This window comes from Cervus canadensis, chromosome 4 (assembly GCF_019320065.1).
Source record: "Cervus canadensis isolate Bull #8, Minnesota chromosome 4, ASM1932006v1, whole genome shotgun sequence".
NCBI lineage: Eukaryota > Metazoa > Chordata > Mammalia > Artiodactyla > Cervidae > Cervus > Cervus canadensis.
Genome location: NC_057389.1, coordinates 87,526,008 through 87,584,060, shown reverse-complemented (window position 1 = coordinate 87,584,060; position 58,053 = coordinate 87,526,008). Strand labels below are relative to the sequence as shown.

At 54.2% G+C, this 58,053-nt stretch overlaps 4 protein-coding genes across 11 annotated transcripts; 3 read left to right on the top strand and 1 right to left on the bottom strand.

The window, feature by feature from the left end:
- Positions 1–10,054: 10,054 nt before the first annotated feature.
- LRG1 (leucine rich alpha-2-glycoprotein 1) lies at positions 10,055–13,130 on the top strand. Its single transcript, XM_043466259.1, has 2 exons — positions 10,055–10,187; positions 11,484–13,130. Exons 1-2 carry the CDS (start codon positions 10,135–10,137, stop codon positions 12,493–12,495), a joined length of 1,065 nt encoding a protein of 354 aa, XP_043322194.1. The 5' UTR covers positions 10,055–10,134; the 3' UTR covers positions 12,496–13,130.
- A 1,132-nt stretch (positions 13,131–14,262) lies between these two features.
- Positions 14,263–25,060, top strand: PLIN5 (perilipin 5). Of its 4 annotated transcripts, XM_043466257.1 has the most exons (9): positions 14,283–14,345; positions 14,792–14,843; positions 15,331–15,412; positions 16,270–16,465; positions 17,458–17,540; positions 18,143–18,323; positions 19,727–19,926; positions 23,696–23,815; positions 24,047–25,060. In XM_043466257.1, the coding sequence occupies exons 3-9, from the start codon at positions 15,353–15,355 to the stop codon at positions 24,575–24,577; spliced, it is 1,371 nt and encodes a 456-aa protein (XP_043322192.1). In that variant the 5' UTR covers positions 14,283–14,345; positions 14,792–14,843; positions 15,331–15,352; the 3' UTR covers positions 24,578–25,060. The 4 variants fall into 4 exon arrangements, with proteins under 4 accessions (XP_043322191.1, XP_043322193.1, XP_043322190.1 ...); XM_043466256.1 differs by lacking the exon at positions 14,792–14,843 and having other exon boundaries at positions 14,263–14,345; positions 15,198–15,412; XM_043466258.1 differs by lacking the exon at positions 14,792–14,843 and having other exon boundaries at positions 14,272–14,345; positions 19,730–19,926.
- Positions 25,061–27,861: 2,801 nt separating this feature from the next.
- PLIN4 (perilipin 4) lies at positions 27,862–40,907 on the top strand. 4 transcript variants are annotated; one of them, XM_043466249.1, is made up of 10 exons: positions 27,862–27,981; positions 28,108–28,172; positions 28,684–28,831; positions 29,681–29,742; positions 32,120–33,419; positions 33,716–34,185; positions 34,384–35,899; positions 36,011–36,198; positions 38,490–38,558; positions 38,635–40,907. In XM_043466249.1, exons 2-10 carry the CDS (start codon positions 28,125–28,127, stop codon positions 38,965–38,967), a joined length of 4,134 nt encoding a protein of 1,377 aa, XP_043322184.1. In that variant the 5' UTR covers positions 27,862–27,981; positions 28,108–28,124; the 3' UTR covers positions 38,968–40,907. The 4 variants fall into 4 exon arrangements, with proteins under 4 accessions (XP_043322184.1, XP_043322185.1, XP_043322186.1 ...); XM_043466250.1 differs by having other exon boundaries at positions 27,863–27,981; positions 33,716–33,996; positions 34,690–35,899; XM_043466251.1 differs by having other exon boundaries at positions 27,863–27,981; positions 32,120–33,340; positions 33,436–35,899.
- On the bottom strand, positions 40,885–57,122 carry HDGFL2 (HDGF like 2). Of its 2 annotated transcripts, none has more exons than XM_043466254.1 (16): positions 56,938–57,122; positions 54,492–54,568; positions 54,260–54,398; positions 49,058–49,249; positions 47,207–47,323; positions 47,031–47,102; positions 45,969–46,131; positions 45,765–45,840; positions 45,301–45,610; positions 44,195–44,298; positions 43,436–43,509; positions 43,233–43,303; positions 42,798–42,899; positions 42,396–42,609; positions 41,519–41,651; positions 40,885–41,199 (listed from the first exon to the last, which is right to left on the bottom strand). In XM_043466254.1, exons 1-16 carry the CDS (start codon positions 57,007–57,009, stop codon positions 41,097–41,099), a joined length of 2,019 nt encoding a protein of 672 aa, XP_043322189.1. In that variant the 5' UTR covers positions 57,010–57,122; the 3' UTR covers positions 40,885–41,096. The 2 variants fall into 2 exon arrangements, with proteins under 2 accessions (XP_043322189.1, XP_043322187.1); XM_043466252.1 differs by having other exon boundaries at positions 45,969–46,134; positions 56,938–57,121.
- Positions 57,123–58,053: the final 931 nt, after the last annotated feature.

The window sequence follows — 58,053 nt, the reverse complement described above, 5'->3', positions numbered from 1 at the left end:
TATTAGGCTGCACAGGAAGCATGTGGGATCTTAGTTCCCTAACCAGGGATTGAATCCATGCACCCGGCATTGGAAGAAGGGGTCTTAACCACTGGACCAAGGAAGTCCCTAAATTTTTTTAAACTGTGGTAAATAACATATACATCAAATTTGCCACTTGAACCATTTTTAAGTGTTCTGTTCAGTGGCATTAGCAGATTCACATTGTTGTTCAGTCAACCATCCATCTCCAGGATTTATCCATCTTCCCAAATTGAAACTCTGTCCCCATTAAACCCTCCCTCCCCACTCCCCCCTCCCTCCAGCCTTCGGAATTTTAAGTGGGACAGGAAGCCATCAGAGACTTTTAAACAGGGGACATGATCTGATTTCATTTTAAGAAATTGCTTTAGCATTACATTGCTACAGTTCACAGCTCTTCCTTCCAGCCTGAGTCGATTAAGCACCTATTGTATGCTGGGCTCTGGGGACATAGTCATAAACAGGACAGACATACCCCCCACCGTCACCATCCTCCCTTTTCATGGGAAGACTGATTTAAACAAAGACACACACAACACCAAGACAGTATCTTAGCAGCTCCTTATGAACCTGTGGGTCTGTTTTTTCAGCTTGATTGAAATATATTTGACATTTAACATTGTATAGGTGTCCGGTGAGTATCTTGATGATTTGATATATTTTATATGCATTGTTAAGATGATTATCACAATAAGGTTGACATATCCATTACCTCACATAGTAACTTTGTGTGCGTGTGTGTGTGTGTGTGTGTGTGTGTGTGTAGTAAGAACATTTAAGATATATTCTTAGCATCTTTCAAGTATACAGTACAAGGACTTCCCTGGTGGTCCAGTGGTTAAGAGTTTGCCTTCCAAAGCAGTGGGAGCAAGTTCCATCCCTGGTGGGAAGCTAAGATCCCACATGCCTCTCAGCCAAAAACCCAAAATAAAAATAACAAAAGCAATATTGTAACAAATTCAATAAAGACTTTATAAAAAAGACTAAATGGGGGGGGGGGAACTCTAGTGTAACAGTACAATCTTGTTAACTAATTACCATGCTGTACAATACATTCCCAGAACTTATGCATCTTATAGCTAGAACTCTCTACCTTTTAACTAACATCTCTCCCTTTCCTTCATCTCCCTGCCAGCCCCTGACAACCACCATTCTACTCTTGGGGTTCTATGAATGTGGTTATTTTACATAACTGAGATCATTCAGCATTTGTCTTTTTCTGCCTGAGACGGTAAAGAATCTGCCTGCAATGCGGGAGACATGAGTTTGATCCCTGAATCAGGAAGATCCCCTGGAGAAGTGAATGGCTACCCACTCCAGTATTCTTGCCTGGAAAATCCCATGGACGAAGGAACCTGGTGGGCTACAGTCCATGGGGTCACAAAGAGTTGGACACGACTGAGCGACTAACACTTTGACTTTTACTTTACTTAGCATAATGCCCTCAAGTTTCACCCATGTTGTCCCAAATGGCAGGACTGGCCTCCTTGTTATGACTAAATTATATTCCATCATATATATGCACCACATCTATATCCTTGCATCTGCGGATGGACACTTAGGTTGTCTCCCCGTCTTGGCTATTGTGAGTAACTCCGTAATGAATATGGGAGGTCAGATATCTGTTCCAAGATACTGATTTCATTTCCTTTGGACACATACCCAGAAGTGAGATTGCCAGATCATATGGCAGCTCTATTTTTAATTCTTTGGAGGAACCTCCATACTATTTTCCATAGCGGCTACACCAATTTACATTCCCACCAGCAGCATACAAGGGTTCCGCTTTATCTGCATCCTCACCAACACTTGTTATCTCTTGTCTTTTTTATGAAGTCATTCTAACAGGTGTGGGTGACATCTTGTGGGTTTTTTTTTTAATTATTAGTATTTTAAAATTTATATATTGTGGACTGTGCTGGGCCTCCACTGCTGCATGGGCTTTTCTCTAGTTGTGCCAGGTGGGGGCTACTGTCTACTTGGAGTGCATCATGGACTTCTCCTCACAGTAGCTTCTCTCTGCTGTGGCGCACAGGCTTCAGTAGCTGAGGTATGAGCGCTCAGTATTTTTAGCTTCCGGGCTTTAGAGCACCGGCTCAATAGTCATGGCACGCAGGCTTAGTTTCTCCATGGCAGGGGGGATCTTCCTGGATCAGGGATTGAATCTGTGTTTCCTGTACAGGCAGGCAGATTCTTGACCACTGAGCCACCAGGGAAGCCCCTCATTGTAGCTTTGATTTATATTCTCCTGATGATTAGTGGTGTTTAGTAGCTTTTCGTGTGCCTGTTGGCCATTTGTATAGCTTCTTTGGAAAGACATCTATTCATGTCCTCTGCCTGTTTTTGTGTGTCCATCTCTGCATATCTGTTGTTCTCAGCTCTGTGTCTTGTTCTGCCCATGTTTCTGGTTCTGTCTACGTATTTTCCCTGTCGCTTTGTCACTGTCTATGTCTGTGTATTTATGTAGGTGGTGATCTGTTCTTCTTTATCTGTGCCTGTCTATGCCACCCTGCCTGTTTCCCTCTCAGCCTCTGTGTCCATTTTATCATCCTCACAAACAAACAGGGACTAAAGACTGGGCTGGGGAAGAGAGGCAATAGCCAGGCATACAGATAAAGATAATACATCACCAGCCTTCCCTGGAATTCCAGTGGTTAAGACTTGACCTCCAAATGCACAGAGTGTGGGTTCGATCCCTGGTTGGGGAGCTAGGATCCACTATGCCTCAGGGCCAAAAAAACAAAACATAAAACAGAAGCAATGCTGTAACAAATTCAATAAAGTTCTTTGAAAAAAATAGGTACTACATCACACCTGAGTGCTTAGAACTTAATGGGAATTAAAGCACTGAATAGCCAAACCTGTGAGATGCAGCCAAAGCAGTTCTTAAAGGGAAACTCGTAGCCTCCAGATGCATTTATTATGAAAGGAGAAAGAGTCAAAGCAAAAGTCACATCAGCATCAGCTGAAGAAATAAAGAAAAGAAGGGCCCTCAGAGACTGAGATCATCTTCACAGGTGGGGCAACTATGGCCAAGGAAATTTAAGCCACTTGCCCAAGTTCACAACACAAAGTGTTTACAGTGGAGCTAGAATTCAGAACCAGGTTTAGTCCCTCCCAGACCATTGTGCTTCCCCGTGGCTCAGTAGTAAAGAATTTGCCTGCTAATGCAGGAGATCTGGGTTCGATCCCTGGTTTGGGAAGATCCCCTGCAGGTAGGACATGGCAACCCACTCTGTTATAGCCAAATGCTCTGGGAAACAAACTCACTCAGAAGAACAGCATGGATTGTGGAATGCAGTTTATTACACCGGCAGGTCCTAGGCAAGAGTTTCCTCTTTAGCTAGGGACCCCGACTGACTTTTGTGAAAACCTTATATACCTTAAGTGTATGTGCTCAAGCCCACATCTTCAAATTCCTTAAACCTAGCCTGGAAAATGTTAAAGGGAGACAAAATCAGGTTACAGCCATGATTCATAATCAGAAGGGTCAGCTGGTTATTCATTGTAACCTACACCAATCGGTGCCATAAAGATTACAAAGGTGATTGACTACATAGGGGATTATTTACATTCTTTCTGGCAAAGGGAAATCTTGGTATGGAATCTGGTGTCTACCAGTCTGGGAGGCCTGTTTGGCCATAGGTAGTGATCTCCATTGGCTACCAGGCACATAGTCCAAAGTTCACTGGGAATGTAAGATGGAGTTTCCTTCTTTTTCAAGATGGAGTCAGCTCGGCCTATTCCTTTCCTCCTTCGTTACCCCCTTTGACGCTCTCAACTTCCAGTGTGAGTACCACTCATTGGAATGTACTGCATTTTAGATTTCCTGGTATATATTTGGATAAATGAAGTCAGCCTCTGTGATACAAAGTCAACAACACATTGGAGAATACAAGGTCCACATAACAGAATCAACAGAACAACTTTAACAATGGTTAATATAGTTTTCCACCAATCACCCTTTACCCATGATAGAACAAAAGTCCAAAAAGGAAGATTATCATCAATCATAGCTTTTACCTGACCTTTCATGTCATCTAGGGTGGCTGATATATTGCCAGAGAAGTCAGGAATTTATACACAACATTCAACTTTAATTATAGCACAGGTCCCTCCTGGTGCTGAAACTGTGGTTAGTCTCAAGATGATACCGGCAAGTCCTTGTAGCAGCAGTTGATTGTAGAGTTTCACCTCTTCTTCTTTAAGATGATCTTGGTTTCACGGGGCTCAGCGGGGTCCTTTTGCATAGTCCACTCGGCATCCTCCAGGTCTGTGTCGTGTGCTCTCTTCACCCTCGTATGGTGGATCCAGGGAGTGATACCTGCAACTTTAACTGCCGTAGATGTGGTTAGAACAACAGCATGTGGACCTTTCCAATGTGGGGCCAAGGAGTCTTGTTTCCTGTCCTTAACCCACACCTGATCACCAGGCACAAACTCGTGAATCTGTTCCCCAATGGGGAACGGCACTCTTTCTTGTACAAACTTAGTTACCTGATTTTATTACCTTACCCAGTTGTTCCATCTGTGTGAAATCTCACCTCCCCTTATCTGTGGCAAGTTTGTTGACACCTGTCTCACTATAGGAGGGGATCTCCCATAGATAATTTCATAAGGAAAATAACCGTGGGAATGCGGGGTTAACTTTAATTTGAGTAAGGCTGCTGGAAGCAAATCCATCTATGAACCGTCAGTCTTTATGATCCATTTTGAAAGTGTCTCTTTAAGAGTTTGGTTGGTTCTTTCCACCATTCTGGAACTCTGGGGCCTATATGCCGTATGTAATTTCCACTTGCTATTTGCAGCTTTACATACCTGTTGAATTAAGTCGGCTACAAAGGCAGGGCCGTTGTCTGATCCTATACTGGTTGGGAACCCGAATCTGGGGATTATTTCTCGAAGGAGACAGTGAGCCACTTCATTTGCTTTTTCAGTTTGGGTGGCGAAGGCCTCTACCCATCCTGAGAAGGTGCATACAATGATCAGTAAATAAAGATAGTGTTGGCAGGGTTTAATCTCAGTAAAGTCCACTTCTAAATGTTCAAAGGGTAGAGTGTCTTTTAACTGTATTCCTAGAGGTTTTTGTTTATGTCCAGGGGCAGCATTGACCTGTCAGCAAGCAGAACAGTTCCAGGATTCCATTCTACATAAGGAGGAAAGTCGTGGAATTAAGAAATATTTTCGAATTAATTCTTCCATTTTGTCATGTCCCAAGCAAGCTGCCTGGTAAACCTGAGTTACCAGCGTGGGGGCTAATACCTCGGGTACCAGTAACCAGCCATCCAACAGTTCCCACCAATCTTTTTCATTTCTGGTGGCCCTTTCTGCTTCAGCCAGCTGGTCTTGGGCCAGGGTATACTGTGGGAGAGTCAAAGTTAACTCAGGCATTTTGAGAGGTTCTGACAGATACGCCACTAGCAGCCCCAAATTTCTCAGCTGCATGTTTTGTGGCTTTCTCTGCTAGTCGGTTTCTCTGTGCTTGTGGGGTGTCTTCCTTTTGGTGACCCCGACAATGCATCACTGCTACCTTTTCAGGTTCCCATACAGTATCTAATAGAATCAAGATTTCTTTGTTTTTAATGTCCTTTCCGTTGGCTGTCAGAAGAACTCTCTCTTTATATAAAGCCCCATGTACATGTAAAGTAGCAAAAGCATACCCAGAGTCTGTGTAAATGTTTGTCTTCTTACCTTTTGACAACTAGAGGGCCCAAATTAGAGCATATAGCTTGGCCCATTGAGCAGACCAGTGTGATGGCAGAGAGCTAGCCTCAGTGATGGTTTCTTCCGTGACTACTATATATCCCTACAGTCGTCGTCCTTCTTTCACCAGGCTGGTGCCTTTGGTGTACAGGACCCAATTTGGGTCCAGGATTGGCTGGTCTCTCAAGTCAGGTCTGCTGGCATAAACTTCTTCTAGAATTTCCTTGCAATCACGTGAGGGCCCACCTTCTCCCACAGTAAGGATAGTGGCCGGATTTAGGGCCTGACAAGGCTCAATAGTAACATGGGGCTTCTCACATAATGGTCCCTGGCATTGAGTAATCCGGGATGTCGACAGCCATTTATGGGAGTCCCCTCGCAGGAGAGTATTTACCTCATAGGGGACTTTTATGATCAAATCTTGGCCCAAAGTCAACTTGGTTGCCTCCTGGACCAGTAAGGCAACCGCAGCAACTGCCCGTAAGCATCCTGGTGGCAACGTTGTCCAGCCGTTTCGAGGGATGAGCCATGGGTCTGTCCCATGTCCCCATGGTCTGGGTCAACGCCCCCATAGCCACCCTTTCCTCTTCAGTCACGTAAACAGCTTAGCAAGGTCTGGCATGCCCAAGGCTGATGCTGATGTGATTGTACCGGGTTTGAGTTCTATTACCACTGGGGCTTGTTGTTTTGCAAGCCCGGAGCGGGGGTGGGGGGGTTGGGGGGGTTGTCTTCCTCCCAGACCTCAGGGAATTGCAGAGTTAACTTCTCTCTCTCTCTCTCTCTCTCTCTACTGTTTAACTCATCTCGTTTCCCTTCCGGAAGATGGTGCCACCTCCTTTCATCTTGAGGGGTTACCGAGAAGAAGAGTAAATAGGTGGTTGCGCCCACTAAAAGAGTGGGTCTTTTGTGGGGGGAAAAGGCCACTTGTGCCCCCAATTTAGACAGTAAGTCTCTTCCCAACAAAGGTACTGAGCATTTAGGGATGTATAAAAATTCATGAGTCACTTGGTGTCCCCTCATCTGACATTTTCGGAATAGACTTGAGACACAAGCTCTGCATTTATTACCATCTGAGACCCAGTGGCCTCTGGATCTGTTGGCGTCTAAAGTCTATAGGCCTCTCACAGTCTTTCGTAGAACTCAGAGGGTGATTTGGTTTCCATTTGAATCACTTTGGAGGGTTTTGCCATATTCATAGGTTTTCAGGCCCCCCCCCCCGCCTTGAGGCCTTGTAAAATAGCCACCCCAAATCTCTCCAGGTGCCCCTTCCTTCCTCTGTGCTATAGTCCCAGTTGGGCCTCTCATCAAGGGCGGCTAGTTCTGCCCACCGCTGTGGGTTTACCCTACCCTCAGGTGCCATTTCTCCTAGCCATTTTCTAGCCTCAATTAGGATCCCGTGTCTTTCTTCAGGGCTGAAAAGGGAGACTAGCAGTTGGATTATGTCATCCCATGTAAGGCGGTGGGTTTGAAAAAAATTGTCTCCATTAGTCTAATCATACCTTGTGGCTCCCCTGAGTATGGAGGAGTGTGTCTCTGCCAGTTTAATATATCCATAGAGGAAAATGGTTGGTAATAATAGACTAGGGGAGGCTGGTGGTAATGTCCTTCTGCGTCCTGAGCTGGGGGCTGTTGTACCTCTCTGAGGGGCATCTGCAGTGGGGGTTTTTACCCCGTGTTCCTGAGCAGAACGCAGCCTCTGTCTAATTCCTGTGTTTCCTTCCTCCTTTTCGTCTATACTCACCGGGAGGGGCGGGAACAGCTTGGGAGGTCCCGCTGAGACGGAATCCTGGGGCCCGTTGACCAGAGGCTCCTCACTCAAGGACAGGTTGCCTGCCTGAATGGCAGCTCTACGATCTCCGATCTCCAGAGAAGCTGGCGGAGGGGCAGCGGCTGCTGCGGGAACTTCACCTGGCCCTGGATCGGGGGTTAAGGCGGCCTCCGGTCCTCGTGGAGCACTCCGCAGCGGGCGAGTTATCATTTAGTATTAGGGAGGGGGCAGGTCATCCGCATCCAAATCCTATAGAATTTCTTTTTTTCACCAGTTAATTTTTGTGCCATTAATATTTTCCCCTTTCTCTTCTGTATACAAAACCTCATCCAAGAAGGAGGGTCTTGAGCTAACTGCAGCCATGAGTCAATAGATGGGTATTGATACCGGTGACCCGGCTCTCCTGTGACTACTGTATAGACTGCTTCCACTGTTTTTAAGTTCATGGTGTCCTCTGGTGGCCATCCTATTCCCATAGGGGGCCATTCAACCTCACAGAGTATGTGGAGGCGGTTAGGCGTCATCTTCACCCCAAAGTCTCCTCCAAATCCCTTCTTAAAAATTTTAATCATGCACTCCAATATAGTTGCCTTAGATTCACTTCCCCACATCTTGCTTACCTTCTCGGATCTTGTTCTACTTTTGCTTTTCGTTCTGTCTATAAAGTTCTTGGTACCCTAAGTACTTCTGTTATTTCCACTCAATGAAACATGTAAATCGCCATTCCACCTCCTTCCTAATTGGGGTGAGAAGAACCTTACCTGCCAGATCCCAGAGGGATCTGCCCGTCACCATGGCCGTCACCTGCCCGTCAGCATGGCCAAACCAGAATACCATGTGGTCCAGGACTGTTTCTCTGTTAACTTTTAAAGTCCATTCTGCCTTGGTGGGCTTGATCAGGTGCAGATGAAAACACAGATGGGTTAAATATCCCACATCCCAGGCTGTCTCTGGAAAAGCCAATTCGTACTCACTTATGTATCCCCCTCCTTCTAGCCTGACAATTCTGAGGGGGTCAAGAATTTCACAGCAGATGGGACACCTCCTCAGGGAGGGCAGAATACCAGCACACAAAGACCAAGTTTCTTCCCCCAAAATCCCTCTCGCAATCGCCTGGTAGTAATTTACCTCGAGATTAGCAGACATCATCTCCTTGTAACATTCACGGTCAATGTTTCCCGTTCCCTCCCAGGGGGTTTTATCATGCCCCCTCTTCCACCCTGCTGGGTGGGAACCTCCTTACCTGAGTGCTCAACTACCTTGCTGTCATCCACTACGCACTAACATGAAAGATCCAGGCGTTGAGGAATGGAATCTTTCCAGAAGGGCGAGGCACCTTCCCCCCTCTAGAAGATCCGAGCCGTGAGGCCTCGGAGTGGCCCCAAATGGGACTTGTCTCCTCAAAGTGAGGAGTTCCCCAGGTCAACTGCTTGGAAAGCAGCTATGCTCGCCAGTATACCACCAATGCACCAAATGCTATAGGCAAATGCTCCGGGAAACAAACTCATTCAGAAGGACAGTGTGGATTGTGGAATGCAGTTTATTACACCAGTGGGTCCTAGGCAGGGTGACCTCTTTAGCCAGGGATCCCGACTGACTTTTGTGAAAACCTTATGTACCTTAAGTGTATGTGCTCAAGCCCACATCCCCAAATTCCTTAAACCTAGCCTGGAAAATGTTAAAGGGAGACAAAATCAGGTTACAGCCATGATTCATAATCAGAAGGGTCAGCTGGTTATTCATTGTAACCTACACCAATGGGCCCATAAAGATTACAAAGGTGATTGACTACATAGGGGATTATTACATTCTTTCTGGTGAAGGGAAATCTTGGTATGGGGGGGTCTATCAGTCGGGGAGGCCTGTTTGGCCATAGGTATGTGATCTCCATGGCTACCAAGCACATAGTCCAAAGTTCACTGGGAATGTAAGATGGAGTTTCCTTCTTTTTCAAGATGGAGTCAGTTCGGCCTGTTCCTTTCCTCCTTCAACTCCAGTATTATTGCCCGAGAAATCCCATGGACAGAGGAGTCTGGTGGGCTACAGTCCATGGGGTCGCAAAGAGTCAGACATGACTGAAGCAATTTATCACGGGCCATCGTTCAAAGACTGTGGAGACTTTTGGCATCACTTGCTTTTGAATTCTATTTTTTTTTAATGATTTTATTTAAAAAAATAAAAGGATATCTCATGAATTTAAGACAAATGTTTTTTTTTTGTTGTTGTTGTTCTCTCCACTGAGCTTCCAGGTTGCTCAAATTTATTGTAAATAGTACCTCTTGCTCCAAGAGACGTCCCCATCCCTCAGGACAGACTGGCACCTTGCAAACCTGACCCTTGATTCCTAGGTTAGGAGATGTGGGAACTCAGCCTCAAAGACCCTTGGGTACCCACTCTCCAAAAGCAGGACTCGGGGAAAGAAAAACTAGGCAGAAACAGGGTCAAGAAGGGGGTAGGCAGCCCTCTTCCTGTCCTCCCCTTGACAGGAAGCAATTTTGCAATCCTGACCCCTCCCTTTGCCCTGCCTGGCTCAGGTCAGCCCCTATCCGGAACAGGATGTGGGTGGAGACTTCCCTATGGTTGCTGCCCCTGCCCCTAGCTTAGACAGGTCTAAGGCCACCTTGCCAGACCCAGGGAACCTGGATGGAAAAGAGAGAGGCCACCATGTCCTCTTGGAACCCAGAGCGAAAACAGAGGTAGGTCCCCACCCCACCCGCCCTGGGCAGAACTGATATCAACACCGCGGAGACATACGGACAATCTGTCTGACCCACTGAAGTTCCAGGTTCAGACATTGGCCTGCAGGCTGGAGCAGACTGACAGTCAGGCTGCTCCAATGGACAGACTCACTCCCATATGTCGACATAAGTTAAGTTTTATTTGGGGCAAAATGAGGACTGCAACCTGGGAAACAGCACCTCAGATAGCTCTGAGAGACTGCTCCAAAGAGGCAGGGGGGGAGGTCAGTATAGATGTGATTTTGTGAAGGGGGAGTACATGCAATCAAGCCTATATATATATATATATATGTATATATTTGGTAGAAACTTTCTGCTAGTCACAGGGAGCACTCGTCACTATGAAGGATTTTAGTGCTTTTCTAGATAAAAGGAGATACAAGGACTGGGCGCATAAAACTAGCTCCTGGAAGTAAGTACCTGAAGACCTGTCCTGTCAGTTGTCCCCGCCCACTGCCACCTCACCCCTCACCCCCGAGCACAGAGTGCCTCATTTCTGCTCTCCACCCTGAACTCCTTTCAGGGGTTGTTGAAAATCAGCAGCTGCAGCAGCACATGAGTTAATCCTTGTAGAGGTAGACGGTAGGTGCCAAGTTGTAGTTGACACATACACACAGCACAGGAACCCCAAGTGGTCCATGGGTTGTAGCAACCAAGGGTGTTCAGGTGGTCTCTAGTGCTGCTGGGCTTGGGGCATCACTGCTGGAGGGACCATGAGGAGCAGAAGCCCCAACTGTTTCCCAAGGGGAAACAGTTTTCTTCTTGGGAGGGTCAAGAAAGCTTTGTGGAAAGGAGGGGGCATTGGAGCTGGCGGTTTGCAGGATGAATAAAAGTTTGTGGGCTCTGCCTTCAAAACACGGAACCAGGGAGCTAAGAAATAACCCAAGAAACAAGTGAGAGCAGAAGAAATTAGCAAGTTAAACTGCAAATAATTAATAGCGCATTGAGGTTGGACTGGCACTAGGAAAGGGTAGTATTTAAGGGTCAGACTAAGAAACTCAGGCTTTCATAGAATTAGAATTCTTCCTGGAACAGGAGTTACTCCGGGCAGCTCTGGGGGGCGGGGGGAGCGAGGGTGGAAGCTAAGAGCGGAAGTGACTCCATTATTCCAGCCCAGCAAAGAAGTGGCAGGGTCCAGGTTGGTGAGAGTAGAGATGGTAAGAAGCAGGCAGATTCTGGGTGTATTTTTAATCTTGCTGGATATCTAATATCTTAATTTTGACTTATTAAGGTCTTTTCTGTCATTGCCTGCAGCCTGGTGGGCTGGGACTCCCATCTTTCTAGAATCTTCTTCCTGTTGCTGCTATTTGTAGTCTCAGCCCAGGGGGTCACCCCAAATCCTGAAGCCTGTCTGGTGTCCTCCTCGGTCAATGGCAGCTCCATCTCCTGCCAGCCACCTGCCCAAATCCCCAAAAGCCTCCCAGCTGACACCATCTTTCTGGCCGTGGAGTTTTTCAACCTGACTCAGCTGCCTGCCGACTTCCTCCAAGGCATCCCTAACCTCCAGGAACTCCACCTTTCCACCAACCGACTGGAGAACCTCTCCCCCAAGTTCCTGCTGCCCGTGCCCCAGCTAAAGGTGCTCGACCTGACCCACAATTCCCTGACCCGGCTGCCCCCTGGCCTCTTCCGGGTCTCAGCTGCCCTCTGCACTCTGGTGCTGAAGGAAAACCAGCTGAAGTTTCTGGAAGCCTCGTGGCTGCACGGCCTGAAAGCCCTACAACATCTCGACCTGTCCGAGAACCAGCTCCAGTCTCTGCCCCCTGGGCTCCTGGAGAATTTCACCGACCTGCTCACCCTTGATCTTAGCAATAACCAGCTGCAGACGTTGCCCCCTGACCTTCTGAGGGGCCCCTTGAACTTGGAACGGCTGCGTCTGGAAGGCAATAGACTGCAGGTGCTTGGAGAGCGCCTTCTGGCACCCCAGCCAAAACTTCGCTACCTCTTCCTGAATGACAACAGGCTGGCCTCGGTGGCGGCCGGCGCCTTCCGAGGTCTGCAGAAACTGGACATGCTGGATCTCTCCAACAACTTGCTGACCACGGTGCCCACGGGCCTCTGGACCTCCCTGGGGAAGGCTGCCGGGAACCTGAAGGATGGCTTTGACATCTCTAGCAACCCCTGGATCTGTGACCAGAACCTGGCCGACCTCTATCATTGGCTGGTGGCCAACGAAGACAAGATGTTCTTCCGGAATCACACACGCTGTGCCGGCCCTGAGGCCTTGAAGGGCCAGATGCTCCTGGCTGTGGCTGGGTCCCATTGAAGCCCGGGGTGGGGCATGAGGCTGGGGTGGGGAGGCAAGTCTTCATAGGCCAGTGCACCCCACTTAGCAAATAGTTCCCCCTTCTAAGGGTGAGACTGGGCTTCCCATAGTTTCTGGGATCTGTTTCGTCCAGGCTTCCAGAAACACACCTTGAACCTTCCTTCCTTATTGCCTTTGCTCACACTGTATCCTCTTCCAGAAAGTTCTTTCCCTCTATCTCTCAGACCTCTTGGTCTCTGGCTCCTCCAGCCTGCCCTGGCCCCACACTGAAGTTGTCTCAATCTGGCTCTGTCTCCCCGCTTTGTGTGTGGTTTTCTGAGTGCAGGACCTGGGACTGGATTTCCTTTTACCTAGCATCACTCAGCTTGGAGTCAGGCTGGATTGTGGTTGTTAAGCCCTGTCTGACTCTTTGTGACCCCATGGGCTGTAGCACGCCAGGCTTCTCTGTCCTCCACAATCTCCTGGAGTTTGCTCAAATTCATGTCTATTGAGTCAGTGATGCTATCTAATAACCAGATCATCCTCTGCTTCCCCCTTCTTCTCTTGCCCTCAATCTTCCCTACTATCGGGGTTTTTCCCAAAGAGTTGGCTCTTTGCATCATGTGGAGCTTCACTAATAAATAATTGTTGAACAGAAGTAGATGGTTTCACTGTGCTCCTTGCATCTCTCAAGTAAAATTCCTAGGTCTCCAGGATGCAGAAGGAGGAAAGGAGAGGTATGCCATGAAATCCCAAATGGATAGCCATTGGGATTTGATCTCCTCCTCCCCTCCCCATCCCTGGACTTAACTGGAAATAAAACCTTGACCACTGCCCAGGGTGTCATTTTACCAGTGGATTCCTGCCAGAGCTTGTCCTGGGGAAGGTTTAAATTAAACCTGATTGCTTCAGAGCTCCAAACAATTTTTCACGCTGGCCTGAGATAATCGGGGAGGGGGCAGAAGCCCAGGGCAAGCGTGGGAAGGCTGGATGGGGCTGAACAAGTGGGCAGGGGCCCAGGGGACTGTGTTTTCACAGCTCTGGAACCTCAGGGCCACCTGCTAACACAATGTTGTGTATGGTGGGGCTCGAGGTCAGACTGGGGGGTCCCTGGGATGTTTGGGGCATGCTGTTCTTTTGCATCTCCTGGAAGAAGGGTCATGCCCACATGGGTGGTCATTTCAACTGTGGCAATGAACGCCAGGGTTCTGGAGTCTGGCAGAGCTGGGTTTGAATCAGTTCCCTCAATTGCTAGGTGAGCCGAGGCAAGTGGTTTAAACATTTTTTTTTTTTTTGGCAGCGCTGCGCGGCTTTGGGGTGTTACCTCCCTTACCAGGGATTGAACTCGGGCACTCAGCAGTGAGAGTGCAGAGTCCTAACCACTGGACTGCTAGGGAATTTCCTGATTTAAGCATTCTGATCCTCACTTTGCTCATCTGTAAAATGGGGATCGAAAGGAATGAGCCGACCTCTCTCCTGGCTTAGTTAAGTGGCAGATTTTTAAAAGCAAAAAGAAAGACCTTGAGGACTTGCCCAAGATTACTGGGTGAAGAGGTTGGGGGGCTGTGATGGCCCTCCACCGTCTCTGGAACAACAGCAGTGAGGGCCAAGGAAAGTAGCTCAATTCTTGTGTAGTCAGCACCCCCAAGTTGCTATGACAACTGTGGGGCGCTCTGGGAGCCCCTGCATAGAGCTGGGGGCCTGGAGCCCCGCCCCGGGCACGCCCCCACATGGCCTCTCTCCATTGGTCAGTCCCCCGCGGCCCTGCCCCCAAGTCACTATAAGGCGGGCGGGGCAGACTGGGGGCGGAGACTGGAGTCCGAGTCTAGGGTCTGTGGCGGAACCTGGGGGCCGAGGCTGAACGCGCCCAGGTGAGTGCCGCGCGGGCGGCGTCCAGGACCGCCCTGCAGGTCCCCGGGGGCCCCAGTGGGTGGGTGGACGGGCTAGAGTCCCGCGGCTTGGTAAGAGGTGGGATGTGATAGGCCGCAGCAGGTGGCTGAGACCCTTGTCCCACTTGGCAAAAGCTCAGGACCCTCCCTTTTGGGCGAGGAATAGGGTTCTAAGGGCGCAGGGGTGGGGACAGGGGAAGAACTGCAGGCAGGGAGTCTGAGGTCGAACTCTCTCTCTGAGTCTACTTAGCTGAGTGACCTTGGGCCCAGCATGGACCTGTTGTGTGCCTCAGTTTCCCTGTGTGTCAGACTGGACTGTGAGTTTACTGGTATTCTGTGGCTCCCACTCCACCTGCATCCCTGCTGGGGGCTGCTTGCACGATTCCATCCCTGGGCTGGGGGTAACAGGGATCTCCCTCACTTTGCAGAGGAGAAAGCAGCCCACACAGGTGAAGGCATTTGCCCAAAGTCACACAGCAGGTAATGGCAGGAAGGACTCGATCTTAGGTATCTCTCCCCCCAGAGCCCATGCTTTGAATCACTACCATGCCCCCATCCCGCCAGAGGTTTTCTGAAGTGAAAGTGTTAGTCGCTCAGTCGTGTCCGACTCTTTGCAAAAGCCCGCCAGGCTCCTCTGTCCGTGGAATTCTCCAGGCACGACTGCTGGAGTGGGTAGCCATTCCCTTCTCCAGGGGACCTTCCCGACCCAGCAGGTCTCCTGAATTGTGGCAGATCCTCTACCATCTGAGTCACCTGGGAAGTACGCACCTACTGTGTGCAGTGCCTTGTGCATGCATTGTCTGAGGTCGGTATTATCATTTTCTCATCTTACAGGTGAGGAAACTGAGACCCCAAGAGGAGACAAGACTTGCCTGGGTCACCAAGCCCAGCCAGACAGAACCCAGGGCCTGGGCGGGAGCTGGGAGGGCTGGTGTGCAAAGGCCTGTCACTCTGTCCTACCCCCCAGGGTGACCCTGTTTGCAGCAGGCATGTCAGAAGACGAAGCGGCTCAGGCCCCCGGACCCAGCTTGTGGGAGCAGGATCAGCAGGTGAGGGGCTGTGTCTCCCACAGAGCTTGGCTCAGGAGAGGGTAGGGGGACAGCCCCCTCAGGGAACAGTTTCAGACTGGGTCACCCCCCTTGCTTTGAGCACCTTACTCTTAGGGCATTTTGGACCATGGCTGGGGGAGGCCCATTCTACCCATTTCCCAGAGGGGCAAAATGAGGCCCAGGGAGGAGAGTCTCTCCAGACGCTCCCAACCAGCTTACCTGGCCTCTGCTCAACCCTCTCCCTCTGCCATCTCTGGGTCTCTGCCTGCATCTCTCTGTTTCTGTGTCCACCATCATGGCACTCTCAACAAAACAATAACAACAACAATAACAGCATCAATCACAGCATACAGTCTGCATCATTCACTGGTTCAAGCACTTCATATACAATGACTCCTTGAATCCCCTTCACAGCCCTAGAAGCCCATTTCACAGATAAGGAGACTGAGGCACAGAGCAGTTCACATAGTTGCCCAAGTTCATACAGCTCGGAAGCGTCGGAACCAGAACTGAACTCAGATGGTCCAGAGGCTATGCCCTTTGTGTGTGTGTGTGTGTGTGTGTGTGTGTGCACGCACGCACACGTGTGTTCAGTTGTGTCCAACTTTTTGTGACACCATGGACTGTAGCCTGCCAGACTTCTGGAGCAGACCAATTCCTTCAGAACTAGTTCTGCTGTGTGTCTGCTGTTGAGAACCAGAGCCCTAAACACCTCCATGAGGGTCTCCATTGCCTGCAAGCAGCTGCGCTCAATACACTTCCTCTCCTCCTCATCCTGGCCCAGATCGGGCTTTCCAGCTGGTGGCTGAGCCCCTCACCTCCACCTGGGACCCCTCTGATGCCACTCCTTCCTGCAGAGCGTGGTGCAGCGCGTGGCTGCCCTTCCCCTGATCAGGGCCACGTGCACTGCCGTCTCCGAGGCTTACAGCGCCGCCAAGGACAGACACCCGCTGCTGGGCTCCGCCTGCCGCCTGGCTGAGCACTGCGTGTGTGACCTGACCACCCGAGCCCTGGACCATGCCCAGCCACTGCTCAGCCACCTGCAGCCCCAGCGTGAGTTCCCCTGGCTAGTGTCCTGGGTCCTGTGCTTTTCCCACTGCCCTGCCCTCTCACGCTCCACTACAAGGAACCCCCTGAGTTGAATGTGCCTCTGCAGTCTTTTTTTCTTTTTGGCCACGCCCCTCATCACATGAGGTCTTAGTTCCCTGACCAGGGATCAAACTTGTGCCCCCTGCAATGGAGGGATGGAGTCTTAACCATTGGACTTCCCCAGGGAAGTCCTGCTGCACAGTGTAGCCTAAATTCTGTCTCCCCGACCTGCATCACCCTTGCTGGGTCCTTTTGCCTGCACCATCTTCCCCCCTGTTTGTTTCCCATCTTCCCCTCTGTTCCCCTCTTATTTGTCCCTCTGTAGTTTGATCGTCTGGCTACCTGCTCTTAGCTGTTTATGTGTCCACCCCTTTGGTTCCCATTTGTCTGTCTCACTGTCCTCCTCCCTTTGACTAGCCTGATGTGCCTTGGGTCCCTCTGCTGTCCGAGTTCTCTCCCCTGTCTGCCCCTCTGTCCCTGCCCCCACCCATCCTGAGCCTGCAACCACCTCAGGGGTCCAATCCAGGGGTGTGGTGGGGGGCAGAGAGATCCCTGGTCTTACATCTGACTGAGGAAGGGGATCACCTGAGGGTCCCAACCCAGGGCCGCACCCTCCCTTCTCAGCTGGCTTGTGTGATCTTGAACCTGCTTGCTGAGGTGTCTGAGTTGCACATGGGTGAGGAGTCACTTTGGTGCTGGCAGCACTGATGGCAGGGCTGAGGCGGGAAGGGCAGAGAGGCAGGGTCCCGCCTGGTGGCCCACCCACAGCCTCAGGGTCCCCAGCCCCTTGCAGGGGACCAGCCAGGTGCCCCGCTCCCTATCTCTTTCCCCCTGTGTGTGTCTCTATCTCTTTTTTTCTGCCTGTCCCCCAGCATCCCCTCTGTCCATGACTCTCTGAGTGTCCCTAGTTCCCTTGACATCTCCCCAATTCTCACTCCCTGCCTCTCTGTCTCCAGTGGCCACAGTGAATGATCTTGCCTGCAGGGGCCTGGACAAGCTGGAAGAGAAACTGCCCTTTCTCCAGCATCCTTCAGAGACGGTAACCCCCCAGCACTGCCAGATCATGTGGGAACCTATGTGGGGGCAGTGGAGGTGGGAGTGAGAAATGCAGCCTCCTCCCAGACCCAACCTCAATACCTGGGCCAGGACCCAGTCAGGCTTCAGTCAATTTGAGATAACACCAGCCAGATGAAAATTAGATGTCAATTAGACACCCATGTTTACTGAGCACTTAATATGTGCCAGCTGGTGCTAAGCCTCCCTTCAACAACCCCATGAGAAACAGACCTGATTTTCCCCCATTTTATAAAAGGGGTGGGACTTCCCTGGTGGCCCAGTGGTTAAGACTTCTCCTTCCAATGCAGGGGGTATGGGATCGATCCCGGGTTGGGGAGCTGAGATCCCACGTGCCTCCTGACCAAAAAACCAAACCATAAACAGAAGCAATACTATACCACATTCAATAAAGACTTTTAAAATGGTCCACATAAAGAAAAGAAAAAGAAAAATCATAAAGAGGGGGAAATAGTGGCCCAGAGGCAGTCAGGGGCCAGGGGTCCTTGCCTCACAGCCCGCCGGAGCTGGGGGCAAGGGAAGGGAGACCAAGGCTGACAGCACCTGGAGCTTGACCCCTCCTGCCAGGTGGTGACCTCGGCCAAGGGTGTGGTGTCCAGCGGCGTGACAGGCATGGTGGGCCTGGCCCGGCAGGGCCGCCGCTGGAGTGTGGAGCTGAAGCGATCCATGAGCCACGCCATGGATGTCGTGCTGGAAAAGTCAGAGGAGCTGGTGGACCACTTCCTGCCCATGACTGAGGAGGAGCTCGGTAAGACCAGCAGCCTCCCCATTCGCGCCTGAATCCTCCTGCCCAGGGCCCACCTCTAGAGGCTACAGATCAGAGAGGTCGCAGACTCATCCAAGGCCACACAGCAGATCAGCAGGGAACACAGGGTTCCAGTCCACTTCCATGGCTCCTGGCCCACATCCTAGTAGAAATCTGACTGCCCAGACCCTCAAGAGTGGACTGGACTGACAGACTGGAGGGCCACAGTCTCAAACTGGTGGCCCTCCAGACCGTGGCACCCCATGTTGCAGTATCTGTCCTATGCAGTGCCCTTAAAATGGTTTAATTCATCTCATTCATTTAAAAATCAGATTTCTGGGAACTTCCCCTGGTGGTCCAGTGGTTAAGAATCTGCCTTGCAATGCAGGGGATGCAGGTTTGATCCCTGGTCAGGGACTAAGATCCCACATGCCTCAGGGCAGCTGAGCCCGCATGATGCAACTAAGACCCAAGGCAGCCAAAGAAATAAATATACATAAAAATTAAAATCATATTTTGGTGACTTCCCCAGGGGTCCAGTGGTTAAGACTCTGCTTTCCAATGCAGGGGGCTCAGATTTGATCCCAGATCAGGGAGATGAGATCCCACATGCTGTGTGCTATGACAAAAAAAAAAAAAAAAAAAAAATCAGATTTTTGCCCTACAAAACCTGATTTCTGGTATGCCTTCAAAAAAAAAAAAAAAAAAAAAAACTTGGGTTGAATAGCATCCTACCCTTTACGTGGTTTCCTTAAACCCCACCATTCTCCAAGGTTCTACATCTTGTCTTCCGGCCCTGGAGACAATCTGACTTCTCAGGCCTGCTTCATAGCACTTGAGGTATATGGGGCGTGTTCCCTCCTTGGCAGAAAGGCTGTGAGGCATTATTTTTAAATTTTACTTTATGTTTTGGCCATGGGGCGCAGCATACGGGATCCTAGTTCCCCCACCGTGGATGGAACCCCCCTGCAATGGAAGCGCGGGATCTTAACCACTGAACCACCAAGGAAGTCCCTGTGAGGCATTTTTGAAGCACCTATTGTGTGCCACGCACTCGTAATCAATTCTTTACTGTTATTAGCTCCATTTACAGATGAGGAAAACCGAGGTAAAGAGACCTAGTATTCAAGTTGAGTAGTTCTGGTTGCCTCGGTTCGAATCCCAGGTCAGCCTCTTGTACACTGTGGGACTCCACCTCTCTGTTCCTTGGTTTTCCTCGTCTGTAAATAGAACTAATAATCGTGGCTACATCGTAGGGTTTTGGGATGGTCGAATGAGTTGATATTGTAGAAGGGAACTCTAAATTTGCGAGTCCCCACCTCCCCCCACCCCCGTGCCCTGGCCGCTAATCCACCCAGGGGCAGAGGGCGAGGCCACCCTGACTCCCCGCCTCCTCTGTCCTCCAGCGGCGCTGGCGGCGGAGGCTGAGGGCCCGGAAGTGGGCTCGGTGGAAGAGCAGCGGAAACATCAGGGTTACTTCGTGCGCCTGGGTTCCCTGTCCACGCGGCTCCGCCACCTGGCGTATGAGCACTCTCTGGGGAAACTGAGGCAGAAGAAACACCATGCCCAGGACACGCTGGCCCAGCTGCAGGAGACCCTGGAGCTGGTGAGAGCTCTTGGCTCGCCTCCCCGACCCTGTGATGCGGGCCAGCACGCGTGGACTGAGTGCCTGGTCTGAAGGTGGAGGCGGAAGCATGTATGTGCAGGGTTGGGGCAGAGGAGGGACCCGGGGCTGGAGGCACTTGGTGGGGCTCTAGGCTAAGCCTGGAGAGGTTCGGAGGGGCTTTGTGGAGGAGGGGAAGTAGGAGTTGGAATTTACAGGTGGTTAAGGTAGGTGGAAGGCTTCCCAGGTGCCGCTGGTGATAAAGAACCCACCTGCCAATGCAGGATATGTAAGAGATTTTAGTTCGATCCCTGGGTTGGGAAGATTCCCCTGGTGAAGGGAATGGCTACCCACTCTAGTTTTCTTGCCTGGAGAATTCCATGGACAGAGTACAGAGGAGCCTGGCGGGCTACAGTCCTCGGCGATGCGAAGAGTCAGAAACGACTCAGTGACTTTCATTTTTACTTTTCAGGGTAGATGGAAAAAGTGATGAAGGTACCTCAGGCTCTCTCATCACCAACCCCAATCTTCCCCAGACTTTCTCGAGTTCATAACCCTGCTTCTCCCCTCATTGTGCATCCTTCCCTCTCCAGAGGAACATGTTCTCTGGGCTTGATAGGTTCAGATGCCCCCAACCTGCTCCTCCTGCATCCTTCTCAGCTCAATTGATGGCAACCCTGTCCTAATAAGGGCTCAAGCCAAAACCTGGGAATCACCCTCAACTCCCCTCTTCTCCACCTCCTCTCCCACATCCGACACATCAGTACTGTTAACTCTGCCTTCAAAGTCTACCCTAAACCCTCACTCATCCTCCTCTTCCTCCACCTGGGTGCAGGCCTGATCCCGGTTGCCCATCCTGGATCCCACAGTCTGTCCTTCCTTAAGTAGCCACCAGAGGGCACCTGTGAGCACCGGAGTCGGCCAGTTTCATTGCACATAACGTCCTCAACAATAGACTGGGAAAGACTAGGGATATCTTCAAGGAAGTTAGAGATACCATGGGAAAATTTCATGCAAAGATGAACACAATAAAGGAAAGAAATGGTATGGACCTAACAGAATTGGAAGATATTAAGAAGAGGTGGCAACAATACACAAAAGAACTATACAAAAAAGATCATGAGGCAGATAACCACGATAGTGTGATCACTCACCCAGAGCCAGACATCCTGGAATGTGAAGTCAAGTGGGTCTTAGGAAGCATCACTACAAACAAAGCTAGTGGAGGTGATGGAATTCCAGCTGAGCTATTTCACATCCTAAAAGATGATGCTATGAAAGTGCTGCACTCAATATGCCAGCAAATTTGGAAAACTCAGCAGTGGCCACAGGACTGGAAAAGGTCAGTTTTCATTCCAATCCCAAAGAAAGGCAATGCCAAAGAATGTTCAAACTACTGCACAATTGCACTCATCTCACGTGCTAGCAAAGGAATGCTGAAAATTCTTCAAGCTAGGCTTCAACAGTACATGAACAGAGAACTTCCAGATGGTCAAACTGGATTTAGAAAAGTCAGAGGAACCAGAGATCAAATTGCCAACATCTGTTGGGTCATAGAAAAAGCAAGAGAATTCCAGAAAAACATCTGCTTTATTGACTACGCTAAAGCCTTTGACTATGTGGATCACAACAAACTGTGGAAAATTCTTCAAGAGATGGGAATACCAGACCACCTTACCTGCCTCCCTGAGAGGTCTGTATGCAGGTCAAGAAGCAACAGTTAGAACCGGATATGGAACAATGGACTCATTCAAAACTGGGAAAGGAGTACATCAAGGCTGTATATTGTCACCCTGCTTACTTAACTTATATGCAGAGTGAAGTGAAAATGAAAGTCACTCAGTCGTGTCCAACTCTTTGTGATCCCATGGACTATACAGTCCATGGAATTCTCCAGGCCAGAATACTGGAGTAGGTAGCTGTTCCCTTCGCCAGGGGATCTTCCCAACCCAGGGATTGAATACAGGTATCCCATTTTGCAGGCAGATTCTTCACCAGATGAGCCATTGGGGAAGCCCAAGAATACTAGAGTGGGTAGCCTATCTCTTCTCCAGTGGATCTTCCCAACTCAGGAATCAAACTGAGGTCTCCTGCATTGCAGGTGGATATTCTTTACCAACTGAGCTATTAGGGAAGCCCCTAGTAGCAGAGTACATCATGCAAAATGCAGGCTGGATGAAGCACAAGCTGGAATCAAGATTGCTGGGAGAAATATCAATAATCTCAGATATGTAGATGACACCACCCTTATGGCAGAAAGCGAAGAGGAACTACAGAGCCTCTTGATGAAAGTGAAAGAGAGGAGTGAAAAAGCTGGCTTAAAATTCAGCATTCAGAATACCAAGATCATGGCAGCCAGTCCCATCACTTCATGGCAAATAGAGGGGAAACAATGGAAACAGTGACAGACTATTTTCTTGGTCTCCAAAAATGGCAGATGGTGACTGCAGCCATGAAATTAAAATATGCTTGCTCCATGGAAAAAAAGCTATGACTAACCTAGACAGCATATCAAAAAGCAGAGATATTACTTTGCCAACAAAGATCCATATAATCAAAGCTATGGTTTTTCCAATAGTCATGTATATATATGAGAGCTGGGCCATAAAGAATGCTGAGCGCCGAAGAATTGATGCTTTTGAACTGTGGTGTTGGAGAAGACTCTTGGAGAGTCCCTGGACAGCAAGGAGATCAAACCAGTTAATCCTAAAGGAAATCATTCCTGAATATTCATTGGAAAGTCTGATGTTGAAGCTAAAGCTCCAATACTTGGGCCACCTGATGCGAAGAATTGACTCATTGGAAAAGACCCTGATGTTGGGAAAGATTGAAGGCAGGAGGAGAAAGGGATGACAGAAGATGAGATGGTTGGATGGCATCACCGACTTGATGGACATGTTTGAGCAAGCTCCAGGAGTTGGTGATGGACAGGGAAGCCTGTCATGCTGCAGTCTATGGGGTTGCAAAGAGTCTGACACGACTGAGTGATTGAACTGACTGAATGTCCTCAAGGTTCAGCCCTGTTTTAGCCTGTCAGCACTTCCTTCCTCTTTAAGGTGACATAATACATTCATCCCTTAGAATCTGTGAGAGATTTATTCCAGGACCATCTGCCACGGATACCAAAATCCACAGATGCTCAAATCACTTCTGTAAAGTGGCCTAGTACGGTTTGCCCTCTGCATCCCCCGGTTCTGCATCTGTGGGTTCAAGCAACCCTGAATCCACAGATGCAGGACCTACGAATATGGAGGGTAGACTGTGTTCTGTTGTATGGATGGACCGCAGTTTATTTCTGTTAATCATCTCATACCTGCCCTGTCCTGTGAACTAAAGGTACAGTGACCCCCCTCCCCCAACCAGGACATTCACAGTCCAGTAGGGGTCAAGGGTCATGACAGGAGAGCATGCTGGATGCTGTGAGACCCAGAGGAGGGGTCCAACCAGGCTTGGGGGGTGGGAAGGCTTCTTGGAGGAGGTGACATTTACAATGAACTGGTATGAACTGATGGGGAGATGGGTGGCGGGGAGAGTGTACCTGAGATACCAGCCTGGGCAGAGGGCCGGCAGTGAGTCTGAGCTTCAGGGGAACCTCAGGTCACAGGTTTTGGCTAAGGTCAGGGAAGAGACTAGATGGGTCAGCCAAGCTGGATCAGCAGGCCATGAAGGTTTGCATCTAGTGCTTTTTGAGGCCAGATCCAGGACTGGGGTCCTGGTTCCCCCAACTCTCCAGCCCCTCCAGCTCTGATTATCATGGTCCTGGTTCGCACAGATCCACCGCATGCAGTGCGGAGTGACCCCCATCACCCCGGCCAGCCCGGGGAAGGTGCATGAGCTGTGGGAGGACTGGAGCCAGCGCCCCCTAGAGAACGGCCGGAGGCGCCACAGCCAGGTAGGATGGTGTGGGAGATGGGTGGGGGATGGGAGGAGGAGGGGAGGGAAGGGAGTGGGCTCTGGGTAGGTCCAAGGCTGCCAGGTTCCAATCAAGTGCTGAGGTCAGCTGACAGCTGGTTGGAGTGTCTGCAGGGAAACTGAGGCAGATGGGGGTCCCGGCAGGGGTCCATCCGTGACACCGAGGACCCGGCCCTCTGCTCCCACCCATTCCCACCCACGCCACCCACAGGCAGAGCTGGAGACCCTGGTGCTGTCCCGCAGCCTGATGCGGGAGCTGCAGAGTACCGTGGACGCGCTGGAGACCAGCGTGCGGGGCCTGCCCCCCAGCGCCCAGGAGAAAGTGGCCGAGGTGCGGCGCAGCGTGGACGCCCTGCAGGTAGCCTTTGCCGACGCCCGCCGCTTCGGAGACTTGCCAGCGGCCGTGTTGGCCGAGGGCCGGGGCAGCATGGCCCGGGCCCACGCGTGCGTGGACGAGCTGCTGGAGCTGGTGGTACAGGCCGTGCCCCTGCCCTGGCTGGTGGGGCCCTTCGCACCCATCCTCGTGGAGCGGCCCGAACCCCCGCCTGACCTGGAGGCCCTGGTGGACGAAGTCATCGGGGGGCCTGACCCCCGCTGGGCGCACCTGGACTGGCCAGCCCAGCAGAGAGCCTGGCAGGCCCAGCACGGGGAGGGAACAGTCCTCTCGGGGAACATTCCCGAGGAGGAATCTGAGCCCCCCAGCCGCCCCAAGCACACTCTGATGCCTGAGCTGGACTTTTGACTCGATGGAACCGCATAGGCAGCTGGAGGCCATCCTGCACCCCGAGAGCCCTGCTTCCCCCTAGCGGCCATGCGTCAGCACTACTAGCCGAAGCCTTGGTCTTGGCTCTTGCGTGGAGTTGGGGACCGAACTCCGAATCCTAGACTGAAGTCACTGATGTCAGATCGCCCCTAGTCTTTCCCATATGAGGACTTGAACGTAACTCAGGCTGACTAGCCCCAAGCTGGTTTCACTGGCTGTGGTCCCCATTGCTCCACCCTAAGAAGCTGATCAAAACTCCCCAGAGGATCACATGTTTTGCCCATGTGATAGAAGCAGAGGCACATGCTTCTGTCTGGAGCTTTGAAAAGTGAGTGAGTGTCCTTTTCCTCCCCCAGCTTTTCCATCTCGGACTGAGGGGTCCTCAGCTGGACCTGCTGCCCCCACTTGCTTAGCCATTTGGCATTTACTCTCCAGAATAAAGAGTATTGGTGTTGTCCAGAGGCCAGTGCCTCTGTTCCAGCCGATGTGGGTCTCAGTGGTGGGATGCTGGGGGCTTCGGAGGTGTGCAACCATATCGCATGAGCCGGGGTTCGAGACTTGAAAGGAATGATGCCACCCTGACGAGCTTGACCTCCTGCCTGGAGTTCCACTGAGAGTGCCCCACCCACCTGGGTGAAGCATTCAGATGTTGCTTCCTGGAATGGAAGTCATTCACACTTTAATATAAATGAATGTCTGGGAAACTACAAGGAGCAGGATCAAGAGGAGGAGGGATCAGAGGGTGCAGCCGCTCCTATGCCCATCTCCCTGTGGCTTCTCTGGCTGCACCGGTCAGGATGGGGGAGACAGAGGCAGGGCAAGGGCCACAGGCCAGTCTCATGGGGGCCCTCCTGTCCTCTGACCGCATTTTTGGCTGGCCCTGAGGCAGCTCAGGGTGTTGGGAAACCACAGTCTTATGTGGTAAGGTCAGGGTGGCCCCTGGCTTCCCTGGGATCTGGCCCAGGGGTGACTGTGGGAGTCCCAGCCAATTTGCACCAGCTAGATTCACCTCCCTGCCACTGCTCAGGAACATCCCTGTTGCCCTCAGACCAACTATCTTCACTCCTCACTCTTCACTCCCTCAAATGCCTTCAGTCCTCAGGCATTTGAGGACTTCGGTTTCATCCTTGGGACGACTCAGACACTGCTGTGGTCCCAAGGAGCTGTGCACATCTCCCCACTTCAGGGCCGTTGTTCAGGCTGTGCCTGGAACACCTTCCCACCCTCCCATCTTTCTCTTGGCTACATCTGATCCATCCTCAAGCCCAGCCCCAGTGCCACCTCCTCCAGGAAGCCTTCCCTGACTCAACTCCTGTGGGATGTCTCCAACCCTCCATAGCCCACCTTTTTGGAGCTCCAAGTCCTTTCTATCTGGATATAAACCACAGGCAGCCTTGGCTTCTCTTTCCCTGAGAGGCTGGGGCTCCTGGAGGGCCAGGCTCAGTGAGAATGAGCAGAATGATACATGGAAAGAGCGTGTGGCAGAGACTTGGCTATGGGGCATCAGTTTGACTAGAACTGAAGGGAGAGAAAGAGCCTGAGGTAAGTCCTCGAATCTGGGGGAAGGGAGCAGCAGTGAAGGCCCTGGGGCTGAGTCCCCGCCTTGCTTACAAACGGATGGGTCAGCGAGTGAGCCTCTCTGAAGTTCAGTTTTCTCCTCTGTGAAATGGGTATGAAAATAGGAGTAAGGCAGCAGTGCTCATGCCTGTGCAAAGGCCCTGGGGCAGGACTGTGCCTGGTGTCCTGGAGGAGCAGTGAGGAGGCTTGTGTGGAGCAGAGTGAGGAGGGGGAGAGACAGGGGGCAGGGGATGGGGCAGGAGTTGGTGCAGTCTTGTGGGAGGTGGGGTACACTTGGGTTTTTACCCCCAGGGAGGTGGGGAGGAGGGCTGTGGGCAGAGGAGGGACGGGATCTGACTCAGTGTTTATGATCATTTTTGTTATTTTTACTGGGTTGCTCCCCATTTGCTGCATTGCAGCAGCCCTGTGGGGAGAGGGAGGGGCTCACCCTGGGTTTCCCACCCCCGCTTCCCTGCCACCTTTGGGAAGCATTGGCTGGGGAGGGGAGACAGTTTGGGAGATGCCCTTGTTTTGCTCCCCAGCTGTTTGGCAAACACAGTGATGGCTCCAAGGAAACAACCCAGGGGTCATCAGGCCCAGTGGCTAGACCCTCCCTCCTCCCAGCTTAGTGCCCAGAGCCACCAACTGGGTCTGTCCCCCCACCCCCACCAGCACACAGCTGGGATCCCTGTCCCAGGGGCAGACAGGGGCGTTCAAAGGGGGCTTGGCCATCATTTCTCTGCTTGCCTACCCACCCACCCCCTTCACAGACAACCTGCAGGTCTGGGTTCAAATCCTGTCTCTGCCAATTCCCAGCTCTACAGCCTCAGGCACAGGATGCCTTTTCCAGGAAGCCACCCTGGGTTGACCCAAGCCCACCAGGCCCAGATCTCACTCTTAGGGTATCCCCCAGTTCAGTTGATGCCCTGTCTGGGTCTGTATTTAGGCCCTTTCTCAAGGGAAGTCCTTTCTGGAGAGTGACACATCCCCTCCCTGCCCCAGACAGACCCTGCTCCTCTCTTTCTCCCTGGACAATGCTAAGCTGATGTCTGTTGAACACCTGCTACATACCAGACACTGGGATCAATAGGTTACATGCGTGACCTCATTTCATGTTCACAACCACCCTCTGAGTTGGCCCATTTAGCCAAACATTTCTTGAGTGCCACCTGTGTTCTGGGTGCCATCCTGTTGCAGGGAACAAAAGACAGGCCCGGTGGATGTGAGGGAGGAAGCCATGGGGGTGTCTGGGGAAGATGCTGCAAGCAGAAGGAATAATAGCAGGTGCAAAGGTCCTGGAGCAGGACCAGGCCTAGCAATCTGGAGGAACAGAGAGGAGGCCTGTGTGGTTGAAGCGTGATGAGAGAGGGGGAAAGAGGGAGGAAGCAAGACCTTGTGGGCCCTGGTGAGGTGTCTGGAGGGGCAGCTGAAGCACACAGACAGTAACTGGCCAAGGCAAGGTAGCCCCGCAAAGCAACTGGAACACGCCCATCACCCAGGTGGACACCAGAGGCCCAGAGGTTAAGCAGGCTGTGCCTTGAGGGTATGGGACGACCCGTGAATCACTCAGCCTGGTGGGGGCAGGTGCTGTGGGCAGAGGCTGCCGGGCGCTGGGAGCGGGGGAAAGGTGCTGGGCGCTGGGCCCACACTGGGCCGGTCGGGCAGGCAGGCAGTCACGTGACCACCCAGAGCCCTCCCCCAGCCCACTGGCTGCCTGCCTCAGCCAGCCAGGCCCGCACCACCCCAGACCCTATAAGGCCTGGGAGCTGAGAGCCCAGCTGCCGGCTACACCACCTGTCACTCCAAGGGACCTCCACACGGTCCAGGTGAGCAATGCCAGGGTGAGGCCGGCCTCTGGGCAGGAGCTGGGGGACTGCTTGGGGTTATGGGTGTCGGGCAGGAAGCCCGGGAGCCCCCATTCACGCCCCTCCCCCATCTCTACCTCCTTCCAGCTGCCTAGAGGGTAACCATGTCTGCTCGAGACGGAGGCCAGGATCCCCCCAAACCCAAGGGCAAGGTGAGGGCAGGCGTGGGAGGGGACGACCCCAGCTGGGCCCTGAGAAGCCCCCGGAACCTTAGGGAGGTGACCTCCATAGTCCTGGGGTCTGAAGGGGCTTCCGGGGTCGGTTGGGAGGGCTCTGAGAGCTACCAGGCCAGTCTTCCATCTGGTCCCCAGCTGGAGGGTGAGGGGTGGAAGGATGCACTCAAACCTCAGTTCTTCCCCTGCTGTGTGACCTTGGGCCAGTCTCGGCCCCTCTCTGAGCCTCAGTTTCCCCATCTGTAAGATGTGGACCCTGAAAGGAAAAGGTCTTTAGAGACCCAGAGGATTATTTCCTCTGTCCCCGGGAGGTAGACTGAACCTGCCCATTGCTCAGGTGAGGAAACTGAGGCTGAGTGGTTGGGACACTTTCCTGAGGTCACCCAGGAGCAAGGGTCCGGGGCGGTCTGGGAACCCAGGGCTGTCTGATGTGCCCCTTGCCCCGCCCCACCACACCTGGCTCTGCTCACACACCCCCCACCCCATGTAGACCCTGGGCAGCTTCTTTGGGTCCCTGCCTGGCTTCAGTGCTGCCCGGAACCTGGTGGCCAACGCCCACAGCTCAGCAAGAGAGGCCCAGCCAGCTGCCGAGACTGCAGGCGCTCCAGCTGAGGAGGCCACCCAGCCCCAGGCTCAGGGTGAGTGGACAGTTCCATGGACGAGGTGGGGGCGCAGGAGGTGGACCCCAGAAGGGACTTCTGCCGACCTTGCGGGTGCTTCTTATGTGCCTGTGTCACCTCAAAAGACCCTGTGAGGCTGGCATGCTCATTTAGTGCCAGGTGGGGACTCAAGGCATCAATACAAATGACCAGAGGGGGCACAAGTCAGCCAGAATAGGGGCACGGACACAGCCATGCTCCCATGTTCTCAACGCCCCCTCCGCCTTCCATCACCCCATTTCTGATGTACCGTGGGCGTTCCACAGGTCTAAGCTCATCTGAGATTTTGATCCCGGTTTCAGAGGGGAACAGCAGCTTCCCTGGGATCACACAGCCTCCAGTTGCTCAGCCAGAGTGCTTGGGGTGGCCCTAGCCCCAGAGCCTGAAGAGGGGCTGGAGCAGGGGAGTGCAGGCTGAGGTGGCAGCTCTGGGCGCAGAGCCCCAAGCAGCTGATTTCTGCTCTGTATATCCAGGCTGGGCAGGCAGCTGCCAGCTGTAGTCAGGCGCGGCAAGGCAGGGCCCCAACTCCTTTCCCTGCGGCCGCCCCCCCTCCTTGATGGGCATTCAGCACCTAGGACCCCATCAGAGAGAACTCTAGGGAACCCCTGTGCCAGGAAGCCAATCCTGGGGGTTGAGGGAGCCCCCGGTGAAGCCAGTGACTGAGCTAGGCCCATGGCCATGGATGTCACCTTCTGTTGTCCCCGGCAGGGCAGCTGGGACATTCCTGACCTTTCGGGCTGTGCCCGCTGATTGTGCAATGGGCTCTAGGGTGGCTGATGCTAGCCTGCGTCCCTCCCTGGGTTGCCTCACTGGCTCTTGTCCCCCCAGCGCCCACTGACCCGGAGCAGACGGCCAGGGGGTTAGAGAAGACGCTGCTGCCTTCAGACAAGGTGAGAGGGGCTAGCAGAGCCTGGTCTGATGGCCTTGCCTCCCTCTGGGGTACCTCTTCCCTGGATGTTTCAGTTCCTGCCATCTGGAGGGTTGTCATAGGCCAAGAAAAAAGCAGACACCCCTGTGTGTACCGCTGTGGAGTGACAGGCCAGTCTTCCCCTTGGAGCCTCTATTTCTGCATCTGTGAGATGGGTGCAGTACTCCCTGGCACCATCCGGTCTACAGACCCCCCACTCCCCACCAACTCTCACCCTGGTTCTGTACCTAGCACAATATGACCAAAACAGTGGTAATGCACTCACCACATGTCAGGCTCTGGGCTAAGTGCTTTACACATGCTGTTTGATAGTTAATCCTCCCCACCGCAACAGGAAGGGAGCAATGGTACCCCACATAAAAGCTGAAGCACAAAGAAGCCAAACCATTTGCCAAAAGTCACACAGGAAGATGAGGTAGCTTGGGATGTGAACCTTGGGCAGTCAGAAGCTGAACAATGGCCAACGCTGCATCCACCCTTGTTCCTGGATGAATGGGAACCGCCCATGTAACCCTGTCCCCAAGGTCAGGGCAAGCAGAGTGGCTGATGTAAGACCACTGAGGGCCACAGCAGGGTGGCAGAGCTCCAATCCAACCCTTCTGCTCAGCACTCACCCCACTCTAGAGTCTTCTTTGACTCCCGTCTGCCCTCAGCTTGGCCATATCTGAGCTCCTCGGAGGGCAAAGTACTGCTTGGTTTGCCCTCTGGCCCAAATTAAAACAGACTCTGGCAGTTTAGGGCCCCTCTACCCATTTTTCCACTCCTCCCTCTCCATCCCTCTTCACTTGCATTAATGGAGCATCTGCTACCTGCAAAGTTGGTCAGGGACCTTGACTCCTTTTTTTAACCAGTCTTTGAAGGAGGTGCTGTCTTAATCACCATTTCCCAGATGAGGCTCAGAGAGGGGGTGTGGCTTGCCTGAGGTCACACAGCAAGTACGGGAGAGAGCTGGGATTTGAACCCAGGTCTCTGCAGGCAAGGTACCCACTTGAGGTGATGTTGGGCAGAAGGGCAGGTGGTGAGATTTATTTCAGGGCTTCTCAACTTCACTATTATGGCCAATTCAGAGTCAGATCATCCTCTGTGGGGAGCTGTCCTGGGCATTGTGGGATGTTTAGCAGCATTCTTGACACCCACCCACTCGATGCCAGGAGCATACTCTCTCTGAAGTCATGACTACCACAGATGTCCCAAGACACTGCCCAGTGTTAGGATCACTGGGGCAGGATCACTTGGGTTTAGGAACACCTGAATTGGAAACAGCACACTCCTGGTTGAAGCTGAGTGGTAAGCCATCTTGAGGCCATCACAGCCCTTCAGCAGTTTGGAAGAACTAGAAGAAACTGCCCTGTGCTACCAGGTTTCCCTGATGGCTCAGTAGCAAAGAATCTGCCTGCCAATGCAGGAGACTCGGATTCAATCCCTGATTTGGGAAGATCCCACATGCTTTGGAGCAACTGAGCCTGTACTCCATAATTACTGAGCCTGTGCTTTAAAGGCCGTGCTTCACAACAAGAGAAGCCACTGCAATGAGAAGCCCACACCACAACTAGAATGTAGCCTCCACTTGCCACAACTAGAGAAAAACCCACTCAGCGACAAAGACCCAGCATAGTCAAAAATAAATAAATTTTTAAAAAATGACATACCAAGCTATCAACTTGGTTCCTATGGCTCAGACCTAATATTTGGCCCTGTACTTTTCTGGTTATTACTTTAAAAAATAATATTTATTTGGCTGCACCAGGTCTTAGTTGCTGCACGAGGGGTCTTTGATCTTTGTTGTAGCATGGGGGATCTAGTTCCCTGATCAGGGATCAAACCTGGGCCATCTGCATCGGGAGTGTGGAGTCTTAGCCACTGGACCACAAGGGAAATCCCCAGTTATCACTTTTCTAAATGTGGATCCCCTTCTTTTACTTGAATATATTCATGTTAACGAGCATTTGGTCACCTCAAATTTCTCCCTGTGATGGGGACACCAGGCTCAAAATTTGATATAAACTGAGATTAGGCAAGATGAACAGAACATGTAATTCTAAGACTTGCTGAGCCCAGGCTAAGGGATATTGGGCAAAGAGGGTGCTGGGGCATAGCTGTCAACAGTCAGGGTCTACCACATCTGGGCACCATGTGGCTCTGTGATGAGGCTTGATGGACTGTGTCCTGGGAGCCAAGGTAGGCGGTATGTCGGGGTGAGAGGTGAGCTGGCTGGGTCTCCAGGGAGCAGGCCCCACTCCCCAGGGTATATCAAGGATTGGGGGGAGGAGGAGATCTGGGGTGGGGAGGAGAGGTGTCTTTCAACTCTCTGCTTCATCACAAGTCTCTTGCCTCATCAGATGATCTCCGGGGCAAAGGACCTGGTGTCCTCCCAGATGGCCAGGACCAAGGATGCTCTCTCCACAGGGATGGCTAGCATCGTGGACACGGCTAAAGGTGTGGTCCAGGGAGGCCTGGGGATGACCCAATCCACGCTGACAGTCACCAAGGATGCTGTGGCCAGTGGGGCAACTGGGGCAGTGGGTGTGGCCAAAGGGGCCCTACAGACCGGTATAGACACCACCAAGACAGTAGTAACAGGCACCAAAGATGTTGTGTCCACTGGGCTCACTGGAGCCATGGGAGTGGCCAAGGGGGCCGTCCAGACTGGCATGGACACCACCAAGACTGTCCTGACTGGCGCCAAAGACACCGTGTCCACTGGGCTCACGGGGGCAGTGAACATGGCCAAGGGCACAGTCCAGACAGGCATGGACACCACCAAAACCGTCCTGACAGGCACCAAAGACACCATGTCCACTGGGCTCACTGGAGCCATGGGTATGGCCAAGGGGGCTGTCCAGACTGGCATGGACACCACCAAGACCGTCTTGACAGGCACCAAAGATGTTGTGTCCACTGGACTCACTGGAGCAATGGGTATGGCCAAGGGGGCTGTCCAGACTGGCATGGACACCACCAAGACCGTCTTGACTGGCGCCAAAGACACCATGTCCACTGGGCTCACTGGAGCCATGGGTATGGCCAAGGGTACAGTCCAGACTGGCATGGACACCACCAAGACCGTCTTGACTGGCACCAAAGACGTTGTGTCCACTGGGCTCACTGGAGCAATGGGTATGGCCAAGGGGGCCGTCCAGACTGGCATGGACACCACCAAGACCGTCTTGACTGGTGCCAAAGACACTGTGTCCACTGGGCTCACTGGAGCAATGGGTATGGCCAAGGGTACAGTCCAGACTGGTATGGACACAACCAAGACTGTCTTGACTGGCACCAAAGATGTTGTGTCCACTGGACTCACTGGAGCAATGGGTATGGCCAAGGGGGCCGTCCAGACTGGCATGGACACCACCAAGACTGTCCTGACTGGCGCCAAAGACACCATGTCCACTGGGCTCAGTGGAGCCATGGGTGTGGCCAAGGGCACAGTCCAGACAGGCATGGACACCACCAAGACCGTCCTGACAGGCACCAAAGATGTTGTGTCCACTGGACTCACTGGAGCAGTGAACATGGCCAAGGGCACAGTTCAGACTGGCATGGACACCACCAAGACCGTCTTGACTGGCGCCAAAGACACCATGTCCACTGGGCTCACTGGAGCAATGGGAGTGGCCAAGGGGGCTGTCCAGACTGGCATGGACACACCAAGACCGTCTTGACTGGCACCAAAGATGTTGTGTCCACTGGGCTCACTGGAGCAGTGAACATGGCCAAGGGCACAGTTCAGACTGGCATGGACACCACCAAGACCGTCTTGACTGGCGCCAAAGACACCATGTCCACTGGGCTCACTGGAGCAATGGGAGTGGCCAAGGGGGCTGTCCAGACTGGCATGGACACCACCAAGACCGTCTTGACTGGCACCAAAGATATTGTCTCCTCTGGGCTCACTGGAGCAGTGAACATGGCCAAGGGCACAGTCCAGACAGGCATGGACACCACCAAGACTGTCCTGACAGGCACCAAAGATGTTGTGTCCACTGGGCTCACTGGAGCAGTGAACATGGCCAAGGGCACAGTTCAGACTGGCATGGACACCACCAAGACCGTCTTGACTGGCGCCAAAGACACCATGTCCACTGGGCTCAGTGGAGCAATGGGAGTGGCCAAGGGGGCCGTCCAGACTGGCATGGACACCACCAAGACCGTCTTGACTGGCACCAAAGATGTTGTCTCCACTGGGCTCACTGGAGCCATGGGAGTGGCCAAGGGAGCTGTCCAGACTGGCATGGACACCACCAAAACCGTCTTGACTGGCACCAAAGACACCATGTCCACTGGGCTCACTGGAGCCATGGGTGTGGCCAGGGGGGCCGTCCAGACTGGCATGGACACCACCAAGACCGTCCTGACTGGCACCAAAGATGTTGTCTCCTCGGGGCTCACTGGGGCAGTGAACATGGCCAAGGGCACAGTTCAGACTGGCATGGACACCACCAAGACTGTCCTGACTGGCACCAAAGATGTTGTCTCCTCTGGGCTCACTGGAGCCATGGGTATGGCCAAGGGCACAGTCCAGACAGGCATGGACACCACCAAGACCGTCCTGACAGGCACCAAAGATGTTGTGTCCACTGGACTCACTGGAGCAGTGAACATGGCCAAGGGCACAGTTCAGACTGGCATGGACACCACCAAGACCGTCTTGACTGGCGCCAAAGACACCATGTCCACTGGGCTCACTGGAGCAATGGGAGTGGCCAAGGGTACAGTCCAGACTGGCATGGATACCACCAAGACCGTCTTGACAGGCACCAAAGATGTTGTGTCCACTGGACTCACTGGAGCCATGGGAGTGGCCAAGGGGGCTGTCCAGACTGGCATGGACACCACCAAAACTGTCTTAACTGGTGCCAAAGACACCATGTCCACTGGGCTCACTGGAGCCATGGGTGTGGCCAAGGGGGCTGTCCAGACTGGCATGGACACCACCAATACTGTCCTGACTGGCACCAAAGATGTTTTGTCCACTGGGCTCACTGGGGCAGTGAACATGGCCAAGGGCACAGTTCAGACTGGCATGGACACCACCAAGACTGTCTTGACTGATGCCAAAGACACCATGTCCACTGGGCTCAGTGGAGCAATGGGAGTGGCCAAGGGGGCCGTCCAGACTGGCATGGACACCACCAAGACTGTCTTGACTGGCACCAAAGATGTTGTCTCCACTGGGCTCACTGGAGCAATGGGTGTGGCCAAGGGGGGTGTCCAGACTGGCATGGATACCACCAAGACTGTCTTGACTGGTGCCAAAGACACTGTGTCCACTGGGCTCACTGGAGCCATGGGAGTGGCCAAGGGGGCCGTCCAGACTGGCATGGACACCACCAAGACCGTCCTGACTGGCACCAAAGATATCGTGTCTACTTCAATCACTGGGGCAATGGGTGTGGCCAAGGGGGCTATTCAGGTTGGCATCGACACCACCAAGTCCGTCTTGACTGGCACCAAAGATGTTCTGTCTACTTCAATCACTGGAGCAATGGATGTGGCCAAGGAGGCAGTCCAGATTGGCGTGGACACCACCACGTCCATCTTGACTGGCACCAAAGATGTTCTGTCTACTTCAATCACTGGAGCAATGGATGTGGCCAAGGAGGCAGTCCAGATTGGTGTGGACACCACCACATCCATCTTGACTGGCACCAAAGATGTTCTGTCTACTTCAATCACTGGAGCAACAGATGTGGGCAAGGAGGCCATCCAGACTGGTATGGACACTACCATGACCATCTTGACTGGCACCAAAAGTGCCATGTCCTCTGGGCTCAGCAGTGTAGGGCACCTAGCCCAAGAAGGTATGCACACTGGGGTGGGCATCATCCCAAACAGGTTACCTGACTCCAAGGCTGCCACCTCAGTTGGACTTGCCAGTTCCAGGGCCCCAGATGAAGGAGAACAAACCATCCCAAGACCCCCTCAGGCTCAGCTCAGCGACCATGGACCTCTGTCAGCTGAGGCCATGTTCAGCCAAGAGGCCACCCTGGGCAAGGTGGATGCTGCTCCCGGGGCCACCACTCATGGCCAAGAGGGAGCCCAGGGCTTTGCAGCACTCCGGAATGAGCTGGAGGAGCTGGGAGAGCTCTTCCAGCCCATGAGCGCCGAGGAACAAGGTAAGCACAGCCTGGTCCCAGATCCCAGGGCCATGGTTGTCTGTACACCCCCAGACCCCTGATGCCCAAGTGGCCTCTCATGAGGACTGAGCAACCCCGTCTCCCCTTCAGCTCAGCTGTTTGCTACCCAGCCCAGGCAGAGGGAGGTCACGGCTGACCAGGGCAGCTACTTTGTGCGTCTGGGTGACGTGGCCCCCGGCTTCCGCCAGCGGGCTTTCGAGCATGCCCTCAGCCACCTGCAGCATGGTGAGTTCCAGGCACGGGACGCGCTGGCCCAGCTTGAGGATGTCTTCAGGGAGGTAAGAGCCTTGCACCTTCCCAGGCGTGTTCCTCAGCTTCGTGTTGGGGGCTGGACGGACACGCACTGAGCACCCAGTATGTGCCCGTCGGCCACTAGGTCACAGGCCTACCTACTCTCAAGGAGCTTGCCTCCCGGGCAGGGAGATGGACACGTGACCCAACACTTGTAGCCAGTGAGGCTGCAGAGAAGGAAACACGACAGTCGGGCAGAAATGGGCAGCAGGGCTGGGGCGTGTCCATTTGGGTCACATCCTGTGGAAAGTGGGGATGACAAGGACAGACAGTGGCCTGAGAACAAGCTAGGTGTGTTCTGAGGAGCAGAAGGGTGACCGGGGTAGGGAGGGTAAAATAAAGGGGTGAACAGGGCAGGAGGAGCCCATGCAATCTGGGTGGAGTTCAGTGATGCAAGAAAGGGGGCCCAATCAAGGGTGACTTTTTTTTTAATTTTGGCATTATTGCCGCAAGCAGCCTTTCTCTAGTTGTGGCGTTCAGGCTTCCCACTGCGGTGACTTCTCCTGTTGCAGAGCACAGGCTCAGTTGCAGCACGTGGGCTAATAGTTGTGGCCTGCGGGTTCTAGAACCTGGTCTCATTAGTTGTAGTGCACAGGCTTACTTGCTCCGAGGTGTGTGGCATCTTCCAGGGTCAGGGATTGAACCTGTGTCTCCTGCATTGGCAGGCAGATTCTTAACCACTGGACCACCAGGTAAGTCCCTCGAAGGTGACTTGAATGCCCTGTGGAGACAGGCACCAGCCAGCAGGGTTGTGCTCTCTCACCGGCTCCACTCACTCCCCAGGCCCAGGCTTTCTCCCCTGCATCACTGCCAACACTCATGCCAGCTCCTCGTGGGTGGTGGGGCTGACCTGTTGCAGTAGTAAGTTAAGTGGCATCCAGTCCATGGTTGATGCAGACGGTGATGGAGACCCAGCTCTGAGGACCTCCAGGTTCTCAAGCTCACGGGTCTTAAATATTGAGCAGCCCCACCTACTCAGGTGGTGAGCAATCTAGCCAAGCTGTTAAGAGTCAGGATCCCTAAGATGCGCTCGGGTGCCTGTGTTTTCAATCAGCAACCAGGGGTCTGTGGTGAACCACATCTAAGGACCACTGCTCCAGCCCAGAGAGTCTCAACGGGGCAGTCCTGTCCCCAGGGAACACTGGGCCAAGCCTGGGGATGTTAGTGGTGGTCACTCGGCGGGACTCTTGGCATTGAGTGGGTGGGAGCGAGGGAGGCTGCTCCACACCCCACAGGGCCCAGAACTGTAAACTGAAGATGGCCTGATCCAATAGAGGCTTTATTGAGGTGGATCGCTCCGGCTCCTGTGGGGAGGAGAGGCCATAGGAGTCCAGGAATGGAGACGGGAGACAAGTGAGGTTTGAAGAGCTGGGTTCTAGATGTATTTCCAGAGCAGAGCAGTCAGGTTAGACACAGGAAGTGAGAGCCAAGACCCTCTAAGGCCTTGGAGACTTTCAGCAGGAGACACTTGGAATTGCCTTGGGTAGGTGGGTGGTGGACATTATGGCCTGGTCTTTGACAGGGTAACCTGCAGATGAGCAGGAGCCCCCTGATGGAGCCGACTGCTGGGGCAAGGGCTAGGAGGGGGAGGGCAAGTTGAAGTGCATATTTGGTCCACTTGCCGAGGTCTCAGGATGACAAGATTAGTCAGTGGGGGTGGGGGGTTCCTATGTACCAGGGACCCAAAATACAAGGAGGAAACAGTCATGACAGAGCTCCAATCCAAGAGGGGAAATCAACACAGAAATTCATGATAACTGGACAGTGATAGCCTCTGAGGAGGGAAACAGAGATCTGATGGGGAGGGCCTGGGGCCCCAGCACGGCCAGAGGAAGCACATTCCAGGCTGAGTGAGTGGCATGTGCAAAGGCCCTGGGGCAGTAGCACGCCGGACATGCTCAGGGACAAGAAGGGGCCAGTGTGGCCGGAACAGAGCACCACAGGAGGTTAGCAGGAGCGGAGGTCACAGGCACCTGGAGCCAGCCAGGCAGCCAAGGTGAGGAGCTTGGTTCCAGGGCCTCTGGGAGATGTTGAGGGTGGGGGTGGGGAGGCGCTGAGCCAGAGTGCCGCTGCCATCCTGTTCTCTGAGCGCCTGATGACCTCACAAGGAACCAGGATTATTGCCTCTTCACGTGCCACCCTCTGGCTCCAAAGCGCTCCCCCATGCCATGGGAAAAGTGGACATGAGATGCTGGGTCAGGGAAGGCCACCCTGAGTGTGTCAGAAGGGGTCCCCGCTGAGAAGCCATCACATTTGTGCTGGGCTCTTTTTTTCCTAGATCGAGGAGGCCCAGCAGGCTCTGGTCGGGGATGCAAGCAGCCAAACAGAGGAAGCCACTGCTAGGGAGGTGCGTGCATACCAGTGAGGGGCTGGCAGGCCCACCCCTTGCTTCCAGCCCCTCACCTCACTCCTTCTGTGCACAGGTGCCGGCCACTGGGGCTCTGTCTAGGGCCTGTGACCTCGTCCAGCAGCTCCACGTGGCCTACAGCCGCCTGGCCTCCGGCCTCCAGGGCCTCCCCACGGAGCTTCAGTGGCAGCTCCAGCAGGCGCGGCACAGCATCTGTGAGCTCTATGGTGTGGTCTCCTCAGCCGCCACGGTGGCGGAGCTGCCAGTCAAGCGGCTGGCCGAGAGCCGCCAGGGTGTGGGGCAGTCGTGGCGGGGCCTGGAGCAGGTGCTGCGGAGCGTGCAGCAAGGCCCTCCGCTTGGCTGGCTGGTGGGGCCCTTCGCCCTGCCCGCCAATGGGCAGCCGCTGTAGGAACCCCTCCCCTGCCCAGAACCAGCTCCTAGCCCCCGAAGCTCTGGGTCCTGGAGCTCCACCACACCATGCACCTGGCGCCAGGCCTGTCTGTACCAGGCGGTACCTGCCTCCCTGAGCACAAGCTCGGCTGGTCCTTCTGGCCGAGGAGTCCCAGGCAGCTAAGACCCCCGGTGGTGGGCCTTAGCCTGAAGATCTCGAGCAAGTGTTCAAGAAAGGGTATGGGGCCTGCCTAGAAAACTCTCCACTCCATACCCCGACCAGGGCCCTTTTATCTTTTATAAACTCCGGGGGCCTTCCACCCCAGGTGGGGTCCTCTAGCCACCAGTTAGCAGGCAGCCCTGCTCCTCCGTCCTGGGCTCCAGGCAGCTCTGTCCTTGTTCTGAAAGCACACGTCCAGCAGCTAACAGCGCACACCCCCGAACATACCAGAATGCTGTCGTCCCAGGGCAGGCGGGCTCCCGCCACCTCTGCTGACCCTGCTGCCTCTGCTGACCTTCGGGGGAGGCCAAGGGGCTTTGTGAAGGCAAAGCTGAAGCAACTGCTACAACTGAGGGCCAGATGGTGCAGGTGATGGTGGGGGGGGTGAGTACATGTCCCCTCCTGATGCAGCCCACCCACCAGCAGCACCCCTGGTCACGGCTGATCACAGGGGTCCAGAGCTGATGTTCTAAGGCTCTGGGCCCAGAAGCTGCCAGTGAAGGAATAAAGGGAGAGACCCCAGGGAACACATGACAGAAGGTACTCGAGCAACTTCCCTTGAGGTCCTGCAGTTAGGGCTCTGGACTTTCACTGCTGATGGTATGGGTTCGACCCCTGGACAGGGAACTAAGCCCCCACAAGCTACATGGTGTGGCCAACCCCCACCCACAAAACAAAACATGCTTGACATGTGTTCAGGTCCTGGTCAAATGCTCCAGGCCAGAGACTAGGGGCTGGGTTGGCAGCCACTGGACAGGCTTCCTTTCCAGCCATACTTTCCTTTAGTCCTCGAGGCACCCTGGGAGGTGGGCTGCACACGGGAAGGTGGGGCCACGGAGGTCCAGTCCCCCTGATCCTGCTCCCGGGACCCGGGCGATGCTGGGGGAGCTGCTGACCACCAGTAGCCGAAGCTTCGTCAAGCGCCCCCACCGCAGAGTCCATCACACCTGCACCCCTGCCCCCGCTGGCCACCTCCCTGACAGAGGGCTAGAGATGGCCCCTCTTCTCAGAAATGATCGAGTGCTCCGAGCCCCGGACGAATGTGCCAGCTGTCCCCAGAGGGTCACCATGTCTGCCAGGGGAGCTGGCCAAGGCAGGCCACAGGGACCAGTGTGGGACCTTCCCAAGCCTTCCCTGCTTTGTTGCTCATCCCAGATGGCCATCAGAGGGGGTGACGCTGGAAACGGTGGTTCACAGAATCCGAGCTCAACGACAATCTCAAGTCCAACCAAACCCCAGTGGGGGGGTGCCAGGCCCAGAAAGCAGAACCACGCCCTAGCCTCTAATCCACCAGGACAGAGAGGCTGGGCCACCAGGACACACAACAGAGACGAGTGTTTAAACAACTGCCATGTGCAGGTGCTTGGATGGGCAACACACACACAGACACACCACACACACACCCCCATCCCCCACTACCCCTTTCCCTGGTCTAGAGAAGCTCAGAATGAAGGTGCCACTCGCCCCATGTCTACAGTGAGGCCTGCTCCCAGGCCCTCACCCTCCAGTTGTCAGGAAAACAGCCTGTAGCACCCCTCCTGGTATTTGGGGAAAGGTCTCGCTCATCCCGTCTCCCTGCCCCTCGTCAGCCCTGCAGGGCCAAGGGCACCGTCAGAACGAAGTTCACATCCGCGACTAACAGTGACCTTGTGCTTTAAAACCCTCTGTCCCTGGACTGGCCCTTGACCACTATTTAGGAAACCAAGCCAATAAAAGTGACTTTTTTTTCATTATAAAAACCCTTTATAGTCATTTCATGTGGGTTGGAAACCACAGAAATTAGGCAAAAAAAAAACCCAGGGGGACAAATACAAACGAACAGCACAGTGTCTCCCCAACAGTTCTCTGCTCTCTGGGCACCAGGAAGAAGCCAGGCCGGCACTGGGCAGTTGCTCAGGACGGCAGGGCCTGGCCACAGGCTGCCCGGCTCAGCTCTCCTCCTCATCCAGGGACTCCGAGTCCATCCGCAGCCGCTCTCGGTCCAGCCACTCCTTCCCGGGCCCATCCAGGTCGGGGCCCTCCCTAACGGTGCTGGGAGAGGATGGTAGGGGCAGGGTGAGCAGGCCACCTGTCTGTCTGTCTCCTCCTACAGAGCCCAACTTGCTCCCCCTGCAGCCCCGCCACACACAGGCAGGCACCGTCGTTCCCCACGGCGGACGTCAGGAGGAAGCCACCCCACCCCCAACTCCAAGCCCAGGCTCAGGGCAGCTCTGAGTTCAGAGCTCCCTCCACGGAGCTGGGGGGTCAGCATGTGGAGCAGAAGTCCCTTTGGTCTGGACCCCACTGAGAGTGGCTCAGACACTGGGGTACCTTCTCCAGAAATGGGCCCTGTGGCCGGGGTGACACTTACTCATTGTGTAACAGGTCTTCGGAGGAGCCACCCCCCAGCCCCTCCTCCGAGTTCTGTACTTGCTCTGGCTCCTTGTCCTCGGCACTTTCCCCCTTCTGGGACACGGCCTCGCCGTTCACGGGAGCTGAGAGGTCTGTGGGAAAGAGGCTCATGGGTCACAGCAGGGGTTACCATCGGGGACCCCGCAACCCTGTCTGAAGAGCGTGAGCAACATGTGAACCTTAAAGGCCCTCAACCCCTTTGTGTCTCTGCTTTCACCGTTCCACCCGAGCCACCAGACACACGGGGATAGCAGGCTGCGTGTGGGGACAGCAGGCTGCATGTGGGTCCTTCTCTAGCCAGTCCCTGACCATGCAGCCTGAAGATGCGAGGGGCTGGTCAACTAACGGCCCGCAACACCGGGAAAAACCCTGCCACGGCCAGATCCAAGAGACAGGAAAAAGACGGCCTCTGCCGTTCCGGGGCAACCTTGGCTCTGCTGACTCCCTGTTGATGCCCACCTGCCAGGCTGCTCCAAGCATCTCAGCAGGACCATGTGACCCCTCCGCCCCCGGAAGTTACGCCCTCCTGGCCCAACAGCCACGGCCCTTGCTCCTCTTGGCTCACCCGTGGCCCTCCCTCCTCCCAGACCTCCATGACCGCCTGCTCCAGTAACACTCGCACACTTGGCAGCACACACATGGCCTCTCAGACTACCTGACTCTGAGGGTGGTGCCTGTGAGCAGCACAGGAGTGTGTGGCCCGGGCGCCGGCCACCTTGTGGACACAGCGAGCCTGCACGGCCAGTGCCAATGGATTGTGTCCCCAGGCAGTCTGGGGGGAGCACCGGCCCATGCTCAGGGTCCTGCTGGCCACCTTGGTCCCTCGAGCTTCTCACCAGTGTTCGCCTCGTCCTCCGCCCTCTCTGTGGGGGCCTCCTCTCCGGCCAGCACTTCCTCGGCCTTCTCAGCCTCGGCCCTCTCCTTCTCTGACCCGGTTTTGGTCGCCTTCTGGATGGCCTCGATCTTTGGTCCCAGGACCCGAGACTTGAGCCGGGTGTAGACCTCCGCCGCCTTCTCCATCACCTCCTTGTTAGCCTTGTAGCGGCGGATCTGGCTCACCAAGAGGCCTGGCTCAGGAGGTGCAGCCGCCTCACCCCAGTCCCGAGACCCTCCCTCATCACCACCACCCCTGGCGGTGCCTCCCATGAGCACAGCCTCCTCCTCACTGACCACATGCAGCCCAGCTCCCAGAGCAAGCCCATGACCCCATCCCCTTCGATCCCTTGGCCCTGCCATACCTTTTTCAACGTGGCCACGACATCCGTATTCTTCTGAAGGATCTGTGAGGTCACCTGCAGGGTCCCTAGTTCCTCCAAGGCATTCAGACACCTCTTCACATCCTGCAGGTGGAAAGTGCAGTCAGCAGCGTCAGCATCTAGTTGAGGGGGCTCTTGGGGCCCAAGAGGGTGGGGAGGGACACCCTGGGGCTCCCTCTATGGGGAAGGGCCAAGTTACAGGGAGCCGGGGACAGAGGGAAGGACCAGGACTCACGTGGCACCACCTGGTGGAGGTGCAGAGAACTACGCCCAAGAGGCCAGGCTGGCCCTCATCTGGGGGGCACCCACCCCGGGTAGCCTGGTTTTGCCTCAGGGCTCTGAGACCTCTCAGGAAGCTCCAGCAGTCAGAGGATGGGGGACCTAGCCGTGACCTCTGTACCCCAAGGAAGGTCTCACCGGATTGTCAACCTTCAGGGCGAACTTGATCTCGCTGTGTAGTTTCTGTAGCTTCTCCTCCACGGAGGGCTCTGCAGGTAGGAGAGCAGGCAGCGTCGGGCCTGAGAGGAGTCCCCGCTAACAGGAGCCACTTGTTCTTCCAGGGCCGCCCCTTGTCCCTCCCAAAGACCCCAAGCTGCAGCCAGTGCTGAGCAGCCCCTCACCTTTTTTCTTCTCAACCTTCCGGTCTGGTGGGAACCCTTCTGACCGCTTCCGGGTCCGCTCCACCTTCACAGGCCTGTGGAGAGCCAGTCGTGCCCTTAGCGGGCCCCTGATCCATGTCCCCACCAGGGACCAGGGGCCTGTGAGGGGACCTGTGGCTGCTGCAGAAGGAAACAGTCAGTAGGCCCCGGAGGCCAGGAGGTGGCGGCTCAGGGCCCACCTGATCCAGTTGAAGGCAGCGCCTAAGGGGACTAAAAAGATGCCTAAGGGGACCAAAAAGATAAGTCCTTCCTCTAGGAAGTGGATAACAAATTTCTTTTTTTTTTAAACAAGTGAATAAGGGTCAGTGGTTAGTTACATAAACCCCAGCGCATGAGTTACTAGAGGTTCTGATCCGATGCTAGGAAATAGCAGCAGACACATTACTGCAGTTCCAATTCCATGTCCTGTTCGGTGGTCTGGGCCAGGTCATCCTCTGCAGGCTGATCCTGGCATTGTGGGGTAGGAGCAGCCTCTCTGGCCCCTACCCATCAGATGCCAGGAGCACCCCAGTGTGACAACCACAGGTGTCCCAGATACAGCTTGGTGCCCCAGGGATAGGGTCACCCAGGGAAAGGCTCCTGCACAACCTGATGGAGTCCTGAGAACCAGATTCTTCAACTGCTTCAGTCTCCAAGACTGACTTTGGACCCCGGGGCCCTCCCCTGAGTTGTGGGGACCCCTGGAGGCCATGGGGGGGGAGGGGCAGCATGGGACCAGACCTGGCTCGCGGCTTCTCCTCAGAACGTCCCCTCTTCTCCTTCTGGCTGGGTCTCCTCGCAGGCTCTGTGCTCTGTGACTGCAGCTTCTTAGCTGATTTCTTCACCTGTGGCAACCAGGGAATGAAAGGGCTGGAGCAGCGGGCAAAGGGGACTCTCCAGACTCCAAGCTGTCCCCTTAGAGACACAACTCAACACACCCTGCCAGTACCTCCACCTGGACAGGAGCTGCTAGACCAGGTGGGATGGACCTCATGTCCAGCCCATCCCCCTGCAGCAGCTTCTCAGCCCTGAAAGGATTACCCAGCAGTGGTGGGCCCCACTGCATTCTTCTGGCTGGCTGAGAAGGACACTTCCTGTGCCAGGGCACTTGCCCCGCCCCCCCCGCCCCCCACTTTGTGACAAAAAGAAGAATGGTAGAGAGAGGACAGGGCATTGTTCCCCTCCCTGATCCCTACAGAGTGGGCTCCTAGGCTCACACCAAAAGGCAATGGGCCCAGGAGCTCTGATTCCTGGGCTCAGGCTGGCCTGTGAGAGCCATGAAGCGGGGAGCTGACAGTCACAAGAGGCCTCATTGCTCCCTCACTCACCCACAAGCCATCCCCCAACTCGGCAGCCAGAGGACACCCATGAGCACCCACCCCATCTCTGCTCACAGTCTTCCAGGGCTCCCACATAAACCACCAAGTCCTCCAGAGGGCTACCTGGCCCTGCATGAGCTGTCCCATCCCCTGGCTTCTCTCCCTCGCTCACTCTGCTCCAGACACAGGGGTCTCCTCACTGTCCCTCCAACACACCAGGTACAGTCCTGCCCCCTGGCCTTTGCATGTACTCTGCCTCTGCCTGAAAGTCCCTCCCACAAGTATCTTCCCAGATCTCTCAGTTCACTCACCTCCTTACTTAATGTCAGCTGCTCACCTGCAGCCCATGAGGTCCATCCTATTTGAGATGGAAGCCCTGTCGCCCCAGTGTCACCCGGCCCGCCCCCCAAGGCACTGGCAGTACCCTCTCCCTCCGGTGTCAGCTCATCAGCAGGGGCTTCCTGCATTTCCGGGCCGCCTTTGCTGCCCCGTCTCTGGTCCTGGCGCTCAGGACATACACAAACATACCTCTCTGTCCAGCTCGGCCTCGGGCTCCGAGTCGGAGGAGGACTGTGGGCCCCGACCCCGGCCCTTGCGGCCGCGCTTCTTGACTGGCTCGTCGTCGTCCTTGAGCTCCTCGCCGCTGCTGCCCGCGCTGCCCCCAGGCGCTGTCTCCCCACGCTCGCGCTCGCGCCGACGCTCCTTCTCCTCCTTCTCCTGCTCTCTCAGCCGCCGCAGCTCCTCCTCCTGCTCCCGGCGCCGCCTGGCCTCCAGCTCGCGCCGCCGCTCCTCGTCCCGGCGCTTCCACTCGCTGATGCGGTCCACCTCGTCGCTGTCGCTGAGGGCAGGCCGGTCAGCACACCGTCATGGGGCCTCGAGCCACACGCGCCCGCCGCCTGCGCCCCGCCAGGGCCCTGCATCCACCTAGTGCTCCCCATCCAGGGCCCGGCACCCACCTGCCGCCTGCGCCCCTCCCAAGGACCTGCACCCACCTGTCGCTGCTGGAGCTGGTGGGCGGCCGCTCAGGCTTAGGTTTCCGCCCACGTGGCTTGGGCGGAGGTTTCTCGGCTGCAGAAAAAAGAGGGGTAAGCTCGCCCGCATCATGGCGGGGGGGGGGGGGGGGCATCTCTTGGAGAGCCTCCCCCAACCCCACCAGACCAGGCCCAGACCCCGCGCAGCACCCCCAATCAACCTACCTGGCTTCCGGCCTCGCGGAGGCTTCTTGACTGACACTTCCGAGTCCGAAGAGGAAGAGGAGGAGGAGGCGGAGGACGACGATGGCGACCTCACCGGGGGCACCGGCTCAGCCTTGGCTGCGTCCGATTCTGCTTTGGAGTCCGAGTCTGATGCAGAGGGCGCCTTCTGGGGGAGGCCAGGCAGGGTGAGAGTAGCTGGGGGGCCCACCCCTCCCCCAAATGGAGACCCTTCCTTCTGGCCTGGAACCAGGAAGCCCGGGAGCGCGGTTCACCCGGTTAGGGTGTCGGCACCCCTCTGGACCGCCCCCTCCTCTGTGGGTGGAGACACACTGAGACATGCTGACACCCACGGGTACGTGCACACACAGCCCACGCTCACACACAGACACACACTTTACACACAACACACTTGTACACGTGCAGACAGGACACATGCTTTCACACACATGTATGCAAATTCTATTGTACATATAAAACACACTCCAACATACACACACGCACATACTATATCATGTCCACACTCACACTGGTACATGTGCACACCTGGACACTGTGCTTGTATACACATGCTTGTATACACACAGGTCCTTCCACATGTGAGAACACAAACTGCTGCATACACACTCATGCACACACCATACCCATATAAACATATTCAGGTACACACACCACATTCACATGTGTGCGCGTGCGTGCACACATACACACACACACACACACTCTCTCTCCTCTCTCTCCCAGGGCCCCTAATAGCACCCTGGCCCCTTTTCGACCCTAGCATCTCGTTTCCGAAACAGGCTTCTAAGTCCCTTTCCAGGGAACAGGGTAGCCTCCTTGGGGGAGGTGCTCTGTGCACACTGTACTTAGAAGCCACAGAGCGAAGCCAGGAGTGAAGGTGAGGCAGATATCAGTGGGCTCTGGGGTCTCCCTGGGTCTATGGCCTCCCCTCCTCCAAAAACAGACCACCCCTAACAGAGGGCCGTGGCTGCTGACCATGGAGAGACGTGCAAGGAACTTTCCCAGGCCATCATGTGGGAAGGAAACAAAACCAGACCTCTGTACCTTTTTCTTCCGTCCCGGAAGGGGGCCCCGCCGTGGGGCCCGGACAACAGGTTTCTTCTCAGGAGTGAAGTCCTGGGTGGAAAGGAGGGAGCCGGACATGGGGCCCACAGGTAGCCCCACACGCGGCCCCGCCCGAGCATCCCTCCCCTGTGCTCTCACTCTGGCCAGCTGCTCACCTGGTCACTGGTCTTCTCTGACTCGGAGGAGCTTTCCGAGTTCTCCTCCTCAGATGGAGACATGCTGGCTTGATCCAGTTCGCTGGAGGCCTTTCGAGTTCGTTTTGAGACCGACATCTAAAAGAGGAGCAGCTCAAATGGATCAGCAACTGAGAAAGGCCTTGTGCTTGATGGAGCACCCATAGCCTAGGAAGCTTTGGGAGAGGGAGGAACCCCTTTGAGAATCTGATAAAAACCAGGTATACTGAACCTAGACATGATGCTCAGTGAGAGAAGCCAGTCACAGAGGACAAATACGACCCGATTCCACTCATGAAAAATTCCTAAAGGACTCAAACACATAGAGACCTGGCAAAAAGACACAGACTATCCCCCCTCCCTGCCCCTGCCAACCATGGGGAAAGGAACACCAAAAATGAGCTAGGGTGCTGGGTAACAATGAAAGAGGTTGTCTAAGTGTCTCCCTAGTATGGGGGAAAAGGTAGTGCAATAATGACATTCATTTAATGCAAAGATGAAAGCAAAAAATAAAACCTGAATACATATTAACCTACAAATACTGATTTCTCTCTAAGGGGTAGGATGGGAGGAGGACATTTGACATATTTCTGTTAAGTCCTCCAACAACTGTAAACAGAAACAACTAAGACTTTTAAAAAAACAGTGCCAAGTGGAGAAGCCAAAGGCCCAATACTGTTAACAATATGTTGGTCAGAATTCATCCATATCAGAGATTACTCCTCAACCACTGAAAATTGAACCTTCAAGTAATAGTTAAGGACAAGGAAATGCTTGTCTATCAGGTGGAAAACCCGCAAGACACACACTGTGTGCATGACTGCCAGTCTGTGCTTCACACACACACACACACACACACACTTGATCACACTAGAGAGCTCACAGAAGCACAGCAGAATGCTTCCAGTCCTTTGGCACAAAAAGCCCCTCAGAGAATTTGGGCGTTTTTCACTCACTGCTTTATGCTTTTCATACCTTTTAATTTATCTACAATGATCATGGCTTATTGTTATAATTGGAACCAAATATTATTTTTAAAAATCATAAAAAAGGGCCTTCCCTGGCGGTCCAGTGGTTAAGACTCTGCACTTCCACTGCAGGGGGCATGGGTTAGATCCCTGGTTGCAGAACTAAGATCCCACATGCTGTGTGGCAAAGGCAGTAAATAAATAAAAGAATGCCTCACTCCATCAAAAGAATTTGCTGCTAGATCCTAGTTCTTTCACTCTGCACCCGAATATCCAGAAGCAGTCACAAGGCAGAGGAAGGGGTGGGGAGGAAGCAGGAAAGAGAATACATCCAGAAGAATTTAAAACTCACATCCATGCAAAAACTTGTACATGAATGAATGTTCACAGCTGTGTTATCTGCGATGGTCCCCCAGTGGAAACATCCCAAATGGCCAGAAACAGATGATGGATAAACAAATGTGGTCCCTCCACATCCGGGAGCATCTCTCAGCCACGCAAAGGAGAGAAGCCCTGACACTTGTTACCATGGGTGGACTCTTAGAACACGATGTTCAGTGAGAGAAGCAGACACAGGACACACAGGGTGTGATTCCACGGATGGAAACGTCCAGAATAGGCCAATCCACAGACAGACAGAGTGGGGTTGCGGTTACTAGGGGCTGTGGGTAGAGATATGTGGGGACTGCCAAAGGGGATGGGGTTTCTTTTGGGGGTGATGCAAAGTTCTGGAACTGACAGAGATGACGCTGGCATAACTTTGTGAATGTACTAAAAACCACAAGAAGGAAAGGCCAGATGGGGCCTCTGAGGAAGAGGAAGGGCCCCAGCCCCCACAGGGCAGGCGTGCCCACCCTGTCCCTACCTTCAAGGCCACAGCCTTCCGCTTGAGGCCGCTGTTGTCGCTGCTCTTGTCAGAGTCAGAGTCACTCTCCATCCTGTCACTGGTGGCTGCGGCGGTCACAGCTGTGACAGCCATGACCCCCCGGTCCTCGTCATCCTCACTGCCACCTGCCCGGTCCGCTTCAGCGGCCTCGCTGTCGGAGGAGCTCACCGGCTGGGGGGTGGGGGACAGAGACAGCAGGTCACTACAGAGCTTGTCGCACGGACCACACCCACCGGCCGGGTCTCGAGTGTCAGGGTCCAGTTTGCTTGCTCTCCAAACAGGGGAACTGAGGCCCAGAGAGCTCCAAGGGCTGAGGCAGAGGGCGAGATGGACCCGAGAGTGCTGGGCACTGCGGGATCTGAGGGCAAACCCTGGGCCAGTGACTTACGCCTCTGGGCCTCAGTTCCCGCATCTGAGCCGTGGGGACAAAAGTGCTTTGGTCTCACAGGGCTGTGGTAGGGTGAGACAGTGGCGTACTTAGGATCATGCCCAGACTGGTAGGAGGTCCATGGAGGTTTGACTTCTGTAAAAAGTATTATTATTCCAAGTACTGATGAGCAGGAAACCAACCTAGGACAGGACCTCTAAGCATGAACTTCAAGGCACTTCTATTTCTGTTTTACCCCAAACATCAGCTCAGACAGTAACAGCCACGGAAACAGCAAACAGAGAGACAGCACTGCCCCCATGCTCACTGAGTGCTGGGCTTGTCTGTGAGCAGAGCCCAGATGCCAGGCACCGGGCCAGGTGGATGGTACCACCCAGAGGAGAACAGGGTGTGGGTCCTGCCCCCAGGGAGCTTACAATCTGGTGGGAGACCAGCCATGGCCATTTCAAGAGACCCTTTCAACACTGCTGGTGGGAATGTAAACTGGTGCAGCCCACTATGGGCAACAGTATGGAGAATCTTCAAAAAAACTAAAAATAGAGTTGCCATATGATCTAGCAATCCCACTCCTGGGCTTCTATCAAGAGGAAATTGTAATTAGAAAATATACATGTGCCCCAATGTTCACTGCAGCACTATTTACAATAATAGCCAAGACATGGAAAACAACCTGTCCATTGATGGATGAATGGATAACGATGTGGCATATATATACAAAGGAATACTACTTAGCCATAAAGAAGAATGAAATAATGCTATTTGCAACAACATGGATAAACCTAGAGATGATCATACTAAGTGAAGCAAGTCAGGAAGAAAAAGAAAAGTCCTATATGATATTGCTTATATGTGAAATCTACAAAATGGTGCAAAGTAACTTATTTATAAAAGAGAAATATAATCACAGATGTTAAAAATGAACTTATGATAACCATGGGGAAAGAGGAAGAGGAGGGATAAATTGGAAGATTGTGACTGACATATACACACTACTACATATAAAAGAGGCAACTAACCTACTGCATAGCACAGGGAACTCTACACAACACTCTATAATGACTTACACAGAAAAAGAATCTAAAATAGATACATGCATATGTATAACTGATTCACTTTTCTGTATGCCTGAAACTAACACAACATTGTGAATCAAATACACTCCAATAAAAACTTTTTTAAAATAATAAAATATGACAGAAATGAACATACCTATGAAACAGAAACAGACTCACAGACATAAGAGAACAGGCTTGTGTTTGTCCAGGGGTGGGGCGATGAGGATTGGGAGGTTGGGATTAACAGATGCAAACTACTATACATAGAATGGATTAATAACAAGGTCCTACTGGACTTCCCTGGCGATCCAGTGGTTAGGACTCCATGCTTCCCCTGCAGGGGTCATAGGTTCAATCCCCAGTCAGGGATCTAAGATCCCACATGCCTCAAAGAACAAACAAAACAGCATACCAACAACAATAAGGTCCTACTGTATAGCACAGACATGAATGAAGCTCTCCTTAGGAACCAAAGAGGTGGGTGTGGCTGGGGTGCAGGGCAGAGAAGAAAGTGGCAGGAGAAGGCACTTCCCTGGTGCTCCAGTGGCTAAGACTCCAAGCTCCCAATGCAGGGGGCCCAGGCTCGATCCCTGGTCAGGGAACTGGACCTCATATGCAACAACTAAAGATCCCACGTGCCAAAATGCAGATTGAAGATCCCATGTGCGGCAACTAAGACCCAATGCAGCCAAATAAATAAATATTATAAAAAAAGGAACATTGGGGGAAAAAACTAAAGAAGCCACATTTCCTTGGTGTGATTACAGTCAGGGGTCATGCTAGTCGAGAAAAAAGCAAGGAGGAGTGAAAGAGTATGAGGGTGTGTGTGTGTGGCGGGGGTTCCAGGGTGATGGGAAACACTATAGAAGCTAGGAATTTGGAGACAGAAGCAGTGAGGGTGTCCAGCCAGGTGGCCAGAGGAGGGTGGAGGGCCCAGGTCAGGGCTAAACAGAGGCTGGTCAGTCTCTGGGCCTGCCTGCCTTGCCAGGACCCCACCCATCCTGCACTGGCCAGAAAAGCATTTCAGCCTAGGAGACGTGAGGCCTGGGTTTGAGTCCCAGCGCAGCACGAACCGGCTAGTGGGACGGGTCCCTTCACCTCCTCTTCCGCCAGGTCACAAAGAGGTATCAATAGGGACCCTAGGTCAGTGGTTCTCAGCCAGGGGTGATTCTGCCCTCCGGGGGGCATCCAGCAATGTCTAAAGACATCTGGATTATCAAGATGGTGGTAGTGGTGGGGGGGGGGGTGGTTTTCTGGCATCAAGTGGGTGGGACCAGAGATGCTGCTCCATTGCCCACAGTGCCCAGGATGCCCCACAGAGTGACCGGCCGCAAAAGTGTAAAAGCCCTTGGTCCAGGTCTCAGGCCTCACATTCTAGCTAGGTTCCTTTGGGCAATCCAGTGAATGCTCCAGGCTTCAGTGTGCTCAGCTGTAAAGTGGGGAAGAGGCTGCCAACCTCCCACCCTCACAGCCCATCTCAGCTGGGACACAGCTAGAACCACTCTGAGACCCCATTTCCTACTTCCTGGCTTGGCGGGGGGACGTGGGAACAGGTCTGGCCGCACGCTCCTGGTGGGAGCACACCGAGTAAAGGCTGTCGAAAAGAATGAAGCTGTTCTCTGCACGACAAGGGGGACCAGTTGTGGGGAAGGAAGCCAAGTGGAGCTTTAGGGTTTCCAAAAAGCCAGCTATGCAGGGTGCTATATGAACACAGAATTTTGGAAGGAAACACAAGGATCTGGAGGCTGGGGCTTCCTTAAGAAGAAAGGGAGACAGAGCGACTGCCCTTTTGTACTTTTCAGTCTTGTACAGGAGTCTGTACTCCCACCTGAAGTGTAAAAATAAACTAAAAACGTATAGGATGAAAAGACAGACTGCTGGGGCACCCTCAAAAAGCAGCACTTCCCGAAGACTGCTGTGGATGGACCCCAGGAGAAGTGCCAATGAGGGAGATGAAATGCCTCGAGGTGTCCAGGCCTCAGCCCTAAACCACCACTCCTAAACCTCTGGGGGTGGGGCCCTGGGATCTGCATTTTGAAACCAGTGTTCGCTTTGGAAGCACTGACAGGTCTGGGAACCAGAGAGCAGTAATACATTACAGCAACTTCTCAACTTGGGGAGTCTATGCGGGGATGACTGAATATCAGGGCCACACTGCTTTCGAGTTTCATTTCCTCGAGGGCAGGAATCTGTCTATTCTGTACTTCACAGGCTGAGGGTGTGTAATAAATACTAAACGGTGCGATGATTCACCAGGAGGCAAGAAGTTTAAGACAAGACTAACTAGAATTTGGGTTGGGGCCAGAAAAGGATCTCATCAACTACCTTAAAAGGTGTCCAATCCCTTTACCCATGTTGGGAACGTGCAAAGCCCAGAGAAAGGCTGGCACCAACACAAGGGGAACATCCATCTCCCAGAATCTTCGCAGGAGGTGCAAGTAAGACAGCACACACATGCAGGAAGGGTGGGCCTGCCAAAGCTTCAGCAGAGGAGAAATCCACAGAGTGGACTCCTGGGTTCTGGACAGTGAGCTCCGAGAAGACAAGAGGTGCGTCGGTTTCACCTGGGATTCCTGATCCCCAGCCTAGTCTGTGGCCCTCACACCCCAGGGGTCTGTCTATACAGGAGGGTGGGCCAGGTCGGTGGGTGGACAGAGCCACAGGAGAGGTGTATGAAGACCATCTCAAGACCCTGAGCTCTCAAGCAGGACCAAATGCTGCAGAGATACACGGTCCTTCATTCACACAAACCAGACAGATCCTCTGACTCCCATTTCCCTGCCCACAGACTACACCGGATGTCCATTTCTTCCCTAACAGCTGAGCTTTGAGCCCTGCAGTCAATTTGCTTAGTCTCTTGGCCAACCTGGAGCCCACACCTCCTGAGGCCAGGCCACCCCGCCACCCCCTCTGCATCTCACCCCCAAACACCCAGAGTGAGGCACCCATCCCCCACTTCACCCTCAGCTTCCCGTGACTTTTTTTTTTAAAACAAATTTAACTTCAGCTTCTCTAAATTCCCTTTTCCCCCCTGAATGTTCAGAAGGTAATTTGGCACCTAGATGTTGTCTCTGTGACTGTTACGGTTTCTTTCCCACCTCAGCAAGAGTTCTCATTACACCCTTTTCCCGTGTCTGAAAACCTGGCAGTAAAGGGGGAAGGAAAGGGTGTTATTGAAAGAAAAATATTTTTTTCCTTAGAAAACAAAAGGTTTCTTAGCTCTCACAACACTGCTATACATTCAGGTTAATTCTAGAGCTGTGGGTCTGGGGGGAAGCGGGGCGGGACCCTGCACCCCTCCACCTGACTCAGGGGACAGTTGGCAATGCATGCAGATATGTTTAGTTGGCACAACTGGGTAAAGGAGAAGCTACCAGCATCAAGGGGGTAAGGGGCTGTGGGGCTGTGGATGCTTCCCCCTCCCCCACGGTACCCAGGACAGCCCCCTACAGAAAGCGACTAGGCCCCCAAATGTCAGCGGTGCCCAGTGGGAGGAGCCCTGGCCCAGCAGCCGCTCCTTTTTCATGGGACAAGCTAAGACCACCTCCGGTCCCTGGTGCGTGAGTGCCCGCTGCCCTCCCCGGCATGGACTCACCAGAGGCGCGCTAAGACCACCTCTCTTCCCCGGTGCACCCGTGCCCGCCCCCACCCCCGCCCCGACTCACCAGAGGTGCGCTAAGACCACCTCCGGTTCCGGGTGTGCACGTGTGCCCACCACCTCCCCAGCCAAGGACTTACCAGAGGCGCGCTGTAGCTGGCGTGGGGGTTGTTCTGGATCTCCCACAGGCCCTCATTGAAGCCTTTCCTCTTGTTGGGCTTCCCGTACTTGTCTTTACACTTGTCGTAGGGGAACAGGTCCTTGGGTCCCAGGAAGGCTCTGGAGAAAGGAAACGCAGGGCCGGGCCCTGTGAGCCAGGCCACCCTGGAGGCACCAAGTGGCAAGAAGCCGACCCCAGCGGGGGACACTTACGTTTCGTGTGTACCAAAGAAGAAGATGGGGTACTTGTTGGGCGGGGGCTTCACGGCACCGTCGGCGATGTCATCGATCTGTAGGAAGAGACCAGTCAGGGGCCGGCTAGGGGGTGGGGAGCAGCTTCACCCAGTGACCCAGGAAAGCCCTAAGAAATCGGCTGTTACTTGGAGGGAAGCATGCTGGGGGGAAGGGGCCCTTTCAGGGAGGAAGACGCATCACCTTCTAATTAGGCCTCTGCCTTCTTCTGAGCAGCGCTTCCGCCCCCCCACCCCCCTTCCCCAAGGTAGGTGTTTCACCTGGGCAAAGCCAATAGCTCTAAGCAGCCAGGGGGTGGGGCCAAGCCCAGCTTCTGTGAACTCCCAGGACCCTCCCACGGGACCCCCCCTCCCGCAAAGAGGCGATTGGTGATCCGGCTCCCAGAGGCTGCAGCTGGCTGCTCCAAGGAGGCAGAGGGTGGGGGGTGGGCTGCAGGAGACAGGCCCCGAGCATCCAGGAAGTCCCACCCTCTCCCTGCAGGCCCATGGGCTCCAGCAGTTGTCAGTCATCTCCCCACAGGAGGCTAGCAGCCCCTTCCCTTCCAATCAGGTGCTTGGAAGCTCTCTGGGCTTCGAGAGCCAGCTTGCGGGCGGGGGGGGAGCGGTGGCGGGCAGGCGGAGGAGAGGGAGAAGCTGGTACTCTGGGAGGAAGGGAAGTGCCCGTAAAGTTTCATCACTCTGGTGCCTCCAAGAAAGTAAGCCCGAGCAAATCAGGTTAGAATGGGTTCTCTGGTCCCCATTAATTCCTTCCTGTCCTCTTCACAGCCTGGGGGCAGCTGGAACCTTCCCTGTCCTCTACCCCAAATATCCTTCCTCAGTTCTCTGGGCCACTCTTCAAAGTCCTTGGGGCCCAGATGTCCATCGCAAGCATCACCAAACTGCATCACCCTGAAGACCAGCTGGTCAGGCCTTCCAGGCCTGCTTCTGCTCTGACCTCACCCAGGACCTACCTCTGAGCCTGAAACCCAGACATCCCGGCAGCAGCACCACCAGCTTTGGACCACTCTCAGCGCTGCCTGGTTAGTGGTCCTTGAGCCTACTCTTGGCATCTCATGGTGGCCTCTCTACAACCAAACACCCAGCCCTGGGCAATGCCCTTCTGCTTACTTCCACCCAGAGGCAGGCAGGGTTCGGCAGGGAGCAAGGCTGGAATCTCCAGGCATCCCAGAGTACCTCCCAGGCCACTCCTGAACTCCTTCTGTTCCTGAAGAACCTTCAACTTCATCCTTCACCTGTCTCCCCCTCCAAACTCCTTCAGTCCTACGGTGCATATTCCACCAACCCCGGTCCTGGGGTGACTTTGACTCGGGGATGACAACAACCTCTGGCCCCTCCTCCACACCCGCCTGCCCCACAAACAGTGCCTGAAACTTCACTCTGGAAATCTGGGACTCCTGCTTAAGACTCCGTCAGACTTGGACCCTTCGAATCATCTCTGGATCCCAGCCTCCTCCAAAGGGGATCCTCAGAGTCCTCTCGGCCCAACCCCCTCCTCTAACACTCTCTTTCCAGCCTGAGTACCAGTGGCTGGTCTCTGATTCAGGCCTCTCCCCATCCCAAGCCCTCCTTCCCACGCCCTACCCGCCACTCCATGCCCCAACCAGACTCCTCCACCAGAGTCTGGCAGGGGTGTCCTCCCAGGGCACAAGTGCCGAGGGTCCCCCCAACAAGTCTTACTCCAATCTCTGGTCTCTGATGCCTCATATTTTCAAACCACGTTCGCCCACAGCTCCAGTAACCTTGTAAACACAGCCCCCAGCCCTAGTTCCAAGCACCAGCCCTCCTGAGCACGTCTCAACCTTGACCTTCAACTCCTCCCTTGCTGGAACCCTTATCCCTAGACCCCTTCACACGTTTCTCCAGGACCCCCCTCAGAACTTGGCTTCTTGTTGTCCCCTCAAAGATATCCTTCTCCCTGGGGCACCTCCTTCCCTTAGTTTGGGCCCTCTCCTCAAATCCCAAATTCCTCAGCTCCCTTCACCACCTTCAAACTTGAACCCCGGTCCATCAAGCCCCAGTTCCCTCAACAACCATGTCCCTAGGCTCTGGGACCCCAACAGCGAGTACCCCAGGCTCAGGGCACCCCACATCCCCGGAGCTAGGGTTCCTCAGGCCCAAGTTCCCCCCACAGCCCAAGCGGGCGAATTCTTCAAGTCCAGGACGCTCACACCTCCGAGTTTAGGTTCGCCCACAACCACTGCGCGAGGGTCCTACAGGCTGGGGACCCCCGCACCTCGAGGCAAGCGGGTCCCCCAGGCCCAGGTTCCCCCAAACTCCGAGCGCGCGGGTTCCTCAGGCCCAAAGCCCCCCAGACTTCCAGTGTTCAAGTCTTTCAGGCCGTGTCCCCTACTGCCCCACCCCCACCCCCCCACTCTCCGTCGCCTGGCCCATATCCCTCGCGGCCTCACCCGGGCCGGCCAGTGCGGGTAGCCCTTCATCTTGGCGAACACCAAGTCCCCGGGCTTGAAGGCGTGCGGCATGCTGGCGGCGGGAAGCCCAGGCCGCGAAAAGCGGCGGCGGCAGCGGCAGCGGCTGCGGCGGAGGCGGCGGCAGCGGGAGGCAAAGCCGGGGGCGGGAGCAGGGAGTCGAGGGGGCGGGGGCGGTGGCCGGGGTAGCGGGTCAGAGCGTGTTTATTGGCCTGCGCCCCGCAGGAAGTCCCGCCTTCCAGTCGTCACGGGCGGGCGACGACGTCGCTCAGAACCACGTGCGGGGATAGAGGCACAAGGAGACCAATGAGAAGAGGGGTTGGAGCAGAGCAAGTTAACGGGATTGGATAACGGGTAAATCCAAGGGGGCGTGACCAAGAGGCCTAATGGGTGGGGAAGGAGGTTATGGGAGGTGAAAGAGGAAAGGTGAGTGGAGGGAAACAGAGGCGCTCAAAGAGTGAAGAGGCGGGCAGCCAGGGTAGAGGGGCGGGCCATAGACCGCCATGGGAGGCGGGGCCTTAAGTAGGAAGCATGCCATTGGATAGTACAGGAAAGAAGGCCCAATAACTGTAGGGGGCGCGTCATTGCGAGCCTCCCGCGCCTCAGAGGAGGGGCAGAATATGGAATTAGAGGCCATTGGGTACCACAGGAAAAGCGGCTCAAGGTAGAGAGCGCGCATTGGTTATCACAGGAGGAAGGGCTTAAGCGGTGGTCTGCCATTGGATATTGTAAGAGACAAGGTTCAACTCAAAATAGGGATGCGCCGTTGCCTGTTGGGAGGGCGGGGCTTAGGTGTAGGGGCGGGCCATGTAGAGATTTGAGGATAACCAGCCAAAAAGTGCACAAAACATTATTTCTTCACTCGCGACGAGTTTGTTGAGCACCATGATGCAGAGCCACAAAACACCCAAAATACATGTTAATTCAGTCGAGAAAATTGTACTGAGCACTGCCTGGGCGAGTTACCTAACCTCCGTTGTCTCAGTCTCCCCACCTGTAAAACTCATAATGGTACCCATCTTATGGGGGAGTAAAGTTTAAACGGACATCACCACCCCTGTACTCTGCCAGACAGTAGCAAATACTGGAAGCGCTGAG

What these genes read in the sequence shown, in the direction of transcription:
- HDGFL2 (XM_043466252.1), bottom strand. Translation starts at nt 57,009, where the DNA reads ATGCCGCACGCCTTCAAGCCCGGGGACTTGGTGTTCGCCAAGATGAAG. An exon ending in CCCTGAAGGTTGACAATCCG is followed by an intron (nt 42,900 to 43,232) that starts GTGAGACCTTCC and finishes TTCCACCTGCAG; the next exon opens with GATGTGAAGAGGTGTCTGAA. An exon ending in GGAGGACGAGGCGAACACTG is followed by an intron (nt 41,652 to 42,395) that starts GTGAGAAGCTCG and finishes TCTTTCCCACAG; the next exon opens with ACCTCTCAGCTCCCGTGAAC.
- PLIN4 (XM_043466251.1), top strand. Translation starts at nt 28,125, where the DNA reads ATGTCTGCTCGAGACGGAGGCCAGGATCCCCCCAAACCCAAGGGCAAG. An exon ending in CACCCAGCCCCAGGCTCAGG is followed by an intron (nt 28,832 to 29,680) that starts GTGAGTGGACAG and finishes TTGTCCCCCCAG; the next exon opens with CGCCCACTGACCCGGAGCAG. An exon ending in AGGAAGCCACTGCTAGGGAG is followed by an intron (nt 38,559 to 38,634) that starts GTGCGTGCATAC and finishes TTCTGTGCACAG; the next exon opens with GTGCCGGCCACTGGGGCTCT.
- LRG1 (XM_043466259.1), top strand. Translation starts at nt 10,135, where the DNA reads ATGGAAAAGAGAGAGGCCACCATGTCCTCTTGGAACCCAGAGCGAAAA. An exon ending in AACCCAGAGCGAAAACAGAG is followed by an intron (nt 10,188 to 11,483) that starts GTAGGTCCCCAC and finishes CATTGCCTGCAG; the next exon opens with CCTGGTGGGCTGGGACTCCC.
- PLIN5 (XM_043466256.1), top strand. Translation starts at nt 15,353, where the DNA reads ATGTCAGAAGACGAAGCGGCTCAGGCCCCCGGACCCAGCTTGTGGGAG. An exon ending in CAGCCACCTGCAGCCCCAGC is followed by an intron (nt 16,466 to 17,457) that starts GTGAGTTCCCCT and finishes CTCTGTCTCCAG; the next exon opens with TGGCCACAGTGAATGATCTT. An exon ending in TGCAGGAGACCCTGGAGCTG is followed by an intron (nt 19,927 to 23,695) that starts GTGAGAGCTCTT and finishes TGGTTCGCACAG; the next exon opens with ATCCACCGCATGCAGTGCGG.